The sequence below is a fragment of the Pseudorasbora parva genome, chromosome 5, assembly GCF_024679245.1.
Source record: "Pseudorasbora parva isolate DD20220531a chromosome 5, ASM2467924v1, whole genome shotgun sequence".
In the NCBI taxonomy this organism is placed as follows: Eukaryota; Metazoa; Chordata; class Actinopteri; order Cypriniformes; family Gobionidae; genus Pseudorasbora; species Pseudorasbora parva.
In genome coordinates, this window is record NC_090176.1 from 52,998,059 (window position 1) to 53,070,147 (window position 72,089).

The 72,089-nt window shown below is 37.6% G+C and overlaps 3 protein-coding genes across 4 annotated transcripts in view; all 3 read left to right on the forward strand.

Moving 5' to 3' along the window:
* Positions 1-13,777, forward strand: part of mid1 (midline 1) — a 54,589-nt gene extending 40,812 nt beyond the window's left edge. For both annotated transcript variants that reach the window (XM_067445141.1, XM_067445140.1), the window contains exons 3-10: positions 899-994; positions 1,878-1,985; positions 2,746-2,894; positions 4,680-4,807; positions 6,163-6,306; positions 12,564-12,725; positions 13,061-13,268; positions 13,356-13,777. In XM_067445141.1, coding sequence (XP_067301242.1) covers positions 899-994; positions 1,878-1,985; positions 2,746-2,894; positions 4,680-4,807; positions 6,163-6,306; positions 12,564-12,725; positions 13,061-13,268; positions 13,356-13,695 — 1,335 coding nt within the window. In that variant the 3' untranslated portion in view covers positions 13,696-13,777. The remainder of the gene's footprint in view (positions 1-898; positions 995-1,877; positions 1,986-2,745; positions 2,895-4,679; positions 4,808-6,162; positions 6,307-12,563; positions 12,726-13,060; positions 13,269-13,355) is intronic.
* Positions 13,778-21,589: 7,812 nt separating this feature from the next.
* cog3 (component of oligomeric golgi complex 3) lies at positions 21,590-60,225 on the forward strand. Its single transcript, XM_067444722.1, has 23 exons — positions 21,590-21,815; positions 26,627-26,773; positions 28,388-28,449; positions 28,965-29,130; positions 30,037-30,111; positions 30,184-30,276; positions 30,799-30,924; positions 31,007-31,087; positions 36,853-36,896; positions 37,009-37,135; positions 42,554-42,645; positions 43,069-43,208; positions 44,468-44,628; positions 46,135-46,237; positions 46,721-46,827; positions 47,712-47,801; positions 48,714-48,834; positions 49,362-49,450; positions 49,528-49,662; positions 50,551-50,626; positions 52,359-52,486; positions 58,059-58,157; positions 59,540-60,225. Exons 1-23 carry the CDS (start codon positions 21,630-21,632, stop codon positions 59,564-59,566), a joined length of 2,475 nt encoding a protein of 824 aa, XP_067300823.1. The 5' UTR covers positions 21,590-21,629; the 3' UTR covers positions 59,567-60,225.
* Positions 60,226-70,124: 9,899 nt separating this feature from the next.
* Positions 70,125-72,089, forward strand: part of ednrbb (endothelin receptor type Bb) — a 13,038-nt gene continuing 11,073 nt past the window's right edge. The window contains exon 1 of the mRNA XM_067444837.1: positions 70,125-70,466. Within this exon, the coding sequence (XP_067300938.1) occupies positions 70,137-70,466 (330 nt within the window). The 5' untranslated portion in view covers positions 70,125-70,136. The remainder of the gene's footprint in view (positions 70,467-72,089) is intronic.

Below are 72,089 nucleotides of genomic sequence, written 5' to 3' on the forward strand. Positions count from 1 at the left end.
TAAACCCACCGACCTCATTTCTTATCCATCTCAAATGTCATATTTCACATGCGTTTGGGGTTTTATGTACTGGCCAGAACAACGAATCAGATGCTTTTCATTTGAAAGTTATTACTGAGAAAACAATAATTTAGCATTTGGAGCATTTCAACTCGCTCTGGAGAACGTGATCATCAGGTTTAGTTTATTTCATCTGGACTTGTCACTGTTGTTATGCACTGCAAATAATCCTGTTCTTACTCAGTATTTCTGTCTTGTTTCGAGTCCAAACATCTAACAATTCTTACATTAAGAAACATTTACTAGACAAGTACAAATGATTGTCTTGTTTTGGGGAAAATAACTCAAAATGAAGAGAGTTTTTGCTTAAAATAAGATAAATAATCTGCCAATGGGGTGAGGAAAATAATCTTGTTTTCTGTTGTTTTTGCATCCATTTGTGGTTTTATTTACTGGCCAGAACGACGAATCAGATGCTTTTCATATTAAAGTTTCTTCATATTTGAACCGAAGAACATAATCATGAGGTTTAGTTTTTTCATGTGTATTTGTCCCTCAAATTGTTATCCTTACTGTATCAAATTGGAAGAATGCGCACTAAAAGCATTTGCTTCAGTGATGTAGGACGGGGTTAAATCACATCAAATGGACTTTTTTATTGTAAATCCGCGACAGACGCTTTTATTCCCTCCCCCATGAAACACTCGGCCCGCGGCTTGACGTGCTGAGCGACAGATTGATGCAGAAACGGAGGAGCACACACACACACACACACGAGCGCGCTGAATTATGGATGTAGGATGTTTGGTAGATGCTTACATGTTCGCTCAATGAGTTAAACTGTGATCTCGACTGCGTGTTTTCTGATCTTCCTGCTTTACTTGTTGTTCTTCCTCAGCAAATGTTGGACTCTAACCTGAGCAATCTGATCAAGAGGAACAGCGAGCTGGAGAACCTCATGGGGAAGTTAATCCAGACCTGCCAACATGTGGAGGTAAAGACGGATATGTACGCGTCCGTAATGTACTCTCAGCTTTTTATATGCAAAACCAGTCATAATCTCACGGGTCGATCTAGGGAGAGAGCACCGTACGGGTCAAAATTATCCATTTTTCTTTCATGCCAAAAATCATTAGGATATTACGATCATGTTCCATGTGAATTTCCTACTGTAAATATATCATAAATGTATTATTAGTAGTAAAATGCACTGCTGAGGACTTGACTTTAAACAACTTTAAAGGAGATTTTCTCAATATTAAAATTTTTTTGCACCCTCAGATTCCAGATTTTGTCCTATTCTATCAAACCACACATCAGGCAGAGATTATTAATCCAGCTTTAGATGATCTAAACGTCTCAGTTTCATCTAAAAAAAAAAAAATTGACCATTATGACTGGTTTTGTGGTCCAGGGTCACTTATGATATTGATTTATGCATTCCATTATATACTGCAAAAAATGCTCTTCTTACTCAGTATTTTTGTCTAAATATCTAAAAATTCTTACATTAAGAAACATTTACTAGACAAGTACAAATTATTGTCTTGTTTTGGGGAAAATAACTCTAAATGAAGAGAGTTTTTGCTTAAAAATAAGATCTCTTCATTTTGAGTTATTTTTTCCTCAATTACTTTTGCTTGTCTAGTAAATGTTTCATGTTTTAAGAATTTGTAGATGTTTGGATTGTTCTTCATCTCTAGTAAGCTGTGTTTGTACCACAGACTCAGTCCTGCAGAGCTCCGACTCTGATGCGCTCTCTGATTGGATGAGCTGTTTATGAATTATCATATCTCTGTTGTTGTTTCACTTCGTTGCGTGTGATTTGATTTGCCTTGTTTTATGGAGGAAGTTGTTGGTGTTTGTTTTGCTCTCAGCATAATGCGGCTCATCAGGAGAACAAACTGACGGAAGAGTGCGACACGCTGATAAACATCGTACAGCAGAGACGGCAAATCATCGGCACCAAAATAAAAGAAGGAAAAGTACGGCATCAACATTATCATCTCGTTTGTAAAGAATGAAATGCATTAAATTCATCCAAAACAAAAAAAAGATCAGCTTTTGGATGCACTGCAGAAATGCTCTTCTTACTCAGTAAACTTGTCTTGTTTCCAGTCCAAATATCTAACGATTCTTAAATCAAGATGCGTTCACTAGATCAGTAAAACCACATGAGATATTTTTGTTTGTTTTCTGGGGAAGTGAGTTTTTGTTTAAAACAGGCAAAATGATCTGCCAGTGGGGTGAGAGAAATAATCTTCATTTAAGAAGTTTTTGATATTTGAACTGGAAACAAGAAAAACATACTAAATAAGAAGAGCGTTTTTTGCAGTGTAAATTTTGTTCTTTCTTTTCATCAGAGAATCCTGAGATATAAAATGCATCAGTTTCCTCAGAAATATGAGCTGATAATGATCATAACTGTGTGTTGATCATCAGATCCTCATATGAGAGTGATTAGTGAAGGATCATGTGACTCATGTGAAGAGTAATGATGATAAATTCAGCTTTGTAACATTATAAACACCTTTACTGTCATGCAAAAGTCCTTTCCGGTTGCAAAAGAACAAAAGGCTCTGAGATTTTCTCTCAGAGGAAACTGTGCTTCCTTCCGCACTGCATGTCAGAGTCAAAGGTCACGTATGTATCGCCAGAGCTCACTCACACCTTGAGTTTTGATCTGTATTTATAGTGCTCTGTTATATTTTATGACCGATTGGTGTATCCTTTGACTTTTTCCAGGTGGTGCGGTTGAGAAAGCTAGCTCAACAGATCGCTAACTGCAAGCAGTTTGTGGAGCGTTCGTCGTCGCTCATCGCTCAGGCGGATCAGGCTCTGAAAGAGACGGACCACGCTCGCTTCCTGCAGACTGCCAAGAGCATCTCCGAGAGGTGAGGAGACCTGATGCCACGCCCACTGGCTTTAGACACGCCCACTGACTTTAGACACACGCACTGGTGTTAGGTACGCCCGCTGGTGTTAGACACACCTGCTGGCTTTAGACACGCCCGCTGGTGTTAGACACGCCCACTGGCTTTAGACACGCCCACTGCCTTTAGACACGCCCGCTGCAAGAGCATCTCCAAGCCGTGAGAAGTTCTGATGCCACGCCCACTGCCTTTAGACACGCCCACTGCATTTAGACACGCCCACTGCCTTTATGCACGTCCACTGCATTTAGACACGCCCACTGCCTTTATGCACGTCCACTGCATTTAGACACGCCCGCTGCCTTTATGCACGTCCACTGCATTTAGACACGCCCACTGCCTTTATGCACGTCCACTGCATTTAGACACGCCCGCTGCCTTTATGCACGTCCACTGCATTTAGACACGCCCGCTGCCAAGAGCATCTCCAAGCCGTGAGAAGTTCTGATGCCACGGCCACTGCCTTTAGACACGCCCACTGCCTTTATGCACATCCACTGCATTTAGACACGCCCACTGCCTTTAGACACGCCCACTGCCTTTATGCACGTCCACTGCATTTAGACACGCCCACTACATTTAGACACACAACCGTTTGGACACGCCCCACACTGTTTGGACACGCCCCACAACCGTTTGGACATGCCCACAACCTTTTGATATACACCTTTCGACACACCCAACCACCTTTTGATATGCTCCCTTTTTGGACACGCCCCACAACATTTTGACACGCCCACTATCTTTTGGACACGCCCCACAACCTTTTGACACGCAGCCTTCCTTTTGGCCCCGTTCACACTGCAGGCCAAAGTGGCCCAAATCTGATTTTTTTGGGGTCAAGTGACCAGGTCAGACCTCTTCAGAGGTAGTGTGAACACTCAAATCTAGCCCAGATCTGATTTTTTCCAATGCGGCTGCAGTGTGAACAACCAAAGCGGATTTGATGCGGATATGATGCGTATTTTACGTCAATCTATGTCGACATTTGTCACAATTATGCACCAGCGAGTTAGCTCTAGACACAACAGACACAGACAGTAACATTAAAAACTTGACTAGATATGGAGAACAGCGATGGAGCGAGTCAGTGGAGGGAGAGTGAGGTGTTAGACCTCATTAGTATATGGGGAGGTCCTTCAATTCAAGCTAAACTAGAAGGATCCTACCGTAACCGCTCCGTTTTTGAAAGCACAAGAAATGGAAGAACGGGGACACAGAAGGCCGTGGCTTCACTGCCAAAGGAAGGAGGCAAAAGGCCAAAATAACCAATTTTGTTCTCTTTCTTTTCGTTCTTCTCCTCTTCAGCACCTGCTCATTACTGTTATGGCTTCCATTACACAAACATGTTTTAATAAAAGCGAAAATGCTTACTTCCTCTATAACCTCCTGAACTTTAGTGCAACAGCGCGCTGCGTCTGATGTCATTGATATTGTTCTTTTGCACACGCGGGTTAGTTTGAAACCTGAAACAGTTCACACTGGAATCAGATTTAGGCCACATTTATAAGGTAATGTGAACAGCCAAACAAAAAATCAGAATTGAGCATTAAGACTTGCAGTGTGAACGGGGCCTTTGATACACCCCCTACATTTCGACACACTCTCTACCTTTCGGCACGGCCGTTACTACGACCTGCAGAGACCCACACTTGGCTGCAACAACGAGTCATACCAAGTGCAAAAGATTTAATGAAATTGCCTTTATTCATTTGTCTTAATCTATTTCCCTTCATATAATTACAGAGTCTCAATGGCAACCGCGTCCTCACAGGTCCTGATTCCAGAAATCAACCTGAACGACGCGTTTGACGCCTTCGCACTGGACTTTTCCAGAGAGAAGAAGATGCTGGAAGGTCTGGATTACCTCACAGGTCAGTTCAGTGCAGAACATGGTTTAGGTGTAAAATCATGCAGCTATTATTTATATAAATGGGTCTATTTCTCTAATTCAATAAATACATTTCAAGTTTGCTGGTATCATGGTGCTGCAACAGTTTGGAGATCATTTCTTGCTTATGAAAGTCCTTGTTTGTTTAACTACCCTTTGAGCACACCCCCTTTCCTTTGAGCACGCCCCTTTCCTTTGAGCACGCCCCCTTCCCTTTGAGCACGCCCCCTTCCCTTTGACACACCCCCTTCCCTTTGAGCACGGCCCCTTTCCTTTGAGCACGCCCCCTTCCCTTTGACACACCCCCTTCCCTTTGAGCACGGCCCCTTTCCTTTGAGCACGCCCCCTTCCCTTTGAGCACACCCCCTTCCCTTTGAGCACGCCCCCTTCCCTTTGACACCCCCCCTTCCCTTTGAGCACGGCCCCTTTCCTTTGAGCACGCCCCCTTCCCTTTGAGCACGCCCCCTTCCCTTTGAGCACGCTCCCTTCCCTTTGATATCATGGTGCTGCAACAGTTTGGAGATAATTTCTTGCTTATGAAAGTCCTTGTTTGTTTAACTACCCTTTGATACGCCCCCTTCCCTTTGAGCACACTCCCTTCCCTTTGATACGCCCCTTTTTCTTTAAACACGCCCCCTTTCCTTTGAGCACGCCCCCTTCCCTTTGATACGCCCCCACTACCTTTGATACGCCCCCTTCCCTTTGAAACGCCCCCTTCCCTTTGAGCACGCCCCCCTCCCTTTGATACACCCCCTTCCCTTTGACACACCCCCTTCCCTTTGAGCACGCCCCCTTCCTTTGACACGCCCCCTTTCCTTTGAGCACGCCCCCTTCCTTTTGAGCACGCCCCTTTCCCTTTGATATGCCCATTCCCTTTGACACGCCCCACTACCTTTGATACACCCCTTTTCTTTTGAGCACGCCCCTTCCCTTTGATACGCCCCCTTCCCTTTGACACACCCACTACATTTAGATACGCCCAGTATTTTTCGACACTCCCGTCACCTTTTGACGCGCCCCTTTCCTTTCGACACGCCCACTACCTTTGGATACGCCCATTACATTTTGACACTCCCCTTTCCTTTTGACACGCTCCCTTCCTTTCGACACACCCACATCTTTTGGACAACCCCCTTCCTTTCAGCACACTTTTTTTGGACACGCCCCCTTCTCGACACGCCCCCTATCGTTTCTTGTTTAATGTTGCATGTTACTGTATGTAAAACAGGAGCTGAGACTGCGTATGAGAGATGTGTAGTCTAACCTAACCTAGTGTAAGATTGGGTTCAAACCGCTGTGAGCTCTGCAATCTCTCTGAAATCTGCTGTTCTGTCCCAGCTCCAAACGCTCCCATTATCCGCGAGGAGCTCTGCACGGCATCTCACGACACCATCACAGTCCACTGGACCTCAGAGGACGAGTTCAGCGTGGTCTCATACGAGCTCCAGTACACCATCTCCACCGGACAGGCCAATGTCGTCAGTGAGTAAACCCAGCTGAACCTCGCTCCATATGAGCGGTCCGGCAAACCCCGACATGGCATGATCTGATTTTATAATAATCCAGCCCTTTGTAAAGCACTGCAGGGGATGTGATGGTATTAATGCACAAAAGCCAACAGAAGAGAGTCTGTGAGTTCTGTGTGCTCATAGATGTGTGGATTAGACAGAAGTAGAGCAGATTACGCTGTAGAATATGAGTGTGTGGAATAGCCTGAAGAGACGAGGCGGCCGCAGACAGAAAAGCTTACTGAGTGAATAAGGTCAGTGCGTGCTTAAAGAGCAACGAGCCGCTGCTGTCAGGACGAGGCTTCTCCACCATTCCACAGCTCCAGACACTTCATCCCCGTCTGTCTCAAATAAAGCCATCTCTCCACCAATGCCATGGGGGGAAACCGATCGGAACTTCATTTTTAGTGTATATACACATATAAACAACGGTGACACACTGATATTCTGATCCGCGGAGAGTTTGCATCAGGTTGCAATTACAAAATGTTTCAACAACATGAAAAATAAATTAATAAATGAATAATAATATTTTTTGGTATATAGTATACATTATTCTTTTTTCTTGTTTTTCGTGGAATAATTATATATATACAGCAAAAATGCTCTTCTTACTCAGTATTTTTGTCTTGTTTTGGGAAAATAACTCAAAATGAAGAGAGTTTTTGCTTGAAATAAGATAAATAATCTGCCAATGGGGTGAGAAAAATTAGAATTGCAACCTTTTAATAATTGTATTTAAACAAAATACAGTGTTGGGTGAAAACATTTTGGAATTGTAACCTGATGCAAAAAATACTCTGATTAAAAGATCACAAAATCCAAATATACATATATTCCAAATTGGCCACAAAACTATTTATATATTATACATTTTTTATCAGCATGTTGGAATTGCAGCCGTGTGTGATATTTTTTGTGGAATGTTTTTTTGTTTTTATATCTAATGGGGTGAATATGTTGGCCTTATTACTGAATACATATAAAGCTGAATTATGAATATTTCTGTGCTGTGCTCACCAGTGGATTTCAGTGATTCTGCACATCTTATTAATGCTAATTACAAAAATAATGATTATTGCTGGGTGTTCGCTGTAAAACAACACAAGAAACGCCACAAATATCACTGCAATTTCTGAGAACATTCACAACACTTTCAGTCATTTTGGGCTTGAAGAATCTTGTGAAGTCCTGACTTACTAAATTAAACTTTCTTTTTCTAACTATACATTTACACAGCTGAAGCAAGACTAAACTAAATCTGAAATCATTATACTTTTCTAAAATTGCACATGCAAAGGTATTTTAATAGCTGAACAATTCTCTTTAGTTGATGTCGCTATATCCTGAGATGCAGTATGGAAGCCCGTTTCTGCCACTAAACAAAAACATCAAAAGAGGAATTGCGACTTTTTATCTTAGAATCCTGACTTTATATCACTCAATCCTGACTTTATATCACTCAATCCTGACTTTATTTCACTCAATCCTGACTTTATATCACTCAATCCTGACTTTATATCTCTCAATCCTGACTTTATATCTCTCAATCCTGACTTTATATCTCTCAATCCTGACTTTATATCTCTCAATCCTGACTTTATATCACTCAATCCTGACTTTATATCACTCAATCCTGACTTTATATCACTCAATCCTGACTATATATCTCTCAATCCTGACTTTATATCACTCAATCCTGACTTTATATCACTCAATCCTGACTTTATATCTCACAATCCTGACTTTATATCTCTCAATCCTGACTTTATATCTCTCAATCCTGACTTTATATCTCTCAATCCTGACTTTATATCACTCAATTCTGACTTTATATCACTCAATCCTGACTTTATATCACTCAATCCTGACTTTATTTCACTCAATCCTGACTTTATATCACTCAATCCTGACTTTATATCACTCAATCCTGACTTTATATCTCTCAATCCTGACTTTATATCTCTCAATCCTGACTTTATATCTCTCAATCCTGACTTTATATCACTCAATCCTGACTTTATATCACTCAATCCTGACTTTATATCACTCAATCCTGACTATATATCTCTCAATCCTGACTTTATATCACTCAATCCTGACTTTATATCACTCAATCCTGACTTTATATCTCACAATCCTGACTTTATATCTCTCAATCCTGACTTTATATCTCTCAATCCTGACTTTATATCTCTCAATCCTGACTTTATATCACTCAATTCTGACTTTATATCTCTCAATCCTGACTTTATATCTCTCAATCCTGACTTTATATCTCTCAATCCTGACTTTATATCTCTCAATCCTGACTTTATATCACTCAATCCTGACTTTATATCACTCAATCCTGACTATATATCTCTCAATCCTGACTTTATATCTCTCAATCCTGACTTTATATCTCTCAATCCTGACTTTATATCACTCAATCCTGACTTTATATCACTCAATCCTGACTTTATATCTCACAATCCTGACTTTATATCTCTCAATCCTGACTTTATATCACTCAATCCTGACTTTATATCACTCAATCCTGACTATATATCTCTCAATCCTGACTTTATATCACTCAATCCTGACTTTATATCACTCAATCCTGACTTTATATCACTCAATCCTGACTTTATATCACTCAATCCTGACTATATATCACTCAATCCTGACTATATATCACTCAATCCTGACTTTATATCACTCAATCCTGACTATATATCACTCAATCCTGACTTTATATCTCTCAATCCTGACTTTATATCACTCAATCCTGACTTTATATCACTCAATCCTGACTATATATCTCTCAATCCTGACTTTATATCACTCAATCCTGACTATATATCTCTCAATCCTGACTTTATATCTCTCAATCCTGACTTTATATCTCTCAATCCTGACTTTATATCACTCAATCCTGACTTTATATCACTCAATCCTGACTTTATATCTCACAATCCTGACTTTATATCTCTCAATCCTGACTTTATATCACTCAATCCTGACTTTATATCACTCAATCCTGACTTTATATCTCTCAATCCTGACTTTATATCTCTCAATCCTGATTTTATATCACTCAATCCTGACTTTATATCACTCAATCCTGACTTTATATCACTCAATCCTGACTATATATCTCTCAATCCTGACTTTATATCACTCAATCCTGACTTTATATCTCTCAATCCTGACTTTATATCACTCAACCCTGACTTTATATCTCTCAATCCTGACTTTATATCTCTCAATCCTGACTTTATATCTCTCAATCCTGACTTTATATCACTCAATCCTGACTTTATATCACTCAATCCTGACTATATATCTCTCAATCCTGACTTTATATCACTCAATCCTGACTTTATATCACTCAACCCTGACTTTATATCTCTCAATCCTGACTTTATATCTCTCAATCCTGACTTTATATCTCTCAATCCTGACTTTATATCACTCAATCCTGACTTTATATCACTCAATCCTGACTATATATCTCTCAATCCTGACTTTATATCACTCAATCCTGACTTTATATCACTCAATCCTGACTTTATATCACTCAATCCTGACTATATATCTCTCAATCCTGACTTTATATCTCTCAATCCTGACTTTATATCTCTCAATCCTGACTTTATATCTCTCAATCCTGACTTTATATCACTCAATCCTGACTTTATTTCACTCAATCCTGACTTTATATCTCTCAATCCTGACTTTATTTCACTCAATCCTGACTTTATTTCACTCAATCCTGACTTTATATCACTCAATCCTGACTTTATATCACTCAATCCTGACTTTATATCACTCAATCCTGACTTTATATCACTCAATCCTGACTATATATCTCTCAATCCTGACTTTATATCTCTCAATCCTGACTTTATATCTCTCAATCCTGACTTTATATCTCTCAATCCTGACTTTATATCACTCAATCCTGACTTTATTTCACTCAATCCTGACTTTATATCTCTCAATCCTGACTTTATTTCACTCAATCCTGACTTTATTTCACTCAATCCTGACTTTATATCACTCAATCCTGACTTTATATCACTCAATCCTGACTTTATATCACTCAATCCTGACTCTATATCTCTCAATCCTGACTCTATATCTCTCAATCCTGACTTTATATCTCACAATCCTGACTTTATATCTCTCAATCCTGACTTTATATCACTCAATCCTGACTTTATTTCACTCAATCCTGACTTTATATCACTCAATCCTGACTTTATATCACTCAATCCTGACTTTATATCACTCAATCCTGACTTTATATCTCTCAATCCTGACTTTATATCACTCAATCCTGACTTTATATCACTCAATCCTGACTTTATATCACTCAATCCTGACTTTATATCTCTCAATCCTGACTTTATATCACTCAATCCTGACTTTATTTCACTCAATCCTGACTTTATATCTCTCAATCCTGACTTTTTCACTCAATCCTGACTTTATTTCACTCAATCCTGACTTTATATCACTCAATCCTGACTTTATATCACTCAATCCTGACTTTATATCTCTCAATCCTGACTTTATATCTCTCAATCCTGACTTTATATCTCTCAATCCTGACTTTATATCACTCAATCCTGACTTTATATCACTCAATCCTGACTTTATATCACTCAATCCTGACTTTATATCACTCAATCCTGACTTTATATCTCTCAATCCTGACTTTATATCACTCAATCCTGACTTTATATCACTCAATCCTGACTTTATTTCACTCAATCCTGACTTTATATCACTCAATCCTGACTTTATATCACTCAATCCTGACTTTATATCACTCAATCCTGACTTTATATCACTCAATCCTGACTTTATATCTCTCAATCCTGACTTTATATTACTCAATCCTGACTTTATATCACTCAATCCTGACTTTATATCACTCAATCCTGACTTTATATCACTCAATCCTGACTTTATATCTCTCAATCCTGACTTTATATCACTCAATCCTGACTTTATATCACTCAATCCTGACTTTATATCACTCAATCCTGACTTTATATCTCTCAATCCTGACTTTATATCACTCAATCCTGACTTTATTTCACTCAATCCTGACTTTATATCACTCAACCCTGACTTTATATCACTCAACCCTGACTTTATATCTCTCAACCCTGACTTTATATCTCTCAACCCTGACTTTATATCACTCAATCCTGACTTTATATCACTCAATCCTGACTTTATATCACACAATCCTGACTTTATATCACTCAATCCTGACTTTATATCACTCAACCCTGACTTTATATCTCTCAACCCTGACTTTATATCTCTCAATCCTGACTTTATATCACTCAATCCTGACTTTATATCACTCAATCCTGACTTTATATCACTCAATCCTGACTTTATATCACACAATCCTGACTTTATATCACTCAATCCTGACTTTATATCACTCAATCCTGACTTTATTTCACTCAATCCTGACTTTATATCACTCAACCCTGACTTTATATCACTCAACCCTGACTTTATATCTCTCAACCCTGACTTTATATCTCTCAACCCTGACTTTATATCACTCAATCCTGACTTTATATCACTCAATCCTGACTTTATATCACACAATCCTGACTTTATATCACTCAATCCTGACTTTATATCACTCAACCCTGACTTTATATCTCTCAACCCTGACTTTATATCTCTCAATCCTGACTTTATATCACTCAATCCTGACTTTATATCACTCAATCCTGACTTTATATCACTCAATCCTGACTTTATATCACACAATCCTGACTTTATATCACTCAATCCTGACTTTATATCACTCAATCCTGACTTTATTTCACTCAATCCTGACTTTATATCACTCAATCCTGACTTTATATCACTCAATCCTGACTTTATATCACTCAATCCTGACTTTATATCTCTCAATCCTGACTTTATATCACTCAATCCTGACTTTATATCACTCAATCCTGACTTTATATCACTCAATCCTGACTTTATATCTCTCAATCCTGACTTTATATCACTCAATCCTGACTTTATATCACTCAATCCTGACTTTATATCACTCAATCCTGACTTTATATCTGAATTGTGAGAATCGCAGTTATTCTTTTCATTTCTTATTTAGTGGTGTGAACGGGCTTCCATAATGCAGAAATGTTATAAGTGTTGTGTGTGTGTGTGTGTGTGTGTGTGTGTGTGTGTGTGTGTGGTCAGGCCTGTGTAACTCGATGGACAGCTGGATGATCGTGCCCAACATTAAGCAGAACCATTATACGGTCCACGGCCTGCAGAGCGGCACCAAATACATCTTCATCGTGAAGGCCATGAATCAGGCTGGGAGCCGCAGCAGCCCGCCGGGGAAACTCAAGACCAACAGTGAGTGAGCTCCACATCAGATAAACATTAAAGGGATACTCCACCGCTTTTTCATATTAAACTGTTATTCCCTTAACTAAGCCGAGTTGACACACACCTCTCTCGTCTCAGTGTGTGCTCTTAATCTCTCTGACGCGCGTTATACATTTGTATAAATGTGCATACACTTGCATACGCTCTCGGACTAAATATAAAATATCTTAAACTGTGTGTGAAGATGAGCGGAGGTCTTACGGGTGTGGAGCGACATTAGGGAGAGGGGTTAATGACAGACATTTCATTACTGGCTGAACTAACCCTTTAACGGCACGGATGCACTTGTTGTTGAATCGCAGGTCAGCCGTTCAAGCTTGACCCCAAGTCGGCCCACAGGAAGTTAAAGGTCTCTCATGACAATCTGACGGTGGAGCGAGACGAAGCCTCGTCCATGAAGAGCCACGCCCAGGACCGCTTCGGCAGCACTGGGAACTATGGTGTCACTGGGAACGTTTATATCGACAGCGGACGCCATTACTGGGAGGTTCTGATCGGAGGGAGCACATGGTAAAACCTTCACTATAAGCCTGGGTAGAGAACAGATGATCTACACTGGAGGAGAATACGCTGTAATTGTCTGCTCTTGTCTCTTAGGTTTGCTATCGGGATCGCGTATAAATCGGCCCCTAAGCACGGCTGGGTGGGCAAGGACTCGTCCTCGTGGGTCCTGAGCCGCTGCAACACCTCGTGGGCGGTCCGACACAACAGCAAAGAGTCCCCGATCGAGCCGTCTCCACACATGCGGAGGCTGGGGGTCCTGCTGGACTACGACTGCGGCTCGCTGGCCTTCTACGACGCCGCCGGGACTCAACACCTCCACAGCTTCACCATCGCCTTCACTCAGCCCATCTGCCCCGTCTTCAGCGTCTGGAACAAATGCCTGACCGTGCTGACCGGCCTGCCTATCCCCGACCACCTGGAGATCAGCGACTGAACCACACGCTCCGCACTCAGTATCTGTGTCTCGTTTCGAGTCCAGACATCTAAACATTCTTAAAACAAGAAGTATTTACTAGACAAGCAAAAGTAATTGTCTTGTTTTGGGGAAAATAACTCAAAATGAAGAGAGTTTTTGCTTAAAATAAGATAAATAATCTGCCAATGGGGGGAGAAAAATAATCTTGTTTTCTGTTTGAATTAAGATTATTTTTCTCACCCCATTGGCAGATTATTTATCTTATTTTAAGCAAAAACTCTCTTCATTTTGAGTTATTTTTATGGAAACAACCAATAATATCTTGTCGTTTTACTGATCTAGTAAATGCATCTTGATTTAAGAATTGTTAGATATTTGGATTTGGATTGGAAACCAGACAAAATTACTACATAAGAAGAGCATTATTTGCAGTGCATATGCCACTCCCATGCCTGAAGTACATCCTTCACACACACACACACACACACCGTTGTGCTTCATACACAATGTCACGCTTTCAGTACACACATTACAATTCGTGCAAAACCGCGAGAGTTCGAAACGGCAAACTTGGCAGCCCTGCAGATTTAAAGGCACAGTTCCCCCTAAAATGAATTCCGTCGCTCTAATGTCGTTCCTTCCTCTCTGAAACACAAATGAGGGTAGTTAGATTAAAATGTGCATTAGTGGATTAAACCACTCGATTCATATGGGTTTATGAGACCATCTCTTTCGACAGACGGACAGAAATCGCTCGGATTTCATTCAAATATCTTCATTTGTGTTTGGAAGATCTCACGGGTGCAGAACGAGGAAATGTTGTGTGTGTACTGTCCCTTTAAGGCGAGGACTACAGGCCAATATATGTGGTTTTATTTTCATGCATTGCTCAATTTTAAGATTTTGTGCTTTTTTTGGCATGCACTAGTGTAAAGAAAACATCCAAATGCACTTGTGTTTATTTTACTGCACTTTATCTGTCTGTCGGTCAATCTCAACACACACGTGAGTAGAAATCCCCAGCTTTACACACTCCAAACGTTGGATTTATTCATAATATCTCTATATTTGTGTTCATGTTATTCACCTGATGTTTTTCTGTCTTTTCTGAAGCGATAAAAGGAGAAACACAGACTGGAGTTATGAATCTGGCTTCAGATGTATGCTCTGGAAATATATGCAAATTAGAGAATGCCTCATTTGCATATTTACACATCAGCGTGTGAGCCGCTGTTGCCGTAATGTGAGTCTGATGGTTATTTTTGCCCTGTGGTGTCTTGAGCAGGATTTGATGATAAACTGGACCGTTATCTCCACTGGACCGTTCCCAGTTTCACCCAATAATACTCGTGATAATTAAGCACCTTGAATCGTGATTATTTATGAGTCTTCTGTCTCCTGCACCTCGAGTCACTTTATTTACTCGTCCGCTAGAGTTTAGCGAGATCTCATCGTGTGTGTGTGGATGAAGATGCTATGATCGTCTGGATTCGCTCCTGTGGGACTGACCACACACTGCAAAAAACGCTTCTTACTCAGTATTTGTGTCTTGTTTTGGGGAAAATAACTCAAAATGAAGAGAGTTTTTGCTTAAAATAAGATAAATAATCTGCCAATGGGGCGAGAAAAATAATCTTAACTCAAACAGAAAACAAGATTATTTTTCTCACCCCATTGGCAGATTATTTATCTTATTTTAAGCAAAAACTCTCTTCATTTTGAGTTATTTTCCCCAAAACAAGACAATTACTTTTGCTTGTCTAGTAAATGTTTCTTAATGTAAGAATTTTTAGATGTTTGGACTAGAAACAAGACAAAGATACTGAGGAAGAAGAGCATTTTTTGCAGTGAACTCAATACTTCACACTATTAGTGTTTTAAATGCTCAATCATTCCTCACACCAGGAGAGTTTCTTGACATCAGACTAGTTGTTATCTTGGAAATAAGGTTATTTTGCTTTTTTTTTTAAATCCAGTTTTGTACAAAAATGTCTTAAAGGGGCCGTATGTAGAGACTGGATCATGATCATTTAATAAAGCGCGATCATTTAATGCAATATAACATCGTAAAACTACAACAGCATTTTTTACCATTTAATCCGAAGCATCATCATCATCATCCTCATCCTCATCCTCATCGGTTTAGTCGATGATCAGCAGTCTGTGTAGAAACAGGCCACCTGGAAGAATACAGGAAACATGTGATCGTTTCTAGGACTCGGGTGGGATTAGACCAAATCCACAAACCGGCCTAAATCTGTCTCTTTGAGTTTAAAGTTATTACTGCTGGTTTAGACACACCAAAACATCCTCCAATACCTCAGTGAGAGAGAATACTTGAGGCGTTATTTATTCATATTCATAGATGACTGCTGAGCATTTCACTTACGCTTGATGTCAGCGTCACATGCTGCAGAACTCGACGCTTGATTGGTCACTGCCAAATTAAAATATTAAAAAGAACGATAAAATAACTTTATTAACCGGTTAATGGTCATTTCAAATAAACGTTTCTGTTCACACTGCAAAAAACGCTTTTCTTACTCAGTATTTCTGTCTTGTTTCTAGTCCAAATATCTAAAAATTCTTAAAACAAGAAGTATTTACTAGACAAGCAAAAGTAATTGTCTTGATTTGGGGAAAAATAACTCAAAATGAAGAGAGTTTTTGCTTAAAATAAGATAAATAATCTGCCAATGGGGTGAGAAAAATAATCTTAATTCAAACAGAAAACAAGATTATTTTTCTCACCCCATTGGCAGATTATTGATCTTATTTTAAGCAAAAACTCTCTTCATTTTCAGTTATTTTCAACAAAACAAGACAAAATAAGTCATGCCGTTTTACTGATCTAGTAAATGCATCTTGATTTAAGAATTGTTCGATATTTAGCCTGGAAACGAGACAGAATGACTGTGGAAGAAGAGTGTTTTTCTGCAGTGTTGAACGATTAAACTGATTTCGTTGGTCGTTTTCGTTCGTTGAACCGGTCCAGAGCTCTGGTATTGGGTGGATTATAGATCTGTGGACACACACCTTCTGACGTGAATATAGCTTCATATGTCCTCTTTAACTTCAGGACGTTCTGTGATCGTCTGCTGCGGGAGAACGCTGGTTTTTTCCATATATCTTGTTTTTTAGGTTTCCTTTTTTAAGCGATTAATAAATGACCAGTTCTTACACACAGCCCCTTTAACTCTCGCCAGGCTTATTGATCCATGCAGTCGGCGGACTCTTATCCGAGCGTTGTGTTTGTTAAATGTTGGGTATTTCATCCTATATTCTAATGCACACTACACAGACAACACACACACACACACACACACACACACACACTGCCCCTAAACCTACCCATCACAGGAAACTTTTACTTTCTCATAAAAACTCCTCCTGTGTGATTTATAAGCCTTTTGTAAAGTGGGGCCATGGGTAATGTCCTCATATTTCACCCTCTCCTGTAATACCTGTGTCATACCCATGGCATTATACACATTTGTGTCCTGATGTGTCACACACACACACGCTGTGCAGAAATAGTGTGAGTATGGTAGTATGCTGATCCGAACGGAGACGTATATTGTACGTGCACTTTTTCTGTGTATCTGACCTTTATCCTGTAACTGCAAAAAAACTGTGACGTTCCATTTGATTTAATATTTTAGGATTATGATTGTTTTGGTCCCATGTTTGCCATGAGCGTCGTATGAGATCTCCTACAGTCCGGGGATAGTTCAGCTGTGGTGATGTGTTCATCGCTGAGACTGGACGGTCCGAGCCGGAGCACACACACACACAGGACTTCTGAGACAGGTCTGATAGTGCTGCATGACTTCACTTCAGTCTTCTGCCCTTTTCTGGAAATGCTTCTTAAATCTGGCTCAGTGTTAGTTATATTTTGTATCTTGCCCTGGAATAATAAAATAGTTTGTCCCATTATCAGTGTGAATGATTGCCTCCAAAATATTCAGGTGTGTGTGGTGTGGAAGAGTAAAATACTGTATAATATTAAAGGGTCAAATATTACAGTTTAAAGCAGTAATTTAAGCTAATATATAAATATAGATCTGGCATAACATTATGACCAGGTGACGTGAGTAACACTGATGATCTCTTCATCACGGCTCCTGTTAGTGGGTGGGGTATATTAGGCAGCAAGTGAACATTTCCTCCTCAGAGTTGATGTGTGTGAAGCAGGAGAAATGGGCAAGCGTAAGGATTTGAGCGAGTTTGGCCAGATTGTGACGGCTAGACGACTGGGTCAGAGCATCTCCAAAACTGCAGCTCTTGTGGGCTGTTCCCGGTCTGCAGTGGTCAGTATCTATCAAAAGTGCTCCAAGGAAGGACCAGTGGAGAACCGGCCACAGGGTCATGGGCGGCCAAGGCTCATTGATGACCGTGGGGAGCGAAGGCTGGCCCGTGGGGTCCGATCAAACAGACGAGCTACTGGAGCTCAAACTGCTCCAGAAGTTAATGCTGGTTCTGATAGAAAGCTGTCAGAATACACAGAGCAGCTCAGTTTGAGGCGTATGGACCCGTCAGGGTGACCTCTGACCCCGCCGAAAGCACCAACAGTGGCACGTGAGCATCAGAACTGGACCACGGAGCGATGGAAGAAGGTGGCCTGGTCTGAGGAATCACGTGTTCTTCTACATCACGTGGATGGCCGGGTGTGTGTGTGTGTGTGTGGCTTACCTGGGGAACACATGGCCCCAGGATGCACTATGGGGAGAATTTATTTGTGTGCGTGTGTGTATAAACACAAGTTTTCTTTACAAAACTCCTCGTTTTATTTTACTTACAGTTTTTTTATTATTATTATTTCAGATAGTAAACATTACATCCAATTATCTTAACAAGCAACAATGGATGACAATATAAGGCTCTATAAATAGAACAGTGAGAAGGAAGGGAAGAAGAAGAAAAAATACAGAGGCAAGAAGTGAGTTATATCATTTCTAACAAGTCAAGTCACAAAGGTAATTATTCAATTTGGGTATTAATGATGAAAATTTACATTTATGAATATAGTATTTTGCCATCAAGATACATACATTCCCAATGTACTCTATGATTGCAATGAGAAAAATAACAAATTATATCGCACATGGTAAAATCAATGACAAAACTGGAATTAGAAGCAAGAGACTTGGACAAATCAGACCAGAATTCTTTGATAAAGGGGCATTTGAAGAACAGATGATCCACTGACTCAGGATTGGAATTACACAATGTACAATTCAAATGAGCATTACCAAATTCAGAAGTAATCTCACTAGTTGGGTAAATGTTATGTAGAATTTATAACCAATAAATATAATATAATAACCATGCCTTTTTCCAATTTATCTTATATATTAAAGAGTTCCAAAAAACATTCCCCTTGGGGTGATTCTTTTCCTTAACTGAAATACATTTCTTATAGATTTATTACTACATTTTGGGTCATGAATGCTCTTGTCTTCGATCAGAAAATGTTGTTCAATTTTAGCTATCTTATCAAAAGCTAAATGACATCTCATTAAATGACCAAGTCCTTTCGGTATAGCTTTAACCACTGTGAGAAATTCTTTATGTACAACAGGAAAATTGTGTTTGGACATGAAATCATAATAAGAATAAAGATTCCCTCGAGGATCTAGGATATCACAAAGATAATCAATACCCTTTTCATGCCAATATTCAAGGAAAATCGATTTGTTCTGAACTAAGATGTCCTCATTATCCCATAGCTTCACTTAATGGGGGAGAAATTGTGAACAAAACAAAGTTTCCATGCCAGAAGAGCTTGTCCATGAAATGTAGAGAGCTTTACTTTAGAAGAAGAGAAGTTACAGGTTAACCGGAAATTAAGACCTCCAACTTTTTTAAAGATATTGTGAGGGATAAAATACCAGCTTGAGTCTGGAGAATTAACACAATTCTTTACCCATTTCACTTTGAAAGTATTATTAATATCAACAAAATCAAGCATGTCAAAGCCTCCATCAGCCTTTTTACCGCATAAAACCTGTTTTTTCAAATGTTGATTTTTGTTTTTCAAAAAAAAATTGAACATTAAACTATTGATTTGTTTACAGGTATTATTATGGACAAACTGTGAAAGGATGGATGGATATATGAAGCGAGATAGACCTTCAGCTGTTATTAAGAGAATTCAACCAAGAAGTGATAAATCTCTTTGAAGACAATTGTTAAATATTAGTTTTGTCTTTTTAACTTTAGGAGGAAAATTCATGTCTTGCCTAAAGGTGATTTTCTTACTCATATAGATGCCAGGATACGTCACACTGTCTTTGATGGGTATATTACAAACAGAGGCTTCAATGTTAGCAAATAAACAAAGAATTCGCATTCAGGAATGTTTAGTTTTAAGCCAGAAGCTTCTGAAAATAATGTCATAATTTCAAGGGCTTTTGTTATCTGATTAGTATTTTCTAAAAACAGGGTTGTGTCATCCGCGAGTTGTGAAATTCTAATCTCTCGGTCAAAAATGGACAAGCCTTTAATATCCGGATTATTCAAGATATTCAGAGAGAGTAATTCCACAACTAACAGGAATAAAAAGGGTGATGGTCCACAACCCTGTCTAACTCCCCTGTTAATCGGGAATCTTTTAGATGTGTCAAATTGTAAGAGAACTGATCTATTAATATCTTTATATATCCTTTTTTATCATTTTAGTAAATTTCTCACCAAATCCAAAACAAAAAATGATGTTCAATTGTATCGAATGCTTTGTAGAAATCTAGGAACAGTCTGACTGCATCTGATTTAATGTGGCGTGCATAATCAATAAGATCCACAACCAGCCTGATATTGCAGGTTAATGTCTTTTTGACATAAAACCGGTTTGGGTTTCGTTTATTATTTCAGATAAACCCGTTTTTAATCTTTTTGCTAAAACTAATGATAAAATGTTGTAGTCTAAGTTTAATAAAGTTATTGGTCTCCGCAGTTGTCAAGGGAAAGAATGTCTTTACCTGGTTTTGGTATCAAGGTGATGAGCCTTTGTTTCATGGAAGTACATCATTCTTCATTAATAATGCATTCATTGTACGTTTTAAGTAAAGGTCCCTTGATAATTTCCCAAAACTCAAGGGTTAGGCCGTCTGGGCCAGGAGATTTACCTTTCTTCATAGACTTCATTGCCATTGTAATTTCAGCCAAAGAAAGGTCATTCTCACAAATTGTTTTAAACTCACTTGAAATCACTGGAGTGATATTTTGTATAAAAGGTTTTGCATAATTTTCATTATAATTTGAGCTATATAATTTGTTAAAAAAAGAAAATACATATTTATTTATTTATTTATTTATTTATTTATTTGAGAGGGGTTTTTATTTATATTGTTATCAATTTCTAGAGCTGCTAAACAATTCCTTCATGTTTCTCTTTTCCAACGCAGAAAAAATTAACTAGTAATTTTCTCTCCCATTTCCAACCATCTAGCTCTAGATCTTATGAATGCACCTTTAGCCAGATCTATATACAGATCATCTATTTCATTTCGCAAACTAGATGTGTTTCCTCATCTGTGTTAAGAGTTTATTTAGATAATAATTTATCGAGCTCATTGAGAATATCTTGACATCTATAGGAATGAGCTTCTTTAAGTTCTTTGCCTCGATACATTGCCAGTTGTCTAACTTTAAATTAAAAAAAATTCCCATCGTTGTACATTCATCTTTCAAAATATAGGCAGCATTTTTAACAGATTCTATAAATTTTGCATCTGAGGGCAACTTATTATTAAATTTCCAATAACCACGAATTGTCCTACCACCCTCAGTATTACCAATTATTAAAGAGATTGATATAAACTTACAACTTACAGTTGTTTAAATGAACGTATCATCTGATGATGACGAGGAAGTGAAAGCCATTCACTGATTGGTTGCCAGCGCATTGACTCCGCCCAACACGGAAGAAGCGTCCGTCTAGGTGACGTCGAATGTTGATGGCCGTGATGGCGTCGACCACAGAGCAGTGTCTCCTAGAGCTCACTGATAAGGAAACTCGGGAGAAACTATCGCAATGGGACCGTCGCGCGGATCCGGTGGCGCCGTTAACGGACAGACAGACGGACTCGGTTCTGGAGCTCCGCGCAGCCGCAGAAGTGACGCTTCTTCCCGCTGAGGTCAGGCATGTAGCCGGTCAGCTAACAGCACCACAACAATACTCTCATTTACACACACACACTCACTTCTGCTGTCTCAGGCAGGTTAGGTGAGATTAGTGTGTGTGTATGCCACGTATGAAATCTACTCAGTATGTAAATGAGTCTCGCTTTAACTTTTATAACTCTTGACATTACTTTAGTTTAGTTTGGGTTCAGCAGAACCCCAAATATTACCTAAATCAGAGGTTTGCAAATGAGGGGGAAATTCAGAGAAAAGGTGTACTAAATAATTAAATTTTTGATCTTTGAAGGGAATTGTGATCTTGTGCATCTCTCAATAAATCTATATCAGCACGTTCCTTCATCTTAATAAATGGTTACACTTTATTTTGTTGATCAACTTTAGACATTCTAACTAATAGAGTCTTAGTTAGGTGCGGATAAGTAGAAAGTAATGTAGGAGCATCAGAATAAAGTGTGAGCAGATATTAAGCACAGTCTACTGATACTCTAATGACTGCTAGTTGACATGTAGCAGCAAAGTTACTTGTAGTTGGTAGAATGACTGTTAGGAGCATCAGAATAAAGTGTTAGCAGATATTAAGCACAGTCTACTAATACTCTAATGGCTGCTAGTTGACATGTAGTAGCAAAGTTACTTGTAGTTAGTAGAATGACTGTTAGGAGCATCAGAATAAAGTGTTAGCAGATATTAAGCACAGTCTACTAATACTCTAATGACTGCTAGTTGACATGTAGTGGCAAAGTTACTTGTAGTTAGTAGAATGACTGTCAGGAGCATCAGAATAAAGTGTTAGCCGATATTAAGCACAGTCTACTAATACTCTTATGACCGCTAGTTGACATGTAGTAGCAAAGTTACTTGTAGTTAGTAGAATGACTGTTAGGAGCATCAGAATAAAGTGTCAGCAGATATTAAGCACAGTCTACTAATACTCTAATGACTGCTAGTTGACATGTAGTGGCAAAGTTACTTGTAGTTAGTAGAATGACTGTCAGGAGCATCAGAATAAAGTGTTAGCCGATATTAAGCACAGTCTACTAATACTCTTATGACCGCTAGTTGACATGTAGTAGCAAAGTTACTTGTAGTTAGTAGAATGACTGTTAGGAGCATCAGAATAAAGTGTCAGCAGATATTAAGCACAGTCTACTAATACTCTAATGACTGCTAGTTGACATGTAGTGGCAAAGTTACTTGTAGTTAGTAGAATGACTGTTAGGAGCATCAGAATAAAGTGTGAGCAGATATTAAGCACAGTCTACTAATACTCTAATGACTGCTAGTTGACATGTAGTAGCAAAGTTACTTGTAGTTAGTAGAATGACTGTTAGGAGCATCAGAATAAAGTGTTAGCAGATATTAAGCACAGTCTACTAATACTCTAATGACTGCTAGTTGACATGTAGTGGCAAAGTTACTTGTAGTTAGTAGAATGACTGTTAGGAGCATCAGAATAAAGTGTCAGCAGATATTAAGCACAGTCTACTAATACTCTAATGACTGCTAGTTGACATGTAGTAGCAAAGTTACTTGTAGTTGGTAGAATGACTGTTAGGAGCATCAGAATAAAGTGTCAGCAGATATTAAGCACAGTCTACTAATACTCTAATGGCTGCTAGTTGACATGTAGTGGCAAAGTTTCTTGTAGTTAGTAGAATGACTGTTAGGAGCATCAGAATAAAGTGTCAGCAGATATTAAGCACAGTCTACTAATACTCTAATGACTGCTAGTTGACATGTAGTGGCAAAGTTACTTGTAGTTAGTAGAATGACTGTTAGGAGCATCAGAATAAAGTGTCAGCAGATATTAAGCACAGTCTACTAATACTCTAATGACTGCTAGTTGACATGTAGTAGCAAAGTTACTTGTAGTTAGTAGAATGACTGTTAGGAGCATCAGAATAAAGTGTCAGCAGATATTAAGCACAGTCTACTAATACTCTAATGACTGCTAGTTGACATGTAGTGGCAAAGTTACTTGTAGTTAGTAGAATGACTGTTAGGAGCATCAGAATAAAGTGTCAGCAGATATTAAGCACAGTCTACTAATACTCTAATGACTGCTAGTTGACATGTAGTGGCAAAGTTACTTGTAGTTAGTAGAATGACTGTTAGGAGCATCAGAATAAAGTGTCAGCAGATATTAAGCACAGTCTACTAATACTCTTATGACCGCTAGTTGACATGTAGTAGCAAAGTTACTTGTAGTTAGTAGAATGACTGTTAGGAGCATCAGAATAAAGTGTCAGCAGATATTAAGCACAGTCTACTAATACTCTAATGACTGCTAGTTGACATGTAGTGGCAAAGTTACTTGTAGTTAGTAGAATGACTGTTAGGAGCATCAGAATAAAGTGTCAGCAGATATTAAGCACAGTCTACTAATACTCTAATGACTGCTAGTTGACATGTAGTAGCAAAGTTACTTGTAGTTGGTAGAATGACTGTTAGGAGCATCAGAATAAAGTGTCAGCAGATATTAAGCACAGTCTACTAATACTCTAATGGCTGCTAGTTGACATGTAGTGGCAAAGTTTCTTGTAGTTAGTAGAATGACTGTCAGGAGCATCAGAATAAAGTGTCAGCAGATATTAAGCACAGTCTACTGTTAGGGGTTAACAGCTTATGACCCAGGACCAGTAGTGAAGAAATGAAGACAGAGTCAGGACTGCAATTAAATAAAAGAAAAATTTACTTAAGAATAGTTTGCAGTTTCATCAGTAGAGTCAGCTTCAGAGTCTCTCAGGGCGGTGTCAGGCCAGACTCTACTCTACACAAAATTACCACACCAGTTATACCAATTTCAAGGGCATGATTTACATCATTATAAACACGTGGAATATTACTGATTGGCATAAAGTCTAAACAATGTGTCACACGAGAATAGATAGGAGAGGATGTTGTTGTTAATCAGGATGTATACATCAGACAATCCCAAGATTGGGGTAGTGTTGACTTCAGGGAAGTCCTAGAAAGATGCAAAGAGGTCTAGGGTGTGAGAAAAATCGGTCCAATACATTCCATAGACCTGCACAGAACATGTAACACACACACACACACACACACAAGACTCTAGGGCACATCTCTCCTCCAAGGTTAGCGCAGCAGTGAGCTTATCAACAGAACAAGATATCAACACCACATGACAAACACATCTCCAGAAAGAAAAGTATGACTAATGTCATCTACCTCATTCTATAAAGAAATATAAAGACAAAAATGTACTTCTATCAATGGGAAAAATCACACTATATAAATGGGAAGAAATCACAATTGGGAGACTCAAATCCTCCCACCCCTTCCTGTCCTGGGGTTACTAACAACAGGCAGGATTCACCTCTTGGAAGTTCTAACTTTCTCTCCAAGGCCCTGTTGGTCAGGACCCAGAGATAGAGGTCAGGCTATCTATGTCAGGGCACATAGATAGGGGTCAGACTGTCTTTGTCAGACCGTCTCTGGAAAGCAAATTAGACACCATACAGCAGACATAGAGTCAAAATCATATTAAATAATAGTTAAATGTATTAATGATCACATAACATTGATTGTCAATATAATTCATTATTTTGAAAGGATAATAACTGATTATTTAATTCATGAGGTTATTAAAAATCATTCAAAAGGATAAGATGCATATGATGAAGATGCATATGATGAAGAGGCAAGGGTGTCGGCCCACTCCCCCCTTCACTACTAATACTCTAATGGCTGCTAGTTGACATGTAGTAGCAAAGTTACTTGTAGTTAGTAGAATGACTGTTAGGAGCATCAAAATAAAGTGTGAGCAGATATTAAGCACAGTCTACTAATACTCTAATGGCTGCTAGTTGACATGTAGTAGCAAAGTTACTTGTAGTTAGTAGAATGACTGTTAGGAGCATCAGAATAAAGTGTGAGCAGATATTAAGCACAGTCTACTAATACTCTAATGACTGCTAGTTGACATGTAGTGGCAAATTTACTTGTAGTTGGTAGAATGACTGTCAGGAGCATCAAAATAAAGTGTCAGCAGATATTAAGCACAGTCTACTAATACTCTAATGGCTGCTAGTTGACATGTAGTGGCAAATTTACTTGTAGTTAGTAGAATGACTGTTAGGAGCATCAGAATAAAGTGTGAGCAGATATTAAGCACAGTCTACTAATACTCTAATGACTGCTAGTTGACATGTAGTAGCAAAGTTACTTGTAGTTGGTAGAATGACTGTCAGGAGCATCAGAATAAAGTGTTAGCAGATATTAAGCACAGTCTGCTAATACTCTAATGGCTGCTAGTTGACATGTTGTGGCAAAGTTACTTGTAGTTAGTAGAATGACTGTTAGGAGCATCAGAATAAAGTGTGAGCAGATATTAAGCACAGTCTACTAATACTCTAATGACTGCTAGTTGACATGTAGTAGCAAAGTTACTTGTAGTTAGTAGAATGACTGTTAGGAGCATCAGAATAAAGTGTCAGCAGATATTAAGCACAGTCTACTAATACTCTATTGGCTGCTAGTTGACATGTAGTGGCAAAGTTACTTGTAGTTAGTAGAATTACTGTTAGGAGCATCAGAATAAAGTGTCAGCAGATATTAAGCACAGTCTAATAATACTCTAAGGGCTGCTAGTTGACATGTAGTAGCAAAGTTACTTGTAGTTAGTAGAATGACTGTTACGAGCATCAGAATAAAGTGACATTATTTGACATGTAGTTACTTATAGTCAGAATGTCTAAAGTGGATTATCGTCGTGTTACTGAATGAGTTGTTTTTAGAATAATAATGTCTAATGTCTTGAGTGACGCTCTGAATGTTTCGTCAGCTGCCCATCGAGGACATCTGCAGCCTGACGTCTCGCTCTCTGCGCTCGTCTTTCTCAGCCACGCTGCCTGAGTCCACTGAAGAAGCTCTTCTGCAGGGCTTCCAGATGCTGGATTTGGAGAACGACCGGATAGAGACAGCTCAACAGGTGACCGAGTTATCTCATTATTCAATAAAGTCCAGTTAAAGGAGTATAGTTTACATACAGTAGTGTGCAAAAGTGATGTCTGGTCCACCTTCACCCTTTATACAAATATTAGCAAAGTTTTTGTAGTCACATTGTGTAGTTGTGCTTGGAGTCGATAGTTTTATTTGTTTTATTTATAGTTAACTCAATTAAATTTTGTCCAGGCTGTCGAAGAAATTATGAACGCATACAAAAACAAGAGAACCATCCAAATATTAATAACTGATTGTTTGCTTTTTCCTCTCAGCCTTTTGTTTTTATATGCATTTTTTTTGCAAAGTAAAATAAAACCTGTAGCTGTAGGTTGTCGAGTTTACAACCACACTGTAATATTTGGATGGTTCTCTTGTTTTTGTATGTGTTCATAATTTCTCACTGTAAAAAATTGTTGGTTTAACTTAAAAAAGTAAGTAAGAAAGTAAGTAAGAAAAATTTGAGTTAATATAATGAACATTTTTGAGACTCCACTACCTTTATTCAAATTATATTAAAAGATTTTTTTTTTTAAAGAAGCATATTGGGTAATTGTGTGTGTTTTATTTGTGATGACGCAGCCAAATTGTGCTATTTTCATGATTTATCACATTTTTTATGTGGTTCAGATAAAATAATATTTTGAGTTTCTATTAATTAAACCAATTTCCTTCATTGTATCAACTCAAAATTTTAATTGCAATAAACTCAACATTTTTAGGCAACTAGGTTACTTACTTTTTTAAGTTAATCCAAAAAATTTTACAGTGAGAAATTATGAACGCATACAAAAACAAGAGAACCATCCAAATATTATTAACTGATTATGTTTGCTTTTTTCTCACAGCCTTATGTTTTTATATGCAGTTTTTTTTGCGTAGTAAAATAAAACCTGTTGCTGTAGTTTGTCAAGTTTACAACCACACTGTAAAAAAAATATTGTTGGTTTAACTTTAAAAAGTAAGTAACCTGGTTGCCTTAATTTTGAGTTGATTGAAATTAAAAATTTGAGTAATACAATGAAGGAAATTGTTTTAATAAATAGAAACTAATATATTATTGTATCTGAACCACATTAAAAAAATGTATAAATCATAAAAAATTGGCATTTTTCACTGCGTCATCACAAATAAAACACACAATTACCCAAAATGCTTACAAAATATTTTAATAATATTTGAATAAAGGTTGTCAATTCTCAAAAATGTTTATTGTATTAACTCAAAATTATTTCAATGCACTTAAAATTAAGGCAACCAGATAACATTTAAAAATAAGTTTTACAGTGTATGTTAAGTGTTAGTTCTTCCCTCATATTCTAAAGGGTTAAGTGAACTTGTAGAGTCATTAAAAAAAAATTCTGACCACTTTTGGTCACAGACTGTACATCAAATGCACACGTGTGCTGTTACACCTGTAATATGTTTAATCTGCTGGGATATTAACTTCCAAAATAATATTACACTTCACAGACCCTCTGTAGTTTGTGTTTCATCGTGCACAAGACTAATCACATGACTAGTTTTTGGGTGAACTGTCCCTTTAAATCTACATAAAATGAATGACATGATCACATGACTAATGACATCATCCGTCTGTCAGTTTTTCTCCTGGTTCTCAAAGCTGCAGGTTCAGATGGATCAAGACGAAGCCACGAAATACAGGTGAGTGTCTCATCACACACACTGGCCCTAAACATCAAGCCTTTATTCATCTGTGTGGCCGCTCATGTAAAGGATTGTGACTGTAATCATATCTGCATGTAATCATATCTGCATATAAACACTGCAAAAAAATGCTCTTCTTATTTAGTATGTTTGTCTTGTTTCCAGTCTAAATATTTAACAATAGTTAAATCAAGATGCATTTACTAGATCAGTAAAACGACATAAGATATTTTTTTCTTGTTTTCTGGGGGAAAAGATCTAAATGAAGTGAGTTTTTGCTTAAAACAGGCAAAATGATCTGCCAATGGGGTGAGAGAAATAATCTTATTTCTGTTTGGGATGTTAACAAGAAACAAGATTTCAAACAGAAATAAGATTATTTTTCTCACCCCATTGGCAGATCATTTTGCCTGTTTTAAGCTTCATTTAGATGTAATTTTTTGCAGTGTGAGTAGATATGCTGCAGTGTGCACTAAAAGCTGTATCATTAGCGTCGTGCTTTTCCTCCGCAGGAAGACTCGGGATGTTTTGAGCGGATATCAGGAGCAGTGCGATGCGATCCTGAATGATGTGAACGCGGCTCTGAAACAGCTGGACTCTCTGCAGAAGCAATATCTGTTCGTCTCCACCAAAACCGGAACGCTTCATGAGGCCTGCGAACAACTGCTGAAGGAGCAGGTCTGAAGAGATGCCGTGTGTGTGTGTGTGTGTGTGTGTGTGTGTGTGTGTGTGTGGGCATGTTTTGTGACGTATGAGGACACAAATGTGTATAATGCCATGGGTATGACACAGGTATTACAGGAGAGGGTGAAATATGAGGACATTACCCATGGCCCCACTTTTCAAAAGGCTTATAAATCACACAGGAGGAGTTTTTATGAGAAAGAAAAAATGCAGAATGTTTCCTGTGATGGGTAGGTTTAGGGGCTGTGTGTGTGTGTGTGTGTGTGTAACGAGAGAGGCGTTCACACTAGTGATCGACTGATACTGATAATTTGCATGTTTATGTGCCAAGAACGATGTTTATTTATTTGTGTTATTTCAGGTTTTTTATTTTTTTATTTTTTTACAATTATAGCAATAGCACCGAACTGAACTTTTTATACACTGTAATTTTTGCAATGTCACTCGCTTACATACAGAACAAAAGACGCATCAAAAAAGAATGAAAGTATGTAAGCCCGCTTCCGCAGATAATATAAAAAATAAAAAGAGTAATTGCTACTTTTTATCTCAGAACTCTGACTTTTTTTCTCACAATTGTCTGATATGATGTCACAAATCTGAGATGATAACTTGCAATTACTCTTTTTATTTTTCTATTTTCTGGTGGAAACGGGCTTCCATAGTGCATTACTGTTATGTTAAATTAATTTTATTAATTAAGGGATGCCGGTTATTTTACCTTTGAACACACTGTTGTTGACTAAAAACGTCTCAAAACATCCACAAGATGGGGCCATTTATCTGTGAATCCGATATTACAAAACCGATACCCGATTATGGGAAAACGCTTAAATATCGGGAAACTGATATATTGGTCGATCTCTAGTTCACACACACACGTTTATTTTCTCTCTGCAGTCGGAGCTGGTGGATCTCGCCGAGAGTATCCAGGAGAAACTCTCGTATTTTAACGAGCTGGAGAACATTAACACGGTAAAGCCTCGCTTCTCTTTATAGGATGTGTTGGTCGTGTGTGTGTCTTATTAATCGTCTCTCCTCCTGTAGAAACTCAACTCCACGACGCTCTTGGTGAACAGCGAGGGATTCATTCCCATGCTTTCCAAATTAGATGAATGCATAGAATACGTCTCATCACACGTGAGTAAAACATCCACTGCAATGTTGCAATATTCTCCTGCTGATTCCGGCAGTATGATGCAAAAAATGCTCTTCTTACTCAGTAATTGTGTCTTGTTTCCAGTCTAAATATCGAGAAATTCTTGAATCAAGATGCATTTACTAGATCAGTAAAACAACATAAGATATTTTGCCTTGTTTTCTTAAAATAAAATCAAAATGAAGTGTTTTTTTGGCTTAAAACGATGTGCCAATGGGGTGAGAAAAATAATCTTGTTTCTGTTTGGGACGGAAATAAGAAACAAGATTATTTTTCTCACCCCATTGGCAGAAAATGTTGCTTGTTTTAAGCAAAAACTCACTTTATTTTGATATCCCCCCACCCCCAAAAAAGAAAAAGAAAATATATCTTATTTAATTTTACTGATCTAGTAAATGCGTCATGATTTAAGAATATTTAGATATTTGGGCTGGAAACAAGACAAAAATACTAAATAAGAAGAGTTTTTTTGCCGTGCAATCATCCCTCATGTTTTCTCTCAGCCAAACTTCAAAGATTACCCGGTGTATCTCAGCAAGTTCAAGCAATGCCTGTCCAGAGCCATGCATCTCATCAAGAGCCATACGGTCAACACACTGCAGAACCTCACGGGTCAGCTGACCAAAAGGGTGTGTATGCTTTAAACTTAAGCCTTGCTGCTTGGTTATGACATCGCAGCTGACATCATTTCCTCTGTGCATTGATTGGCAGGATCCGCTGGGCGCTCCGAACGCAGACAACGCATTCACGCTCTACTATGTGAAGTTCAGAGCAGCGGCTCCTAAAGTGCGAGTAAGTGCAAAAATACGTCTGTTTTATGAGCTGTAGAGTCTAATACTAAAAGACTTTTACTGGATAAAGAGTGTAATACTAAAAGACTTTTACTGGATAAAGAGTCTAATGCTAAAAGACTTTTACTGGATAAAGAGTCTAATACTAAAAGACTTTTACTGGATAAAGAGTGTAATACTAAAAGACTTTTACTGGATAAAGAGTCTAATGCTAAAAGACTTTTACTGGATAAAGAGTCTAATACTAAAAGACTTTTACTGGATAAAGAGTCTAATACTAAAAGACTTTTACTGGATAAAGAGTCTAATACTAAAAGACTTTTACTGGATAAAGAGTCTAATACTAAAAGACTTTTACTGGATAAAGAGTCTAATACTAAAAGACTTTTACTGGATAAAGTGTCTAATACTAAAAGACTTTTACTGGATAAAGAGTCTAATACTAAAAGACTTTTACTGGATAAAGTGTCTAATACTAAAAGACTTTTACTGGATAAAGAGTCTAATACTAAAAGACTTTTACTGGATAAAGAGTCTAATACTAAAAGACTTTTACTGGATAAAGAGTCTAATACTAAAAGACTTTTACTGGATAAAGAGTCTTATACTAAAAGACTTTTACTGGATAAAGAGTCTTATACTAAAAGACTTTTACTGGATAAAGAGTCTAATACTAAAAGACTTTTACTGGATAAAGAGTCTAATACTAAAAGACTTTTACTGGATAAAGAGTCTAATACTAAAATACTTTTACTGGATAAAGAGTCTTATACTAAAAGACTTTTACTGGATAAAGAGTCTAATACTAAAAGACTTTTACTGGATAAAGAGTCTAATACTAAAAAACTTTTACTGGATAAAGAGTCTAATACTAAAAGACTTTTACTGGATAAAGAGTCGAATACGAAAATACTTTTACTGGATAAAGAGTCTTATACTAAAAGACTTTTACTGGATAAAGAGTCTAATACTAAAAGACTTTTACTGGATAAAGAGTCTAATACTAAAAGACTTTTACTGGATAAAGAGTCGAATACGAAAATACTTTTACTGGATAAAGAGTTGAATACTAAAAGACTTTTACTGGATAAAGAGTCTAATACTAAAAGACTTTTACTGGATAAAGAGTCTAATACTAAAAGACTTTTACTGGATAAAGAGTCTAATACTAAAAGACTTTTACTGGATAAAGAGTCTAATACTAAAAGACTTTTACTGGATAAAGAGTCTAATACTAAAAGACTTTTACTGGATAAAGAGTCTAATACTTAAAGACTTTTACTGGATAAAGAGTCTAATACTAAAAGACTTTTACTGGATAAAGAGTCTAATACTAAAAGACTTTTACTGGATAAAGAGTCTAATACTAAAAGACTTTTACTGGATAAAGTGTCTAATACTAAGACTTTTACTGGAAAAAGTGTCTTAATACTAAAAGACTTTTACTGGACAAAGAGTGAAATACTAAAAGACTTTTACTGGAAAAAGTGTCTTAATACTAAAAGACTTTTACTGGATAAAGAGTGTAATACTAAAAGACTTTTACTGGATAAAGAGTCTAATACTAAAAGACTTTTACTGGATAAAGAGTCTAATACTAAAAGACTTTTACTGGATAAAGAGTCTAATACTAAAAGACTTTTACTGGATAAAGAGTCTAATACTAAAAGACTTTTACTGGATAAAGAGTCTAATACTAAAAGACTTTTACTGGATAAAGAGTCTAATACTAAAAGACTTTTACTGGATAAAGAGTCTTATACTAAAAGACTTTTACTGGATAAAGAGTCTTATACTAAAAGACTTTTACTGGATAAAGAGTCTAATACTAAAAGACTTTTACTGGATAAAGAGTCTAATACTAAAAGACTTTTACTGGATAAAGAGTCTAATACTAAAATACTTTTACTGGATAAAGAGTCTTATACTAAAAGACTTTTACTGGATAAAGAGTCGAATACGAAAAGACTTTTACTGCATAAAGAGTCGAATACGAAAAGACTTTTACTGGATAAAGAGTCTAATACTAAAATACTTTTACTGGATAAAGAGTCTTATACTAAAAGACTTTTACTGGATAAAGAGTCGAATACTAAAAGACTTTTACTGGATAAAGAGTCTAATACTAAAAGACTTTTACTGGATAAAGAGTCTAATACTAAAAGACTTTTACTGGATAAAGAGTCTAATACTAAAAGACTTTTACTGGATAAAGAGTCTAATACTAAAAAACTTTTACTGGATAAAGAGTCTAATACTAAAAGACTTTTACTGGATAAAGAGTCGAATACGAAAATACTTTTACTGGATAAAGAGTCTTATACTAAAAGACTTTTACTGGATAAAGAGTCTAATACTAAAAGACTTTTACTGGATAAAGAGTCTAATACTAAAAGACTTTTACTGGATAAAGAGTCGAATACGAAAATACTTTTACTGGATAAAGAGTTGAATACTAAAAGACTTTTACTGGATAAAGAGTCTAATACTAAAAGACTTTTACTGGATAAAGAGTCTAATACTAAAAGACTTTTACTGGATAAAGAGTCTAATACTAAAAGACTTTTACTGGATAAAGAGTCTAATACTAAAAGACTTTTACTGGATAAAGAGTCTAATACTAAAAGACTTTTACTGGATAAAGAGTCTAATACTAAAAGACTTTTACTGGATAAAGAGTCTAATACTAAAATACTTTTACTGGATAAAGAGTCTAATACTAAAAGACTTTTACTGGATAAAGAGTCTAATACTAAAAGACTTTTACTGGATAAAGAGTCTAATACTAAAAGACTTTTACTGGATAAAGTGTCTAATACTTAAAGACTTTTACTGGATAAAGAGTCTAATACTAAAAGACTTTTACTGGATAAAGAGTCTAATACTAAAAGACTTTTACTGGATAAAGAGTCTAATACTAAAAGACTTTTACTGGATAAAGTGTCTAATACTAAAAGACTTTTACTGGAAAAAGTGTCTTAATACTAAAAGACTTTTACTGGATAAAGAGTGAAATACTAAAAGACTTTTACTGGAAAAAGTGTCTTAATACTAAAAGACTTTTACTGGATAAAGAGTGTAATAATAAAAGACTTTTACTGGATAAAGAGTCTAATACTAAAAGACTTTTACTGGATAAAGAGTCTAATACTAAAAGACTTTTACTGGATAAAGAGTCTAATACTAAAAGACTTTTACTGGATAAAGAGTCTAATACTAAAAGACTTTTACTGGATAAAGAGTCTTATACTAAAAGACTTTTACTGGATAAAGAGTCTAATACTAAAAGACTTTTACTGGATAAAGAGTCTAATACAAAAAGACTTTTACTGGATAAAGAGTCTAATACTAAAAGACTTTTACTGGATAAAGAGTCTAATACTAAAAGACTTTTACTGGATAAAGAGTCTTATACTAAAAGACTTTTACTGGATAAAGAGTCTAATACTAAAAGACTTTTACTGGATAAAGAGTCTAATACAAAAAGACTTTTACTGGATAAAGAGTCTTATACTAAAAGACTTTTACTGGATAAAGAGTCTAATACTAAAAGACTTTTACTGGATAAAGAGTCTAATACTAAAAGACTTTTACTGGATAAAGAGTCTAATACAAAAAGACTTTTACTGGATAAAGAGTCTAATACTAAAAGACTTTTACTGGATAAAGAGTCTAATACTAAAAGACTTTTACTGGATAAAGAGTCTAATACTAAAATACTTTTACTGGATAAAGAGTCTAATACTAAAAGACTTTTACTGGATAAAGAGTCTAATACTAAAAGACTTTTACTGGATAAAGAGTCTAATACTAAAAGACTTTTACTGGATAAAGAGTCTAATACTAAAAGACTTTTACTGGATAAAGAGTCGAATACGAAAATACTTTTACTGGATAAAGAGTCGAATACTAAAAGACTTTTACTGGATAAAGAGTCTAATACTAAAAGACTTTTACTGGATAAAGAGTCGAATACTAAAAGACTTTTACTGGATAAAGAGTCTAATACTAAAAGACTTTTACTGGATAAAGAGTCTAATACTAAAAGACTTTTACTGGATAAAGAGTCTAATACTAAAAGACTTTTACTGGATAAAGTGTCTAATACTAAAAGACTTTTACTGGATAAAGAGTCTAATACTAAAAGACTTTTACTGGATAAAGAGTCTAATACTAAAAGACTTTTACTGGATAAAGAGTCTAATACTAAAAGACTTTTACTGGATAAAGTGTCTAATACTAAAAGACTTTTACTGGAAAAAGTGTCTTAATACTAAAAGACTTTTACTGGATAAAGAGTCTAATACTAAAAGACTTTTACTGGATAAAGAGTCTAATACTAAAAGACTTTTACTGGATAAAGAGTCTAATACTAAAAGACTTTTACTGGATAAAGAGTCTAATACTAAAAGACTTTTACTGGATAAAGAGTCTAATACTAAAAGACTTTTACTGGATAAAGTGTCTAATACTAAAAGACTTTTACTGGATAAAGAGTCTAATACTAAAAGACTTTTACTGGATAAAGAGTCTAATACTAAAAGACTTTTACTGGATAAAGAGTCTAATACTAAAAGACTTTTACTGGATAAAGAGTCTAATACTAAAAGACTTTTACTGGATAAAGAGTCTAATACTAAAAGACTTTTACTGGATAAAGAGTCTAATACTAAAAGACTTTTACTGGATAAAGAGTCTAATACTAAAAGACTTTTACTGGATAAAGAGTCTAATACTAAAAGACTTTTACTGGATAAAGAGTCTTATACTAAAAGACTTTTACTGGATAAAGAGTCTAATACTAAAAGACTTTTACTGGATAAAGAGTCTAATACTAAAAGACTTTTACTGGATAAAGAGTCTAATACTAAAAGACTTTTACTGGATAAAGAGTCTAATACTAAAAGACTTTTACTGGATAAAGAGTCTAATACTAAAAGACTTTTACTGGATAAAGAGTCTAATACTAAAAGACTTTTACTGGATAAAGAGTCTAATACTAAAAGACTTTTACTGGATAAAGAGTCTAATACTAAAAGACTTTTACTGGATAAAGAGTCTAATACTAAAAGACTTTTACTGGATAAAGAGTCTAATACTAAAAGACTTTTACTGGATAAAGAGTCTAATACTAAAAGACTTTTACTGGATAAAGAGTCTAATACTAAAAGACTTTTACTGGATAAAGAGTCTAATACTAAAAGACTTTTACTGGATAAAGAGTCTAATACTAAAAGACTTTTACTGGATAAAGAGTCTAATACTAAAAGACTTTTACTGGATAAAGAGTCTAATACTAAAAGACTTTTACTGGATAAAGAGTCTAATACTAAAAGACTTTTACTGGATAAAGAGTCTAATACTAAAAGACTTTTACTGGATAAAGAGTCTAATACTAAAAGACTTTTACTGTATAAAGAGTCTAATACTAAAGGACTTTTACTGGATAAAGAGTCTAATACTAAAAGACTTACTGCATAAAGAGTCTAATACTAAAAGACTTTTACTGGATAAAGAGTCTAATACTAAAAGACTTTTACTGCATAAAGTCTAATACTAAAATACTTTTTCTGCATAAAGAGTGTAATATTAAAAGACTTTTACTGCATAAAGAGTCTAAATGACCAATCAGAGACAGAAGGACTGTGTGAGAACAAGCTTTTGATAATATTCAGTAGGACTTTTAGAGGTTAAACATAATAATTCACCTCTATATTCTGTAATTTGAACCCTGAATAATGTAGTGTTTGTGTGTGTTTGTTTCAGAGGCTCATTGAGCAAGTCGAGCAGCGGTCTGAAGTAATTCCAGAGTGAGTGACGGAGGTTTTGGTTCACAACCTTCTTTCATTTAAACCATTCAAAAGAGTGTATCGCCTTTCTTCCTCAAATGTGTGTAATGGTGAATAACTGCGTGTGTTTCAGGTATCAGCAGCTTTTGGATGAGATCCACCAGTGTTATCTGGACCAGAGAGAACTTCTGCTCAGTCCCAGTATAAACTCCACCTTCATGGACCTCACCAGCCAGAACAACAAGGATCACTGCGCTCTGGTGAGAGAACTTCAGGGAAATTATCCATCAATCAATCAGCTTTATTTATATCGTGCTTTTGCAATGCCGATTGTTTCAAAACAGCTGCACAGTGTTAAACAGGACAATATTACAACAGAATTTAAATTTTTATTTATCATAAAGCGACAATAGTTTATAGAATTATAAAAGACCTAATGTATTAATTTTATTTGTATATTTAGTTGAATTACTTGGATCATAATTTTACTGCAAGCCAAGCCAAAGGCGACCAAAGGAACCAAAACTCCACACTACAAAAAATGCTCTTCTTACTCAGTATTTTTGTCTTGTTTCTAGTCAAAATATCTAAAAATTCTTAAAACAAGATTTACTAGACAAGCAAAAGTAATTGTCTTGTTTTGGGAAAAATAACTGAAAATGAAGAGAGTTTTTGCTTAAAATAAGATAAATAATCTGCCAATGGGGTGAGAAAAATAATCTTGTTCTCTGTTTGAATTAAGATTATTTTTCTCACCCCATTGGCAGATTATTTATCTTATTTTAAGCAAAAACTCTCTTCATTTTGAGTTATTTTCCCCAAAACAAGGCAATTACTTTTGCTTGTCTAGTAAATACTTCTTGTTTTAAGAATTTTTAGATATTTTGACTAGAAACACTCATTGACTCATTGACACTCATAGCATTCTATGTTAAGGATAACATCCCAGTTAATGTTCGAAATGACTTCATATGGCAGAACATTGAAGCATTATGGGTACAAGTTCATATACCACACATAAAGCCTATCTTAGTTGGGTGTGTATATAGACCTCCCAGTGCCAATACTCAATATCTGGATAACATATGTGAAATGTTTGATGCTGTTTGTGATCAAAACAGAGAGATATTTATTTTAGGTGATTTTAACATTGACTGGCTGTCACTAAACTGTCCAATGTATAAGAAACTTAAATCCACAGCTGCAATATGTGGCCTAAAACAAATCATAACTCAACCCACTAGGGTTGCAACAAGTACATTGGTTTCATCTGCAACATGTATAGATCATATATTTACAAATGCTTTTGAACAATGCTCCAAAGCAGTCTCTGTGCCCACTGGTTGTAGTGACCATAATATCATAAGAGTCACAAGGAAAACTAAATTGCCTAAAGGAGGCTGTAAAATAATTCATAAAAGAACTTACAGATTTTTCAACCAAGAGCAGTATGTGGGTGAAATTCAAGGTGTGGACTGGTCAGAAGTGTATGAAGACCGTGACCCTGACTCAGCCCTTAATAAGTTTATGGACATACTAATGAAAATAGTTGACAAGCATGCTCCTCTCAGAAAAAGAGCTGTGAGAAATAAAAGTGCCCCTTGGTTGGACAAAATTCTTAAAAATTTAATGCTGTCTAGAGATAACGCTAAAATAAAAGCTAACATTTCTTGCGAACTAGCTGATCAAAAACAATATAGAACTCTCAGAAATAAAGTAGTTAAAATGAATAGAATGAAGAAAAAAGAGTACTTTCAAGAAAAGATTAATGAAGCAAAAAATGATGGTAAAAAATTATGGAACACTTTAAATCAAATAATGGGCAGGAGTAAGTACTCAGCTGCTTCATATGTTGAAAATGATGGAGTGTTCATCACAGATCCAGAGGGAATTGCTAATTATTTTAACAATTATTTTATTAGTAAGGTAGAGAAATTTAGATCTGGTATGAGTCCAAATATCTCAGCATCTTATGATGCAATATTAAGTAAGATAATGAGTGAGAAGAACCATTCTGTCACTTTCTCATTCAGTCAAGTTGACATAGGTTCTGTTGGAAAAATTCTTGCAGCTCTTCCTGATGGAAAGGCATCAGGCATGGACCATTTGGACTCCAGGCTTATCAGGGTGGCAGCTGAAGCTCTGTCCTTTCCCGTTGCTCATTTGGTCAATTTAAGTTTGTTGCAGGGCGTATTTCCTGAGAAATGGAAGGAGGCTAAAATTATACCACTGCCTAAAAATAAAAGAGCCACATTTACAGGACAGAATAGCCGACCTATCAGTCTATTACCTTTACTCAGCAAAGTCATGGAAAAGATTGCTTTTGAACAAGTTTATAAATATTTTTTTTCTAATAGTTTGATTACAAAATATCAGCATGCATATCGGGAGGGTCACTCCACATGTACTGCTTTAACTCATATGACCGACAACTGGTTAGAAGAAATAGATGCAAACAGATTAGTAGGAGCAGTGATGTTGGACTTCAGTGCAGCGTTTGACCTGATAGATCACAAAATACTGCTTCAAAAATTAGAATGTTATGGTTTTACACCTTCGTCTCTGTCATGGATGGCGAGTTACCTATTCAATAGGAAGCAGCGTGTGTTCTTTAATGGTCAATATTCATCTACTAAGACAATACATTGTGGTGTGCCCCAGGGTAGCTGCCTTGGGCCTTTGCTATACTTGATCTTTACAAATGATTTACCTTTTATTGTGAAACATTCAACTGTTGTTATGTATGCAGATGATTCCACACTGTACTGTTCTGCAAAAAATCCTCATGATGTTTCAAATCTATTAAATCATGATTTGCAGAATATAAGCAAGTGGGTAAAAGATAACAAATTAATTTTAAATGTAGACAAATCAACATCTATGTTTTTCTGGAAAAGATTAAAATTAACTACCCAGCCATCTTTGAACTTGTCAGTCAATGGGCTGCAGCTAAGACAAGTGACGCAAGCCAGGTTACTGGGCGTCACCTTGGATTCTTACTTGTCTTTTTCAGCTCATATTGATGGAATGATTGCTAAAATGGGGAAGGGTATTGCAATGTCCAGAAAATGTATGTCATATATCCCTATGTCCATTGCTAGACAGGTGGTCCAGTCTCTTGTTTTGTGCCATTTAGAAAACTGTCCAATTATATGGTCATCTACATCACAAAAACATCTTCGTAAGCTTCAAGTGGCACAAAATAGGGCGGCAAGGACTGTCCTCCAGTGCTCTTTAAAAACTAACGTGGCCCTGATGCATAAACGTCTTTCTTGGCTCACAGTTGACGACAAAATTAAATTACGATTACTTTTAATGTTGTGGAATGCAGTATTTATGAAACAGCCACAGTTTCTCTCTGAGAAGTTTGTTTTTGTAGGAAGTGGACACCTACACGCCACCAGGCAGGCACTAGGTGGTGATATAAAACTTCCGCTTCCCAGGACAAATTTTTTGAAACGCACATCACTTTACAGAGCAATATCTATTTGGAATAGACTTTCTATCTCATCACGCAGAATTCAAAACAAATACAAATTTAAGAGGACAGTAACCAAGGAACTGCTGCAAATAATCTAGTGCCAGCTGTAAATTGTCTTTTTTTTTTTTTTTTTTTTTTTTCTCTCTTCTCTCTGAATGTAAGCGCAATGTTTGAATTATTTTTATTGTAATTTGTGTTGATTATTGTTTTGTGTGATTTTATGATTTGAATAATTTTAAAAGAGGACCCCAGGAAGATTAGCTGCCATTAAATGGGCCGCTAATGGGGATCCTAATAAAACAATAAAACAATAAAACAATAAAACACGACAAAAATACTGAGTAAGAAAAGCATTTCTTGCAGTGTAGGGTGAATTCAGGGTGATTGGGACACTTTTTCCATGTCATCTCAATGGCAAACCGTGTCCCAATCACCCTATGTATCGCTCAAACTAAGTAAAGAGCGTTTTTTATAACTTACCAGATTGTCCAACCTCCTCACTCACTTTCTTCCAAGTAAGATTATATCCCTGTTTCTATAAAGTATGAAGATGTATTGCACAGCTCTGGGTCTCCACATATGATTTTATCCTCATTGTTGTCAGACTACTAGAGCAAGCTCCTGATTGGTTAAAGGGTTAGTTCACCCAAAAATGACGGAACCCACAATTCAGTTCGGCAACGCATGACGTCACTCATTCAAAGTAAATGGGAAGCCTTAAAGGGATAGTTCAGCCGTAAATGAGCCTGTGATGTTGATCTGCTGAGCCTCAGGGCATCATAGGTGTGTGTGTTTCTTCAGGAGAACACAAATGAAGATTTTTAACTCAGCCGTTGCTCGTATAATGCATGTCAATGGGGTGTATTTCTATGAGAGTGAAAAACACACAGACATACGAATCCATATTAAACCCTGAGGCTCGTGGAGACACACTGATGTCTTAAGACACGAAACGATCGCTTTCTGCCAGAAACACAACAGTATTTGTGTTATTTTACCTCATATCAGGCGAATCTCATCTAGTGTTCCCAACGCACTAATGAGGAATCTGTCTGTCCGTCCGTCCGTCCGTCCGTAAATATCTCTGATATGAGGTGAAAATAACACAGTGTTGTGTTTCTGGCAGAAAGTGATCGTTCCGTGTCTTGATAGGTGGCGCTAGAGGGAATGAGTTAGAGACTCCTAATCAGGATTGCAGCCTATGATGTAATTATCCGCCATAAAAATTTCAAATGTAAAACCTTTTCGATTACGTCAAAAACGGTTAATGTTAATTTCATCAAAATAGTCTCGGATCATCTTCAGATGTTTTGCAAAATGTTAATTAAGTCTTTTAGATGGACCCAACCGTTTTCGTATAACTCACGAGCGAATTCGACGAAGAACACGCCAAATGGACGCGAGTCTCTATCTCCGCAACACTTTAGCGCATTGAGACCAGTCTTGGTACGCATCATCACAAGCACGTAGCCTCAGGTCATGCAGCGTTTTGGCACAGCACCACCTACAAAACTGATATTTTTTGCTTTATAACTGGTGAATAGGTTGTCCAAATATCAAAAAAACTCAGTGTTAACATACCAAGTCAGATGATACCCGAATGTTATTATAAAATGCTGTATTTTATGAACGCATTGGGTATTGCAATGTCGTAGTTTGTCGAAATTGCTGTCCGCTAATTTTAATTTCTTTTAAAATGTACTTTTTTGACCTCCTTCTAGAATGTTGGTCCGAGTTTCACCAATCCTCCATATATGGGCTCCAATATTGACTCACATCTTATTCAGATTATGCCGGCAAAAAGTGATTAAAAGATTATGTATGGACCAAACCATTTTAGCTGAAATGGATGACATGGTGCCAAGCTGACTCTGACCACCTGACGTCAATTTGGTTACACCGCCATCTATTGGTCAAAAGCAATTAAATCATATTACAATTAGATCTTTTGGCTAAAATGATCTAAAATATCAGCTATATCTTGTTATTTTCCCTGAGCTCTACATTTGTTGTTGTGGAAGTTCAGATTTGACCATATATATTAGTTTTGTGTTTGCTCTTGCCTGAAAGTATGTTTATGGGACATTTTGCTGATCTTTAAATGTAATTCGTGATGATATGAGCTCATTATTCCTGATGCGCTCTGCAGATGCCTTTTGTTTGTGCTGTTCATCTGCTGACTGGAGTTGTGTTTCAGGTGCGCAGTGGCTGTGCGTTCATGGTCCACGTTTGTCAAGATGAACACCAGCTTTATAATGAGTTCTTCTCCAAACCCACGCCCAAACTGGAGTGAGTACCACAATCAAACAACCATAACTCTCATCATTACTGTTGTGTTGTTCTGATGTGGGGTCCGTTCTTTGTAGGTCGCTAACTCAGTTCGCTGGATTTGTTTGTATTCATCTGCACTGCAAAAAATGCTCCTCTTCCTTAGTATTTTTGTCTCGTTTCTAGTCCAAATATCAAGATATTATTACATTAAGAAGCATTTACTAGACGAGCAAACGTAATTGTCTTGTTTTGGGGAAAATAACTCAAAATGAAGAGAGTTTTTGCTTAAAATAAGATAAATAATCTGCCAATGGGGTGACATAAATAATCTTGTTTTCTATTTGAGTTTTTGCATGAGCTATAAAGCTCAGATTTGGATTTGTGAGCTGACTCTTTGCATTTGCGTATATTTATATTCTTATTATAATGTGTTGGTGACAGTGAGCTCCTGGAGAAGCTGTGCCTGTCCCTGTATGATGTTTTGCGGCCTCTGATCATCCATGTGGTCCATCTGGAGACGCTTTCAGAGCTCTGTGGCATCCTGAAGAACGAGATGCTGGAGGACCACGTCCTAAACAACGGTACACAAAGCTTTTCTTAATGATCTGAATACCCAACATGCTGGATACCTGACAATTTCTTAAAGTGCCTCTTTTATGCTTTTTAGGGCTGTCATTTTTGAGAAATTTTTTAAAGCTTTATCCTAAGAATGATGACAATTTCATTCGGTTTGGGCATTTTTATTTCGATTGTGGTGTTTGTATGAAGCATTTTCATTCGGACTGGACTTTTGAACCGATTACAGTGCTCCATGTAAACGCACCTGATGTTCCCCGCGGTGGAGAAAACTCATTCGGAGCGCACAGACCTTTTCTTTAACCGTTACTTTACCAAAATGTTTGCAGACACTGCTTTTACGATGGGTTGGACCGTCCCTCAGCTCATCTACTCGAGTCCTGTACTGAAGTTCACTGTTTGAGTCTCTGTGCTTTACTGGAGTATTATTCTTTCTGTAATCTTCTGACTTTAACTTCACTCCATCTGAAAGACAAATATCGTCCTCTTTACTCCACTACATTTCTATCAAGGTCCTTGAAGTGGAAAGTCGTTTCTGTCGCAGCTTTGAAAGTCAGTGATGATTTTTTTCTTCTTTAAAAGGTGTTTGGGTTTTTGCAGAAAGCCTTTCAGGAATCACTCTTGTAGAGTCTCGTGAAGTTTAGCATTTATTAAACCGCTAACTAAATTCCATTTTTTTCCGCTAACATTGAACATAAGAATAACCTAAATCGAATTAATTAATTAGTCTTACCCTAATGTCACCCTTCAGACCTCCGCTCATCTTCACACACAGATGAAGATATTAGTGTTGAAATCCGATGGCTCAGAAAGGCCTTCATTGACACCAATGTCATTTCCTCTCTCAAGACCCATAAAGGCACTAAAGACGTCGTTACAAAGCCCATCTCACTACAGCGGCTCTACAATCATTGATGAAGAGGCCAGAATAGAGTTAGTGCGCAAAAACACTAAATAATGACTTATATAGTGATGGCCGATCTCAGAACAAAGCTTCGAACCGTTATGAGTCAGTGAATCGATTCATGATTCGGATCGCCAAAGTCTCGTGATTTCAGCAGTTTGACTCGCGATCCGAATCATGAATGTCATGGTCATTCCACTCATAACGGTTCGAATCATGAATCGATTCACTGACTCATAACGGTTCGAAGCTTTGTTCTGAAATCGGCCATCACTATATAAGTCGTTATTTAGTGTTTTTTGCAAAATAATGTGGATTATTTTGTCTGTGTTATGAGCTGTGATTGTGTGGTTTCTACAGCGGTCCAGCTGGCAGCGTTTGAGGCGTTAGTGAAGCAGATGCTGGAGGACGTGCAGGAGCGTTTGGTCTACAGGACACACATCTACATCCAGTCGGATATCATCGGGTATAATCCTGCCCCGGGAGACCTGGCGTACCCCGACAAACTGGAGATGATGGAGGTGAGCGGAGTCTGCAGCCAAAACAGGAGATATGGGCGGGATATGTCCGTCAATTAAAATATCTTAAAGGGTTAGTTCACCCAGTAATGAAATGTCTGTCATTAACTCCTCTCCCTAATGTCGCTCCACACCCGTAAGACCTCCGTTCATCTTCACACACAGTTTAAGATATTTTATATTTAGTCCGAGAGCGTATGCAAGTGTATGCACACTATACTGTCCATGTCCAGAAAGGGAATAAAAACATCATCACAGTAGTCCATATGAGACATCAGTGGGTTAATTAGAGTCTCTTGAAGCATCCAAAATACATTTGGGTCCAAAAATAACAAAAACTACGACTTTATTCAGCATTGGCTTCTCTTCCTACTTCAAAGTTGAGTCATTACTGACATCATTTTCATTTTTGGGTGAACTAACCCTTTAAGAGTGCAAAAATAGTTTAAGGCCGTTACAAAAATGAATGTTGACAAATGCAAACATGAACACATGACTAGTAAACATAACTGCTTTGTTTTAAATGCAACACTGTTTTAAAAAAAGAAACATCTAAAAACAGAACAACGTCTCAAATAACTGATTGGATTTGAGCTGAAACTGAATAATACACTCAACCAAAGATTAATCAGATATACACACATTACAACTTACACCCGCACTAAAGGACGCGGATGCCCACGCGCGAGTTTTCACACTGCAAAAAATGCTTTTCTTATTTAGTATTATTTTCTTGTTTCCAAACATCTATATATATCAAAATCAAGATGCATTTACTAGATATGTGAAATGATTAAAATGTTTAATCGCGATTGATCGCAGTATGCGCAAAATTCAATAATGAAAACAAAAGTACTGCTAAATGAACAAAAGTGCAATAACATATGGTTTGCAAACACTTTAAACAAATAAAGTGCTTTTTACAGCAGTTAAAAGTTAGTAACAGTTCTTGTAAATATCAACTTTACTTAAATCTGCATATTTGTGATATTCACCCCAGGGCGTTATTTAATTTATAAAGGCCATTTTTTAAATCGTATTAAATGTATGCATCATCTTTCATGTTCAATTCTTCCATTTGATTAATAAATTCAGTTATAATAGTAAAGACACTATAGGGCTGTTACCAATCAAATTAAATAATTTAAACTGCAAAAAATACAGCTGCAATAAATAATGTTATAAGATTGATGATCTCAATAAAACATGCAATCATACGTATTAACATAACCGCCAATAGGGGGCAGCAAGTGATCGTCTTCATGAGCGAGTCATTGAGTTGTTTATTCAAATGTCTGTCAAACTCCCTCTGCACGCGATTGGATATCGCTACAACCAACCAGAGCACCGCGAGGCGGAGCTGACAGATTAAACCCATCCCTAATAAAAACAGTAGTGGTGTCTCAGTTCTGCTGAAATACGCTGCGGTCTCCGTCGAGTTATTCAGTGCTGTTCTCATTCAGTGTGTGTTGGACAGGACTGCTCATCTCAACGCTTTATCTGTTGCAGAAAATCGCTCAGAGTCTGAAAGAGGAGCAGATGAAGCTGAGCTCGAGCTCTTTCTCTGAGGTCCAGCTGGAGGAGTCTGATCACAGAAAGCTCATCAGCTCAGGTGTGTGTGTGTGTGTGTGTGTGTGTGTGTGTGTGTGTGTGAGAGAGAGTGTGTCTGAAAGAGGAGCAGATGAAGCTGAGCTCGAGCTCTTTCTCTGAGGTCCAGCTGGAGGAGTCTGATCACAGAAAGCTCATCAGCTCAGGTGTGTGTGTGTGTGTGTGTGTGTGTGTGTGTGTGTGTGAGAGAGAGTGTGTCTGAAAGAGGAGCAGATGAAGCTGAGCTCGAGCTCTTTCTCTGAGGTCCAGCTGGAGGAGTCTGATCACAGAAAGCTCATCAGCTCAGGTGTGTGTGTGTGTGTGTGTGTGTGTGTGTGTGTGTGTGTGTGTGTGAGAGAGAGTGTGTCTGAAAGAGGAGCAGATGAAGCTGAGCTCGAGCTCTTTCTCTGAGGTCCAGCTGGAGGAGTCTGATCACAGAAAGCTCATCAGCTCAGGTGTGTGTGTGTGTGTGTGATCTAATCGATGATGTTGTGTGTTTCTCCTGCAGATCCTCGAGCTCAGAGCTCAGTCTCTCCTGCAGATCTTCATGGCATGTGGTATCCGACGGTCAGACGAACTCTAGTGTGCCTGTCCAAACTCTACCGCTGCATAGACGTGAGGACTCTCACCTGATTTACACATCATTCATCCTGTCTTTCTGAGTGTCTGTCTGTCTGAGTGTCTGTCTGTCTGAGTGTCTGTCTGTCTGAGTGTCTGTCTGTCTGTCCTTTTGTCTCTCTGAATGTCTGTCTGTCTGTCCTTTTGTCTGTCTGTCTGTCCTTTTGTCTGTCTGTCTGTCTGAGTGTCTGTCTGTCCGTCCTTTTGTCTGTCTGTCTGTCTGTCTGTATTGGTGTAGTGTGTGATATGGTGTGAGTAATGGCAGTGTGTCCTGCTGTGTGTATTGTGTCCTGCAGAGGGCAGTGTGTGATATGGTGTGAGTAATGGCAGTGTTTTCGGCTGTGTGTGTTGTGTCCTGCAGAGGGCAGTGTGTGATATGGTGTGAGTAATGGCAGTGTTTTCGGCTGTGTGTGTTGTGTCCTGCAGAGGGCAGTGTGTGATATGGTGTGAGTAATGGCAGTGTTTTCGGCTGTGTGTGTTGTGTCCTGCAGAGGGCAGTGTGTGATATGGTGTGAGTAATGGCAGTGTGTCCTGCTGTGTGTGTTGTGTCCTGCAGAGGGCAGTGTGTGATATGGTGTGAGTAATGGCAGTGTTTTCGGCTGTGTGTGTTGTGTCCTGCAGAGGGCAGTGTGTGATATGGTGTGAGTAATGGCAGTGTTTTCGGCTGTGTGTGTTGTGTCCTGCAGAGGGCAGTGTGTGATATGGTGTGAGTAATGGCAGTGTGTCCTGCTGTGTGTGTTGTGTCCTGCAGAGGGCAGTGTGTGATATGGTGTGAGTAATGGCAGTGTGTCCTGCTGTGTGTGTTGTGTCCTGCAGAGGGCAGTGTGTGATATGGTGTGAGTAATGGCAGTGTGTCCTGCTGTGTGTGTTGTGTCCTGCAGAGGGCAGTATTTCAGGGCCTGTCACAGGAAGCTCTGTCCGCCTGCATCCAGTCTCTGCTCAAAGCTGCTGATGTCATCCAGAAGAGCAAGGTGAGCTTCAGTTCATACATCAGGAGTCCAAACACAAGCTTTAGTGATGACCTGACATTAGCAGACACACCAATTGGCTAATAATATATATTTGCCAGAGCTGGACAAATTACAACTTCATTACTGGAGTAAAGTAAGAGTACTGCTGGGCAAATATTACTCCGTTACAAGTGAAAGTTGTAAACACAGATTTTTACTGAAGTAAAAGTTCAGAAGTATTAGATTTCAAAAGTAAATGTCCTTCTTTATGTCGCCGCATTATTGTATTATAGTTGTATAAATGCACATTATGCCATCATGGTTTAAGCCAGTCAGTGACGCTCCATCTGACACACTAGCAGACGACTAACTTAAACTCATTTAAATACTTGTAGAAAAGTTACAAAGCTGCTGTCACTTTAAGGCCGAATGCACGGATCCAATACACTGATACACATCTGATATTCTCACACTGTTCACCTTCACTGAAGACAGAATCAACTTTGTTTATGTGAATCCTCCACTAAATGAGCATTTGGACATCCGTCTTCTTCCATTTTGCTCTAAACTATAAATCAGTGTTTAATAAATGCTGTGAAATCATTGAACTTCACGAGACTCTACAAGAGTGATTCCTGAAAGGCTTTCTGCAAAAACCCAAACACCTTTTAAAGAAGAAAAAAATCATCACTGACTTTCAAAGCTGCGACAGAAACGACTTTCCACTTCGAGGACCTTGATAGAAATGTAGTGGAGTAAAGAGGACGATATTTGTCTTTCAGATGGAGTGAAGTTAAAGTCAGAAGATTACAGAAAAAATAATACTCCAGTAAAGCACAGAGACTCAAACAGTGAACTTCAGTAAATGTGCTTAGTTACTGTACAGCTCTGCTATTTGCCAAGTGTGTGTGTGTGTGTGTTGTTCCTTCACAGACTCAAATAGATGGGCAGCTCTTCCTCATCAAACATCTCCTCATCATGCGAGAACAGATCGCCCCGTTCCACGCAGACTTCGCCATTAAAGAGATCTCTCTGGACCTGAAGAAGACCAGAGGTGTGTGAGCTCCGGCTCTCCGGGCTATCGCGGTGGATTACACTGCAAAAAATGCTCCTCTTACTCAGTATTTTTGTCTTGTTTCTAGTCCAAACATCTAAAAACTCTTAAAACAAGAAGTATTTACTAGACAAGCAAAAGTAATTGTCTTGTTTTGGGGAAAATAACTCTAAATGAAGAGAGTTTTTGCTTAAAATAAGATAAATAATCTGCCAATGGGGTGAGAAAAATAATCTTAATTCAAACAGAAAACAAGATTATTTATCTTATTTTAAGCAAAAACTCTTAATTTTCATATTTTTCCCCAGAAAACAAGCAAAAATATCTCATGTCGTTTTACTGATCTAGTAAATGCATCTTGATTTAAGAATATTTAGATATTTAGACTGGAAACAAGACAAGTTTACTGAGTAAGAAGAGCATTTTTTGGTGTGTGTGTGTGTGTGTGTGTGTGTGTGTGTATAATGTGTAATGTCAGTGAAGCAGCACCAGATGGCACAATAACACCAGTTTCTCTTCTTCCTCAGACGCCGCGTACAAAATCTTCAACCCCAAAGCTGTGCATCATTTCTTCCGCCTGAACAGCCATAATGCCATCCTGGAGTTCCTGCTGGAGGTGAAGTGTTTATTCATCTATCGGCCTCACAGCTGATCATAATGACTGATTTATTGATTTATGGCTCCTCACACCAGGGTTCTCCGGAGATTAAGGAGCACTACATCGACTCTAAGAAAGATGTGGACCGGCACCTGAAGGCCAGCTGTGAGCAGTTCATTCAGCAGCAGACTCACCTGTTTGTGGGAAACCTGGAGGACTTCCTCAGCAAGGTCACGACTCTCAGTGCATTATGGGTCGGAAAACACATTCATGTCGAATGCAAACACGAATGCACTGCAAAAAAAAATGCTTGTTTCCAGTCCAAATGTGTGTCTAACGATTCATAAATCAAGATGCATTTACTAGATAAGCAGTGACAAGATGCATTTGCTTGTTTTCTGGAAAATATATCATAATGAAGAGAGTTTTAAACAGGCCAGTTCTGCCAGTGGGGTGAGAAAAATAATCTTAATTCTGTTTGGAAACAAGATTTCAGTCAGAGAGATTATTTTTCTCACCCCACTGGCAGATCACTTTGCCTGTTTAAAACTTTGATTTTATTTTCAACAAAACAAGAAAAAATATCTTACCGTAAATCCTCTAATATAGGCCCGGGCCTTTATGTTACTCGAGCGCATCGCGGTCCAGGCCTTTATAGCGTGTGTGTGTGTGTGTGTGTGTGTGTGTGTGTGTGTGTGTTCCTTGTATGGCAATACTTGTGAGGGCACAAATGTCCTCACTTATATAGTAAAATAACTCACTAGTCCTCACTAGTCTTATAAATTGGCCAAAACATGTTTATATTTAAATCTATTGTTCTGCACGTTTCTGGGATGGAGAGGTTTAGCGTGTGTTTGTGTGTGTGTGTGTGTGTGCGCGCATGTGTGTGCGCATGTGTGTGTGTGTGTCGGTCTGTGTGCGTAGGTTTCGGGATAGGGGTTGGGTTAGGGGATAGAAAATATCATTAACCTGATATAAATTCAATGGAAGTCAATGTAATGTCCTCACTAATATACTGAAACAAACGTGTGTGTGTGTGTGTGTGTGTGTGTGTGTGTGTGTGTGTGTGTGTGTGTGTGTGTGTGTGTGTGTGTGTGTGTGTGTGTGTGTAATCACAGGTAGCAGCTTTGAAAACGATGGCTGTTGAAGGAGGACCGACGTATAACCTCTCGCAGCAGCCCTGGGCTCAGCCTGGTGAGAGTTTGACTGATTGTGAAAAATGAATCGCCTGTTAATTCACATTCAGAAAGTCTTCAGTTCAATATCATGGCATTATATTATTTCTGTGATCTCTTCATAAAACTGTATTTTACTGCATAAATGTCCAGAATTGGTCATGATTTATTCAACAGTCGGTCCGACTCTTAAAGGGCCAGTTCACCATTAATGAGAATCGACTCTTAAAGGGCCAGTTCTTTATTAATGAGAATCGACTCTTAAAGGGCCAGTTCTTCATTAATGAGAATCGACTCTTAAAGGGCCAGTTCTCTATTAATGAGAATCCCGGGATCGTTTCCTCGCCCTAATGTTGCTCAAACCCGTCAGCCTTTCCTTCCTCATAGAAAGGCCATGGAGTCTCTTCAGAACATCTGGAATAATCCGCTCCATCCGTACGGATCCGTTCCTCTTTATGAACTTTCTGAAGTTTCTTAGCCTGTCAATGGAGGACAGAAATCTGTCCATTTCATCTCAAATATCTTGTTTAATCATTAAAGCAGAGCCCAGAACGATTAATAAACCAGATTTCATACGCTCTACATTAAACCATACGCTGCAGAAATGATGATCTTCCTCAGGATTTCTGTTCTCCAGCTCAAATATCCAAACATCCTTAAATCAGGACACATTTAACGACCGCAGAATGAAGACATGAAGAGTTTGAGCTCTAATATCTGTCATTGGGTCTGAACATCATCTCATCTGAGTCAAGCTGAACTTCATCGACACATCGGCGGAGATTTGATCTCCATTTAATCAGAAAATCACACGAGATATCACCTCAAACTTTAAGATGTTTTTGGTCATTTCTTAACCCTATGCGGTGCTTTTGAGTCTTAATTTGCTCACAGCTTTCTCTGTTTCAGCAAATGAAGGATTTTTGGTGATAAATCTTACTTTGACACATATTTTGGGAAAACTGAACGATACATTGTGGGTTAATTCACTTCCCTTTCGTTATGTTCGGGATGTCCACTAAATTAAACTGCTGTAAAAATATATCAGATAATTGTTGCATAAATCTATTAATCAACTTCAGTTCTGATCAAAACTACTAAATGGAAAAGAAAAAAAGGATTGGCCAAATGAATTAAAGAGTGATGGAGATCTGATGTGTGTTCTCAAACTAATACACTGCAGTTAATGCTCCTCTTCCTCAGTATTTCTGTCGTGTTTCTCGTCTAAATATCTAAAAAGTCTTACATTAGAAAAATTTACTAGACAAGAAAAAATTGTCTTGTTTTGGGGAAAATAACTCAAAATGAAGAGAGTTTTTGCTTAAAATAAGATAAATAATCTGCCAATGGGGTGAGAAAAATAATCTTAATTCAAACAGAAAACAAGATTATTTTTCTCACCCCATTGGCAGATTATTTATCTTATTTTAAGCAGAAACTCTCTTCATTTTGAGTTATTTTCCCCAAAACAAGACAATTACTTTTGCTTGTCTAGTAAATACTTCTTGCTTTAAGAGTTTTTAGATGTTTGGACTAGAAACACGACAAAAATACTGAGGAAGAAGAGCATTTTTTGCAGTGTATAACTCTTTTACATTAGAGAACAGATTGACGTGTGTCTTTAATTGCTCTTAAATTGAATCCCTGGCATATATAAAGGTTATGTAGTTTGATTTTGTGTGATTTCCATCATAACGAGGCAGAAATGAATGAGCCATTTCTCAAGCCGAATGTGTTTTCTGTACTTTCAGCCAAAATCAATGACGTGGTGATGTCCACGTATCGGATCCTGAAGAACAAGCTGCCAATCACCTTACAGAGCCTGTCCCTATATCTGGCCAATAAGGACACAGAGTTCATCCTGTTTAAGCCGGTCAGGGTGAGCATACACTCTTCAAATATTGGTTTGAATTAGACAAGTCTCTGAGTGAATATAGGTAGAGACAGATTGAGAAATCTTCCATCCTCTTGACCTTTGAAAGATAAAACGGTGTTTGTCATCCCTAAAAAACATATAAATTTGGTTGTATAGCTAAAAAAAATCAGCCTTTCACACATATCGCAAATTATATTGTGTATTTCGCATCCCAAATGTGTATTTCTGCTTCATATTTTCACGAATAATAGGCCTGTTACTAACAGTTAGTGTGGGGGTTACTCATTACAAGAACTGAGTTACCTGCACTGCACAAAATGCTGTTCTTACTTAGTATTTGTATCTTGTTTCTAGTCAAAATATCAAACAATTCTTACATTTAGAAACATTTACTAGACAAGTACAAATGATTGTCTTGTTTCGGGAACAGTGTGTTAGCCGGCTAGCTGTGTCTCGCGCTGAAGTCCCGTGGGAACTCAGCAGTAGCCGGAAAAAAGGCAGTCCAGTTGGGAAGAGCGTTGTGTGTGTAAAACACGATTATTTTATTTCTGCACATCTTTCCTCAAGCCGAGTGTGCCCAAATGGAAGGATTAATAAAGTGTACATTACCTCCACAGTGGCTGCGCCCGTCTTTACCCACGGAATAGCATTATTCTTCCACCGGCCCGGCTGTGTTGTGTCTTTATAAGTTAGTCAAGTGTTCGCTGCATATTTTCACAATTTCGGAAAGGCACAAACGCGAACCATTTCTTCTTCACTCGCGAGCCCGATCGGATCATCACTCTAGTGAAGTCCGGTCACGAACGAATCGTTCTTTTGAACCGGCTCTTTTTAGTGAAGCGGGCGAACCAGTTCACCAAATCGGACTGAATCGCTCTAAACGGTTCGCGTCTCAAATCAGCGCTGACACGTTACTTTAGTTACTCACTTTGACATGAGTGACAGTCCCTCCGTGTATAAATAAACTAATGTCTTGAATTATGTGTTGTAACTCCAGCCGTTCACTGAACTGAGTCATGCTGAGAGATCTGATGAACTCACGAGCCGCTGATACTGAGCATGAGCGAGCAACTGAACGAGCAGCGGTCCGAGGATCAGCAGGACAGAATCGAAAACCGTTTCTCTCGGACACGATTAATACTGAGAACCGTCGAGCCGATGAGCAGAGCCTCTTTATACACACGACGCTCTTCTCGACTGGACTATTTTTCCGGCCACGCCATTCCCACGGGAGCGCGAGACACAGCTAGCCGTCTAAAACTAAGTGGCTAAACTCATCTCGCTGTCGTGTGAGGGACCTGTTCATGTCGGACGGACATTTTAATTGCATTGTGTGTTTGTTAAGAGGCTCTAGACACCCGTTACGTCTATGCCCCCAAAGCTGCCGTTTAGCTGAGGGGGGCTCTTATTAATTTAAGCAAAAACTCCTTAATGTTGAGTTATTTTTCCCCAAAACAAGACAATAATTTTTGCTTGTCTAATAAATACTTTTTTTAAAGATTTTTGTGATGTTTTGACTAGAAACAAGACAACAAAAACTGAGTAAGAAAATCTTTTTTTGCAGTGTAATCAGATTACTTTTTCAAGTAACTAGTAAAGTAATGCATTACTTTTAAAATTTACAACAAAATATCTGAGTTACTTTTTCAAGTAAGCAACTCAATTTACATTGTTTTCCCATTTATTGACTGACAGCTCTCTTGTCCCAATATTGTAATATCCCAAAATTGTAAGTGTGGAGTCGTTGTGTCTAAATTATGGTTACTGTAATTCCAGGCTGAATGTGAGCATGCATTTACTAATCTCATTTGCACACACACACACAAAAGATTCAGCATTCCTCAAAATTAATACAATCTGTGAAATACAAACCCACAGTCATTAAATGTTAAATAAATCAAATATTTGTATGCATTCAATCTCACTTTATTGACCGATGTACTTGCTGATGACTCCGTTAAACCATACGCAATAATTACTTTAGATTTTTTTTAGTTTTTATTGGTGAAGTAAGTGTTATCCGAGGCTTATTATTAAACTTTTGGTGAGAAAGGGTCTTTACATGTGCTCAAAAATAAAACTTGTTTTTGTTATATATAGAACAAGCCCAGCCCAGGTGAAAAAAAGTAACGCAATATTGTAACGCATTACTTTTCTTAAAAAGTAACTAAGTTACGCAATTAGTTACTCTTTAAGGGAGTAACTCAATTAGTTACTCTTTAAGGGAGTAACACAATATTGTAACGTATTACTTTTCTTAAAAAGTAACTAAGTAACGCAATTAGTTACTCTTTAAGGGAGTAACGCAATTAGTTACTTTTTAAGGGAGTAACACAATATTGTAACTCATTACTTTTCTTAAAAGTAACTAAGTAACGCAATTAGTTACTCTTTAAGCGAGTAACACAATATTGTAACGCATTACTTTTCTTAAAAAGTAACTAAGTAACGCAATTAGTTACTCTTTAAGCGAGTAACACAATATTGTAACGCATTACTTTTCTTAAAAAGTAACTAAGTAACTCAATTAGTTACTCTTTAAAGGCGTAACACAATATTGTAACGCATTACTTTTCTTAAAAACTAACTAAGTAACTCAATTAGTTACTCTTTAAGGGAGTAACACAATATTGTAACGCATTACTTTTCTTAAAAAGTAACTAAGTAACTCAATTAGTTACTTTTTAAGGGAGTAACGCAATATTGTAACTCATTACTTTTCTTAAAAGTAACTAAGTAACGCAATTAGTTACTCTTTAAGGGAGTAACACAATATTGTAACGTATTACTTTTCTTAAAAAGTAACTAAGTAACTCAATTAGTTACTCTTTAAGGGAGTGACACAATATTGTAACGCATTACTTTTCTTAAAAAGTAACTAAGTAACTCAATTAGTTACTCTTTAAGGGAGTGTAACAATATTGTAACGCATTACTTTTCTTAAAAAGTAACTAAGTAACTCAATTAGTTACTCTTTAAGGGAGTAACACAATATTGTAACACATTACTTTTCTTAAAAAGTAACTAAGTAACTCAATTAGTTACTCTTTAAGGGAGTGTAACAATATTGTAACGTATTACTTTTCTTAAAAGTAATTAAGTAACGCAATTAGTTACTCTTTAAGGGAGTAACACAATATTGTAACGCATTACTTTTCTTAAAAAGTAACTAAGTAACTCAATTAGTTACTTTTTAGGCGAGTAACACAATATTGTAACGCATTACTTTTCTTAAAAAGTAACTAAGTAACTCAATTAGTTACTCTTTAAAGGAGTAACACAATATTGTAACACATTACTTTTCTTAAAAAGTAACTAAGTAACTCAATTAGTTACTCTTTAAGGGAGTGTAACAATATTGTAACGTATTACTTTTCTTAAAAGTAATTAAGTAACGCAATTAGTTACTCTTTAAGGGAGTAACACAATATTGTAACGCATTACTTTTCTTAAAAAGTAACTAAGTAACTCAATTAGTTACTTTTTAGGCGAGTAACACAATATTGTAACGCATTACTTTTCTTAAAAAGTAACTAAGTAACTCAATTAGTTACTCTTTAAAGGCGTAACACAATATTGTAACGCATTACTTTTCTTAAAAGTAATTAAGTAACGCAATTAGTTACTCTTTAAGGGAGTGACGCAATATTGTAACGCATTACTTTTCTTAAAAAGTAACTAATTAACTCAATTAGTTACTCTTTAAAGGCGTAACACAATATTGTAACACATTACTTTTCTTAAAAGTAACTAAGTAACTCAATTAGTTACTCTTTAAGGGAGTAACACAATATTGTAACGCATTACTTTTCTTAAAAGTAACTAACTCAATTAGTTACTCTTTAAAGGCGTAAAACAATATTGTAACGCATTACTTTTCTTAAAAGTAACTAAGTAACTCAATTAGTTACTCTTTAAGGGAGTAACACAATATTGTAATGCATTACTTTTCTTAAAAGTAACTAACTCAATTAGTTACTCTTTAAGGGAGTAACACAATATTGTAACACATTACTTTTCTTAAAAAGTAACTAAGTAACTCAATTAGTTACTCTTTAAGGGAGTGTAACAATATTGTAACGTATTACTTTTCTTAAAAGTAATTAAGTAACGCAATTAGTTACTCTTTAAGGGAGTAACACAATATTGTAACGCATTACTTTTCTTAAAAAGTAACTAAGTAACTCAATTAGTTACTCTTTAGGCGAGTAACACAATATTGTAACACATTACTTTTCTTAAAAAGTAACTAAGTAACTCAATTAGTTACTCTTTAAAGGCGTAACACAATATTGTAACGCATTACTTTTCTTAAAAGTAATTAAGTAACGCAATTAGTTACTCTTTAAGGGAGTGACGCAATATTGTAACGCATTACTTTTCTTAAAAAGAACTAATTAACTCAATTAGTTACTCTTTAAAGGCGTAACACAATATTGTAACGCATTACTTTTCTTAAAAGTAACTAAGTAACTCAATTAGTTACTCTTTAAGGGAGTAACACAATATTGTAACGCATTACTTTTCTTAAAAGTAACTAACTCAATTAGTTACTCTTTAAAGGCGTAACACAATATTGTAACGCATTACTTTTCTTAAAAACTAACTAAGTAACTCAATTAGTTACTCTTTAAGGGAGTGACACAATATTGTAACGCATTACTTTTCTTAAAAACTAACTAAGTAACTCAATTAGTTACTCTTTAAGGGAGTAACGCAATATTGTAACGCATTACTTTTCTTAAAAACTAACTAAGTAACTCAATTAGTTACTCTTTAAGGGAGTGACACAATATTGTAACGCATTACTTTTCTTAAAAACTAACTAAGTAACTCAATTAGTTACTCTTTAAGGGAGTAACACAATATTGTAATGCATTACTTTTTAAAGTAACTTTCCCCAACACTGATTACTAAATTATGAAATATGACATTGACTGCATATGTGACGACACATTTAACTAACGAATTCTAAATCGCGATTTTATGGCATTATTTCAGATTTGGACGTGTCTTTGAAATGCAGAGAAACGGCTTTAACGACACAGGCGCTGTATAATAGGCTAATTCTTTCATGTGACGCCACTTTATTTGCGTTTACACTGCAAAAAAATGCTCTTCTTATGTAGTATTTTTTTCTTGTTTCCAGTTCAAATGGCTAAATATTCTTAAATCAAGATGCATTTACTAGATAAGTAAAATGACATATGACACACAAGATATTTTTTCTTGTTTTCTGGTGAAAAATATCATAATGAAGAGAGTTTTTCCATAAAACAAGAAAAATTATCTGCCAATGGGGTGAGAAAAATAATCTTGTTTTCTGTTAGAATTAAGATTATTTTTCTCGCCCCATTGGCAGATTATTTTGCCTGTTTTAAGCAAAAACTCTCTTCATTTTTATTTTATTTTCAACAAAACAAGAAAAAATATCTGATGTCGTTTTACTGATCTAGTAAATGCATCTTGATTTAAGAATTGTTAGATATTTAGACTGGAAACGAGACAGAATGACTGAGTAAGAAGAGCATGTTGTGCAGTGCGTTTATATGTGACTGGTTTCTTCTGCTTTCAGAATAATATTCAGCAGGTTTTCCAGCGGCTTCAGGCGTTCCTACAGGAGGAATACAGCGGAGAAGATCTGCAGATCATCGCCTGTCCCTCACTGGAGCAGGTGAAGGACAACAACATTACTAAAACTTCAAATAAAATGAAAATGGAAAAATAAAGTATACAAAAGCACAAGCTCAAATAACCGTGTGTACTGTAAGCATGTATATTAATTAGGGGTGTAACGATTCATCTTCTACATCGATCTGTGCTCGGCAAGTTGGCCTTCCGGACGACATATATCGATCTAATATCGTTTTAAAAGGTAATCGATCGAATGTATCGATAATGGGAAATACCGTATTTGATTTAAGCGCGTCAGACTTTATATAGATGTTTTTTCTTAGCACTTTTAATGATAAAGGCGTTAAACGTTATCAGTCTGCCTATATGTGACGTCAGCCACGCGCAAAGAAAACTAAACATAGCAACGAGTGAGAAATGATCAGGCCAGCATTGCGGTCCAGTGTGAGAAAACACTTTGGCTTTAGTAAAGATGGAGATGTTCTAAAGAAGTCGCTCGCTGTTTGCAGTAGTAGCAGGTTCAGCCACTGCTCATTCAACCTGAAGAGATGCAAGTCGCACTTTATTTTTCATATTAATATTGTAATATTTTTATGTTGAAGAACAAGCAGAAGGAGCAGTAGTAGTGTGTTGGTGTCACTTACTGTACTTTTATTGAACATGTGAGCAGAATGGGTTAACTTCCTGTTAATTCAACCTAAACTGTTGGTTGCACTTTATTCAAATAAAATGTGAACACGTTTGCCATTAATTGTTTACTTGTTTGTTTATATCCATAATTAATTGATATCTGATTCCCTTAAAAGAAACAACAGGAATCTAGGAAACTTCACTGCACATATTTATTTCAGTCACACTGATTTACATTTTTGGCTAAAAAGTTACTGAATTGGTTTCAAGTCACTGAATCGTTTCGGATCGTATCGTTCTAAATGAACCGATATCGTCCTTGAATCGTATCGACAACCTCACATCGTGATACGAATCGAATCGCTGTTAAAACGAATCGTTACACCCCTAATATTAATTATAATAAAATAACATTGAACAGTTCCTGCACTGTAAAATATTTTTGTTGGTTTAACTTTAAAAAAAACTAAGTAACCTGGTTGCCTTAAAAATTTTAGTTGATACAATGAAGGAAATTGATTTAATAAATAGAAACTCAAAATGTTATTGTATCTGAACTCAGTGCTGTACACTGCAAAAAAAATAACTCAAAATGAAGAGAGTGTTTGCTTAAAATAAGATAAATAATCTGCCAATGGGGTGAGAGAAATAATCTTGTTTTCTGTTTGAATTAAGATTATTTTCCTCACCCCATTGGCAGATTATTTATTGAGTAAACGCAGCTGATAATCTACAATGCCAGTGATAAACCTCATCAGTTTTGAAGCTGAGACATTGCCTCTTGTTGTCCAGATCAATCTGCTGCTGTCGATGAAGTAGCTTCAGGATCCACTGGGAAAGGAAGCGGAAAACCCGGAAGATCCTGGATCCGGATTGACCCCCAGAGGCCGAGTGTGTGACCAAATGTGAACCTAGATTTAAACATGAAGCGGATGGTGCGGTCACTGACCAGCATTGGCCAGCAGGGGGCGCTGGGAGTCTGTGCAACAGCAGGTTTATTATTTCTGCAGGAATATTTCACTCTCTCACATCTGCTCATCTCAATCAGGCTTCGCTCAGCTCAGCAGGACGTTTGCAGATCAGGTTTTGGGCTTTTTATACCATAAGTCTGATATAATATTTGATACGGATGACTCGTCTCTGTGATGATCATGAACTAAAGCTGTCGGTTTGGCACACGTTTCCCTGCTGTGAGTTATTCTGCATTAGATCCGGCCCAATCCTGACGTTAAACAAGCTCTTTCATTTCTATTTGCTTTTTTAAAACTGTGGGTTTTCCTCAATCTGTCCTTCAACCCTGAGATGAAGAAGTGGAAACCCTTCCGTTCTACCGTGAGTTAATAACTCCGCAGATCTGCTGTTAAATATGAATCAGATGTTTGATTAGCTGTGTTTACTCACACGAGTATTGCTCATATTAGAGATGTGAGTATTAAAGTTCATTCCTCATGTGCACTGCAAAAAATGCTCTTCTTCCTCAGTATTATTGTCTTGTTTTGGGGAAAATAACTCAAAATGAAGAGAGTTTTTGCTTAAAATAAGATAAATAATCTGCCAATGGGGTGAGAAAAATAATCTTAATTCAAACAGAAAACAAGATTATTTTTCTCACCCCATTGGCAGATTATTTATCTTATTTTAAGCCAAAACTCTCTTCATTTAGAGTTATTTTCCCCAAAACAAGACAATTACTTTTGCTTGTCTAGTAAATGTTTCTTAATGTAAGACTTTTTAGATATTTTGACTAGAAACAAGACAAAAATACTGAGTAAGAAGAGCATTTTTAGCAGTAAAAGAAGAGTTTGGGGAACTTCAGGACTTTCCCTTGCAATTACAAGCCTAAAACGAATTATTCAATACATGTTTTAGATTTAAGATCACATGTTTGATCATAACTAGAATTGGCGTGTTAAAGAACTGTTTATTAATAACTTATGGGATGCTGTACTTCTGACACTAAATCATTAAGTTGTGCAAATTCAAGAAATTAAACTGATGCTGTTTTTATTTTTAGTCATTTATTGATTTATTTATATATATTGTGATCTCTCGAACGGTGAACATACCATTAAAGCCAATAATTACCAGCTACATCAAATCAAATGCTGTGAAATAAATGCATCAGAAGAAAAAGGTCATGTTTGCATCTCCTCTACATTATAAATCCTTCAGACAGATTTCCATTATTTACACTTTTTGCTTTAGTTCTCGTCTGTTATGTAATGTATATAAAAGTGATTTATATTCTAAATATTAAACATCCGTGGATCGAGAATATATGAGTATATTCTCATATATGAATATATTTCCACATACAGTCTTGTTCAAAATAATAGCAGTACAATGTGACTAACCAGAATAATCAAGGTTTTTAGTATATTTTTTATTGCTACGTGGCAAACAAGTTACCAGTAGGTTCAGTAGATTCTTAGAAAACAAACAAGACCCAGCATTCATGATATGCACGCTCTTAAGGCTGTGCAATTGGGCAATTAGTTGAAAGGGGTGTGTTCAAAAAAATAGCAGTGTCTACCTTTGACTGTACAAACTCAAAACTATTTTGTACAAACATTTTTTTTTCTGGGATTTAGCAATCCTGTGAATCACTAAACTAATATTTAGTTGTATCAGTTTTTTAAAACTGCTTGACATCTGTGTGGCATGGAGTCAACCAACTTGTGGCACCTCTCAGCTGTTATTCCACTCCATGATTCTTTAACAACATTCCACAATTCATTCACATTTCTTGGTTTTGCTTCAGAAACAGCATTTTTGATATCACCCCACAAGTTCTCAATTGGATTAAGGTCTGGAGATTGGGCTGGCCACTCCATAACATTAATTTTGTTGGTTTGGAACCAAGACTTTGCCCGTTTACTAGTGTGTTTTGGGTCATTGTCTTGTTGAAACAACCGTTTCAAGGGCATGTCCTCTTCAGCATAGGGCAACATGACCTCTTCAAGTATTTTAACATATGCAAACTGATCCATGATCCCTGGTATGCGATAAATAGGCCCAACACCATAGTAGGAGAAACATGCCCATATCATGATGCTTGCACCTCCATGCTTCACTGTCTTCACTGTGTACTGTGGCTTGAATTCAGAGTTTGGGGGTCGTCTCACAAACTGCCTGTGGCCCTTGGACCCAAAAAGAACAATTTTACTCTCATCAGTCCACAAAATGTTCCTCCATTTCTCTTTAGGCCAGTTGATGTGTTCTTTGGCAAATTGTAACCTCTTCTGCACATGCCTTTTTTTTAACAGAGGGACTTTGCGGGGGATTCTTGAAAATAGATTAGCTTCACACAGACGTCTTCTAACTGTCACAGTACTTACAGGTAACTCCAGACTGTCTTTGATCATCCTGGAGGTGATCATTGGCTGAGCCTTTGCCATTCTGGTTATTCTTCTATCCATTTTGATGGTTGGCTTCCATTTTCTTCCACGTCTCTCTGGTTTTGCTCTCCATTTTAAGGCATTGGAGATCATTTTAGCTGAACAGCCTATCATTTTTTGCACCTCTTTATAGGTTTTCCCCTCTCTAATCAACTTTTTAATCAAAGTACGCTGTTCTTCTGAACAATGTCTTGAACGACCCATTTTCCTCAGCTTTCAAATGCATGTTCAACAAGTGTTGGCTTCATCCTTAAATAGGGGCCACCTGATTCACACCTGTTTCTTCACAAAATTGATGACCTCAGTGATTGAATGCCACACTGCTATTTTTTTTAACACACCCCTTTCAACTAATTCAACTAATTGCCCAATTGCACAGCCTTAAGAGCGTGCATATCATGAATGCTGGGTCTCATTTGTTTTCTGACAATCTACTGAACCTACTGGTAACTTGTTTGCCACGTAGCAATAAAAAATATACTAAAAACCTTGATTATTCTGGTTAGTCACATTCTACTGCTATTATTTTGAACAATACTGTATGAGTGTATTCACATTGAGGAGGACGGATTATCTCAGCAAAGGAGAAGTGCTCACTAACACAGATTTGTGAAAAATATTAGAGAGAAATAGGCCTTTTGTGTACATAGAAAAAGTCTTAGATCTTTGAGTTCAGCTCATGAAAAATGGGGGCAAAAACACAGATCAGGCATAACATAATGACCAGGTGACGTGAGTAACGCTGATGATCTCATCACCTGTTAGTGGGTGGGATATATTAGGCAGCAAGTGAACATTTCCTCCTCAGAGTTGATGTGTGTGAAGCAGGAGAAATGGGCAAGCGTAAGGATTTGAGCGAGTTTGGCCAGATTGTGACGGCTAGACGACTGGGTCAGAGCATCTCCAAAACTGCAGCTCTTGTGGGCTGTTCCCGGTCTGCAGTGGTCAGTATCTATCAAAAGTGCTCCAAGGAAGGACCAGTGGAGAACCGGCCACAGGGTCATGGGCGGCCAAGGCTCATTGATGACCGTGGGGAGCGAAGGCTGGCCCGTGGGGTCCGATCAAACAGACGAGCTACTGGAGCTCAAACTGCTCCAGAAGTTAATGCTGGTTCTGATAGAAAGCTGTCAGAATACACAGAGCAGCTCAGTTTGAGGCGTATGGACCAGTCAGGGTGACCTCTGACCCCTGACCCCGCAGAAAGCACCAACAGTGGCACGTGAGCATCAGAACTGGACCACGGAGCAATGGAAGAAGGTGGCCTGGTCTGAGGAATCACGTGGATGGCCGGGTGTGTGTGTGTGGCTTACCTGAGGAACACATGGCCCCAGGATGCACAATGAGATGCATCTTTAAGTTTTACTTACAGGACTTGAATAATCTGCTGCTAACATCTTGGGGCCAGATACCACAGCACACCTTCAGTGGAGTCCATCAGAGATGGGTCAGGGGGACCAACACAATATTAGGAGTGATAATGTTATGCCTGGTGTGTGTATAGTCATTATTTTTAGTCAGAATGTAATAAATTGCTTCACCTCTGATACCACTTTTATTTTCTGCTGATGTCATCAGTCCCTCCTCCAATCATCTGCCTCCAGATGAAAGTCCTGAAGTGAGCATCTCCGTCTGAAGGCCGATTGAGCTCAGCGCTGGAGATCGTGTTTTATTGGTATTATTATTTATTGGTATTAATATTTGAAGTATTGAAAGTCATGATCTGCATTTACAGGTCACGGGTTTAGCTTCTGCTCACGCTCGTGTGGACCAATGAAAGGAGGAGTTCACTCACAGATCTAAAAGAAGATCATTTACTCGTCCACACGCCGCTCCAAACTGCAAAAAATGCTCTTCTTCCTCAGTATTTTTGTCTTGTTTCTAGTCCAAACATCTAAAAATTCTAAAAACAAGAAGTATTTACTAGACAAGCAAAAGTAATTGTCTTGTTTTGGGGAAAAATAACTAAAAATGAAGAGAGTTTTTGCTTAAAATAAGATAAATAATCTGCCAATGGGGTGAGAAAAATAATCTTAATTCAAACAGAAAACAAGATTATTTATCTTATTTTAAGCAAAAACTCTCTTCATTTTGAGTTATTTTCCCCAAAACAAGGCAATAATTTTTGCTTGTCTTGTAAATGTTTCTTAATGTAAGAATTTTAGATATTTGGGCTAGAAACAAGACAAAAATACTGAGTAAGAAGAGCATTTTTTGCAGTAAATATGCTTTATTTCTTTTCTCCTGCATGCAGGAATTTATATAAACATATGAAGATTTCTGTGAGAGATCTAAAAAAGCATGAAATGCCATATTTCAAAATAATGCATCTTAAAGTGTGTATGTCCGTGAGCAAAGATGGCAGTGTGTTTAAATGATAAATAATGCACAATACAAGTTTAAATGGCAGTCATTCCTCGTCATTGGCAGGCGAGCCAGAAGACCCTTGGGGCGAGGAATAAAAAATAAGAGCAGAAATAAAACCTGTGTGTGTGTGTGTGTGTGTGTGTGTGTGTGTGTGTGTGTGTGTGTGTGTGTGTGTGTGTGTGTGTGTGTGTGTGTGTATGACTGATGCACATCTGCTGTGCTTCATCTGTTCCCGCTCGGTCGGAGTTGTGCCGGTTTCCATGGCGATGATCCTGTCATCAATCCCATCACCTGGTAAAGTAGTGAGTCAGGAGCTCCAGACAAAAGAGAACCTAATGGAGAACAACACCAGCAGACACACGCTTGGGATGGATGGACACACTATACAGCCAAAAGTATTGGGCAACCTGTGCAATAAGGCCATTCCTGACATTTCCTCACTACTAAATATTCCACGCTCAACTGTTAGTGGGATTAGTTCAAATTCAAGAGTTTTATTTGTCACATACACAGTTATACAGAATACAACCGGCAGTGAAATGTAAACAGGTCCGCTCCATGGACAGCAAATAACAATTAACTAAAAAAGCACAATAAATTATAAAATAGGGATAGGATAAAATAGGAATAGGATAAGGTGCTATATATATATACATATGTAGAATTATGAATAAATCAAGTCAAAGAAATAAGAGATGTGGAATAAAATAAGTGAGATAAAGTAAACTGGAGACTATAAAAATAAATACGTGGATAACAGAAGTGCAGGGGCCTGTACCATGAAGCTGGTTTAGCAGGTTATCCAGATAAGTTTAAGCTTAGTTTGTGCTAATCCTGGGTTTTAGGTACCATTAAAGTGGTTTGGCTTTTAGCTGTGTTCATCGCCATAGTAACTTACACTCCACGGCTAACCTGCTCCAGGGTAGGTTATGTTCTGGATAAGAGATCTCAACCTGAAATTGGGCCAATCAGCTGTGAGTAAATTGACACACCTCTGATGCAATAAAGTCACTCCCCCTGTTTCTACTTCAAATTAAAGGTCACTACATAGCAAATGTTTTTAAAGACTAAAGCGTCTGGCTTTTACCCATGCTTATTTATAAAAATGATAATTTTTAATGATTTAGATATAATTTATGTAATTATTATACCCTTACTTAATTACACATTTATCATTTTAGTTAATCAATCATTAATAGGCACTTTGTTAAAATTAATATAAATAGCCTACATAAAGTCATACAAATATGATTAAAATCAATAAATAAAGCTATTTAAAAAAAGAAGTTTACTGAGCTTAAATGTTAAATTTTCTTTATCAACTATACTAACTTCATAACTTTTTTATCAACTAAACTAACTTGTATTGACATATAATATTGTTTCTTTAGTTGTCCTCTTTCATAGACAGCTCTTTTCTTCTTGCTGTGTAATTTTTTTTTTAAATTCTTAATATTTTTCAATCATGTAATAATCTGCAGAAGAGAGAAATGAATCTCAGTTTCGCTGATCCACAGCGTGTGATTGGCTGTCCCCTGCTGATGTCACAGCTAAACTCCTGAACTCAGGATCAAAGCCTGACTTGACAGAGCGAGCTGATGATCAGCATCATGGGACCAACAAAGCCAGAATAGATTGGTTTGGTTTTGTCAACTCAAAACTAATCCTGTAACCCTGAGTTTGTTAAACTACCATCATGGTACAGGCCCCAGGAGTGTAATGTGCAAACAGCATTATAATGAGTAGTTACATGAACACAAGAATAAAGTGCAGTGCAATATCAGTGTGTGAGTGTGTTAATACTGAAGTGAGGTGAAGTCACGTGTAGTTAAGTGACAGCGTTCAGGAGTCTGATGGCCTGTGGGAAGAAACTCCTCCTGAGTCTCTCAGTTTTGGCCATCAGGCTACGAAAGCGCTTACCAGAAGGCAGCCGGGTGAAGTGGGGGTTGGCCGGGTGATTAATGTCCTTGATGATTTTTGTAGCTCTGCCTCTGCATCGTTTGATGTAGATGTCCTGCAGAGACGGGAGAGCTGACCCTGAGATGTGCTCGGACAAGCGCACCACTCTTTGCAGGGCTTTGCAGTCGTGACTGGTGCTGTTACCATACCACGCTGTAATGCACTGAGTTAGTAAACTTTCTATCGCCCCTGAATAGAAAGTTTTCAGGATAGCTGGTGAGACCCGGAATTTCCTCACCAAGAGCAATGCAAAGCGTGGGATGCAGTGGAGTAAAGCAGCCGCCACTGGACTCTAGAGCAGTGAGATGTGTTCTCTGAGCGACCAATCACGCTTCAGTCTGACAATCACATGGACGAGTCTGGGTTTGGCCGTCGCCAGGAGAACGGGACTCGCCTGACTGCATTGTGCTGAGTGTAAAGTTTGGTGGAGGGGGGGTTATGGTGTGGGGTTGTTTTTCAGGGGTTGACCCCTTAGATCCAGTGAAAGGAACTCTTAATACTTCAAGACATTTTGGACCATTTCATGCTCTCAGCTTTGTGGGATCAGTTTGTGGACGGCCCCTTCCTGTCCCAGCATGACTGCACTCCAGTGCACAAAGCGTCGCTCCATAAAGACATGGATGAGGAGTTTGGTGTGGAGGAACTGGACTGGCCTGCACAGAGTCCTGAGCTCAACCCGATAGAACAGCTTTGGGATGAATTAGAGCGGAGACTGAGAGCCAGGCCTTCTCGTCCAACATCAGTGCCTGACCTCACAAATGAGCTTCTAGAAGAATGGGCAAAAATCCCCATAAACACACTCCTAAACCTTGAGGAAAGCCTTCCCAGAAGAGCTGGAGCTGTTAGAGAGGGTGGGCCGACTCCAGATTAAACCCCACGGGTTAACAATGGGGAGCTCATGTGTGTGTAAAGGTTCTTTTACTTTGTCTGTTGATGTTGTTGCCTTAGAGTTTCAAAGCAAATTGAAATATCTTGGTGTCATATTTGATGCCACGCTGTCATTCGAGCCTTGAATACGGTAAAAACATCCTTCTTTCATCTCAGAAATATAGCACGTCTACGTCCTATGTTGACGTTCTCAGTTGCTGAGAGGTTGATAAACTGTTTTGTCTGTTCGCGTCTTGACTACTGTAATGGTCTTTCAGTTGGAGTATCGAAATCCTCAATTGACAAACTTCAATATTTACAAAATTCAGCTGCAAGAGTTCAGTCTGGGGTCAGGGTTTGAGACCATATTACCGCTGGAGTCTCTGCACTGGCTTTCTGTCAGGCACCGTACTCATTTTAGAATCCTTATGTTGGCATATAAGGCAATGCACAAACTGGCTCCTCAATGCTTGACTGATCTACTAACGCCTCCACTCCATGTCGAAATCTGCGTTCCTCTCAGAGTGGTCTTTGGTTGTTCCCAAAACACGGCTTCGTTCCATAGATCATTCTCTTCCTATGCTCCTAAGCTTGGGTGGATGGATGGATGGATGGATGGATGGATGGGTGGATGGATGGATGGATGGATGGGTGGACGGATGGATGGATGGACGGACGGACGGACGGACGGACGGATGGATGGAGGGATGGAGGTATAGATGGATAGATAAATGGATGGATGGATGGGTGGGTGGACAGATGGATGGATGGATGGATGGAGGGATGGAGGTATAGATGGATGGATGGATGGATGGATGGACAGATGGATGGATGGATGGATGGATGGATGGATGGATGGACGTATGGATGGATGGGTGGATGGATGGATGGATGGATGGATGGATGGATGGATGGATGGATGGATGGGTGGGTGGGTGGGTGGACGGATGGAGGGATGGAGGTATAGATGGATAGATAGATAGATGGATGGATGGATGGATGGATGGATGGATGGATGGATTGGTGGATGGATGGATGGATGGATGGAGGTATAGATGGATGGATGGATTGGTGGATGGATGGATGGATGGATGGATGGATGGATGGATGGATGGATGGATGGATGGATGGATGGATTGGTGGATGGATGGATGGATGGATGGATGGATGGATGGATGGATGGATGGATGAAGGGATGGTTGGACATATGGATAAAAGGATGGAGCGGCTGATATCAGGGAAGCAAATACTTTAGTAACTTTTAAATCTCTTCTTAAAACATTTTCTTTTCGGAGTGCTTTTATTTGAATGCTCGTTTTGCTCGTTGTCCTCTAAGTGTGCTGTTTTCTCGGTTGTATGTAAGTTTGTAAAGCACTTTGAGAGACACTTTTAAAGGAGCTATATAAAATAAATGGGTTTTTACCAATAGGTTACACTTTATTGGTCTGTTATTAATAGATAACCGAAGAAGAAGTGCAGGAGTAATGGGGCGGCAGTGGCTCAGTGGTTCATGTAGGTTGTCTACAAACCGAAAGGTTGGTGGTTCAATCCCCGGTTCCCCCTGACCAAGTGTCGAAGTGTCCATGAGCAAGACACCGAACCCCAGCTGCTCCCGACGAGCTGGATGGCGCCTTACATGGCTGACACCGCCGTCGGTGTGTGAATGGGTGAATGTGAGGCAAGATGTAAAGCGCTTTGGATGGCCATAGGGTCTGTTAAAAGCGCTTTATAAATGCAGTCCGTTTACCATTTAATGAGTAGCACTACATGAACACTACAGCTACTACTGTTAACTAATATAGAGACCAGCTGAACTCATCAGTAATAATGACTTCAGGAGATAGTTCCTTAAGTAATCAATAATTACTGACTGAGATTAGCCTCATTAATAACTTTTAACTAACTGACCAATTATCCCAACATTACTGTGTGTCTGAGATGTTAATAATCATATTCTTTACTCTGAATAAAGTCTTGAAATACATCACTAATTCCTTAAGTGTTAGCTAGTCATTATTCAGGAGCTACAGGTGATCTGGAGCGTTATTATAAAGAGGAGCATATGTTTAAATCACCAGTCGTGCTTGAAGAGTGATTGGGTGATTAGTGATGCGTTTTATGACTTTATTCAGAGTAACAGAGGACACTCTTTAAGAGCCACTCGTGATCTACTAATAATGTTTTCCTCTTTAAAGTAATGCTCCAGATATCTAGACGTTCCTGAAAAATGACTAGATCACACTAGCGATGCATTTTATGACCACATCGAGAGTAAAAAAAGACGATTTCTCACATCTCAGACATGCTGTGATTAGTAATTCTTTATAATTTTTCCTTGTTACCTATTAGTTATTAGTGACGCCTGTCTCCTTCAGTTACTATTAATTAAGGAACTATCTTAGTGTTAATGTAGACTCCGCATTAGTCCTGCAGAGTTATCTATTAATAACGGACCTTTGTTCTAAAGCGTTACCAATAAATGTATTATTATTAACATTTGGTAATATAGTTTGGACAGACAGACGGATGTAAGCGCTGTATATACGGCCTCATGAACACGACTGGAATCTCAGAGTCACGGCCCTCAGGCTCTCAATGACACACTGAGTCTGAGATCATGATTTACTGCCGGTAAAACACTGGCGTAAACACACACACACACACACACACACACACACACACACACACACACACACACACACACACCTTCCCCTACATATAAAAGAGCTGCAGGTAAGATCCCGTCTGTGGACAGACATTGGTCTCGAGTCGTAGTCTGAGCCTGACTTCTCCCAGTGCTCATGGAGGGCTCCGTCTCTGTCCTGATTTGGCTGAGTTTGGGCTTCATCAGCGCTCACACTCCGGCAGATTTGGGACGGTCGACTCAGAATATCTCTGCGAACAGAACCTCTGTGTGCTCTGGGCCGGTGCGGATCCGCGACGCATTCAGGTACATCAGCAGCGTGGTGTCAGGCCTGGTGCTGCTGCTCGGCATGCTGGGAAACGTGGCTCTGCTGAGGATCATCACGGGACACCGCTGCATGAGGAACGGACCCAATGTTCTGATCGGCAGTCTGGCGCTCGGCGATCTCCTACACATCCTCGTCGGCATTCCCATCAACGTTTATAAGGTAACGTTATATCTCTTAATCCTGACTTTATATCACTCAATCCTGACTTTATATCACTCAATCCTGACGTTATATCACTCAATCCTGACTTTATATCACTCAATCCTGACTTTATATCACTCAATCCTGACTTTATATCACTCAATCCTGACTTTATATCTCTCAATCCTGACTTTATATCACTCAATCCTGACTTTATATCACTCAATCCTGACTTTATATCACTCAATTCTGACTTTATATCACTCAATCCTGACTTTATATCACTCAATCCTGACTTTATATCACTCAATCCTGACTTTATATCACTCAATCCTGACTTTATATCACTCAATCCTGACTTTATATCTCTCAATCCTGACTTTATATCACTCAATCCTGACTTTATATCACTCAATCCTGACGTTATATCACTCAATTCTGACTTTATATCTCTCAATCCTGACTTTATATCACTCAATCCTGACGTTATATCACTCAATCCTGACTTTATATCACTCAATCCTGACTTTATATCACTCAATCCTGACTTTATATCACTCAATCCTGACTTTATATCTCTCAATCCTGACTTTATATCACTCAATCCTGACTTTATATCACTCAATTCTGACTTTATATCACTCAATCCTGACTTTATATCACTCAATTCTGACTTTATATCACTCAATTCTGACTTTATATCACTCAATCCTGACTTTATATCACTCAATTCGGACTTTATATCACTCAATCCTGACTTTATATCTCTCAATCCTGACTTTATATCACTCAATCCTGACTTTATATCACTCAATCCTGACTTTATATCACACAATCCTGACTTTATATCACTCAATCCTGACTTTATATCTCTCAATCCTGACTTTATATCTCTCAATACTGACTTTATATCACACAATCCTGACTTTATATCTCTCAATCCTGACTTTATATCACTCAATCCTGACTTTATATCACACAATCCTGACTTTATATCACACAATCCTGACTTTATATCTCTCAATCCTGACTTTATATCACTCAATCCTGACTTTATATCACTCAATCCTGACTTTATATCACTCAATCCTGACTTTATATCACACAATCCTGACTTTATATCTCTCAATCCTGACTTTATATCACTCAATCCTGACTTTATATCACTCAATCCTGACTTTATATCACTCAATCCTGACTTTATATCACTCAATCCTGACTTTATATCTCTCAATCCTGACTTTATATCACTCAATCCTTACTTTATATCACTCAATCCTGACTTTATATCACTCAATCCTTACTTTATATCACTCAATCCTGACTTTATATCTCTCAATTCTGACTTTAAATCACTCAATCCTGACTTTATATCACTCAATCCTGACTTTATATCTCTCAATCCTGACTTTATATCACTCAATCCTGACATTATATAACACAATCCTGACTTTATATCACTCAATCCTGACTTTATATCACTCAATTCTGACTTTATATCACTCAATCCTGACTTTATATCACTCAATTCTGACTTTATATCACTCAATCCTGACTTTATATCTCTCAATCCTGACTTTATATCACTCAATCCTGACTTTATATCCCTCAATCCTGACTTTATATCACACAATCCTGACT

Excerpts from the sequence above, each read along its gene's own strand:
- cog3 (XM_067444722.1), top strand. The coding sequence starts at position 21,630 with ATGTTGATGGCCGTGATGGCGTCGACCACAGAGCAGTGTCTCCTAGAG. Across the intron at positions 36,897-37,008 it reads CGGTCTGAAGTAATTCCAGA|GTATCAGCAGCTTTTGGATG; the intron begins GTGAGTGACGGA and ends CGTGTGTTTCAG. Across the intron at positions 58,158-59,539 it reads CCTGTCCCTCACTGGAGCAG|ATCAATCTGCTGCTGTCGAT; the intron begins GTGAAGGACAAC and ends CTTGTTGTCCAG.